Below are 72,089 nucleotides of genomic sequence, written 5' to 3' on the forward strand. Positions count from 1 at the left end.
AATTGGGATTTACTTCCCAGTTCCTCTCCTTCATGCTTGCAAGTAAATAGGGAATTGCCACCAAGAGTTTCTTAAGGTCACAAAGGTATAGCATCTTCACCATTTATCTGTTTATCACTGAAGCAATGGGTGAACACTCAAAAGAGGTATGTTATTCATTCGGGGGATCTCATGTTGAATGTTATTTGATCTTTACCACTTGCTCTTCAGAGAAGACCCTTTCTTTTTCTGTATTGTTGAAAAGATACAGTGCTGGCATTAATGACCATGTTCTTTGCCCTGTGACTGTAATATTCCTTACTGAACTTATTTAGAAAGATCCTTAGGTAATAGAAAGGTGTTTATTCTTCTACTTATGACTCTGATTTATTTCTTTTTCTCCACAGCTCTGTTCCTTCCTGTTCTTACTTGTTAACTTGCAAGCCCTTCATTCTCTCTTGAGTCCCAGCTGTCTCTAAAAGAGTAATTCATACTTCACAGACTGAGACTCATCCTTACCCCCACTCATGTTCAAGCTTTTTAGAAGAAAGTGATATCCTGTGGTATAAGCCACATGGAAAGGGTTAGAGCCAAACAATATTTATGTAAGCACGTTGTTGCTTTGACAGAGCCATGGGGAGCAAACTGTTGGGGCTTTTCTGTTTAAAGGCTCACAGGACTTTGTGAAGAAGAACACAGAAATCTATGGACTTACAATGCTGGAGGCATTTGGAGCCAAAGCTTCAGGGTGGTCTTTTTTGGAAACCTCACAAAAAAAGAAAGTTTTCTGTTTCCCTTCATTCTTGCCCCATATTCAGTAAGTCCCTGAGTAGCATTTTTTGATCAAATGGACAACAGCAGGGATAAGATCAGGAGTTCAGGCAGGCACAGGACCAGGGGAGGGTGTGTGTGCGCTCACAACAAGGGGAGAAAAGGCCAACAGAAATTTTGGCCAAGATCAAACCTCATCAGAGAAAGATAGAGCTGTGAGAACTGGAGAGGAAGAAAGAACTTGGAAAGAAGTCAAAGGAGACAAAGTTTAGAAAATGAATCAGTACTCAATATTCAACACCAAAACTCTGACACCTTTGCTGAAAAGGGGAGGTATAATTCTGAAAAAGATAAGGAGGAAGGATGAGATGGGAAAGTCTGCTTTTACATCTTTAATCTTTACTGGCTGCTTCATTTATGTCTTCCATAGACAACACCTCATCCTAAAAGCTGTTTGCGTCAGAGAGACTGAAATACTTCTCAGGGAAGAAGAGTCAAAACAAAGGTTTTTTTAAGAATTGTGGATCACTGTTCTCCTCACAAAGAGGTCAGGGTGGTTTCTAGACAAGTTTCCTTTCTGTTATTTACATGGTTAATTGTTTTCTGCAGAGAGTCATTAAAATGTCCCTTAATTTTCTTCTCCTTTATTTCCAGTCAACTCTACAGTTTTTGATCCCCAGCTTATCCCATTATCACTATCCTGTTCTAATTATCTTCGTTACTGCCTAAATTACCATACATGCATTCTTTTTCCCCTCCAGGACTTGGCTTCTCATACTTTGATCTGCTAATTGGCTTTTTAATCATCTCACTTTGTTTTCTTTTCTTTTTGATACTTAAAAGGAATTATTGACTGTAATGGCCTGAAAGGTACCAGTTTGATAACACTGGCTCCTGAGACCTCAGAGTCAGCCCCAGATATGCTGATTCCAAGACAACTAGTGCAACTGCACAGCCAAGAGACAGAGCATCTCTACGTCTGGGTATGTGATTTAGGCTCCATCTCCATGGTGTTCCTTGTTTCCCCCCAGAACCCTTGTAATTTGAATGTCTGTCCACAGATGTTTAGACTGAGACTGTCAGCTCCCTGCAACCTCTGCACATCTTTCAGTCCTGTTTCCTTCTCTCAGTCCTCCTTTCAATTCTGTTTCTTCTCCTTGCCAGGGTTTCCTTCCTTTTAATAATGCATGTTAAATTCCACAAAGCTCCAGTTTTCTTATTTTAGTGACCCTTTTCATAGACCCTTGCTCTTCCTTTTTACAGTTATGTCTACACATTGTCAAAGCATGTAGGGCCACACTACAAGGGGTTGTGGGCTAAAGATCAAACCAGTCACTGAGTAGAGAAGTTCACGATCTTTTGGGTAACATATATCCACACGTGCCGTTCTGCTGTACCGGCATTTCAGACTCTAATAATCCACTTGACATTCCTGGATTTGCCTAGTGATGACAGTCTCTGTATATTAAGGCTAGTAAATGTCTCTATTGCAAATCACATTTATGATTTTTTTAATGTCTTGAAGACTGTCAGAAGCAGACATCTGAAGGGTGCGATTTCTTGACAGACTGTTTATGTACTAATGTGTAAAATTTCCCTAAAATCTGCTCTGCCATTTCTGTTGCCCGTAGGGTTGAGAAATTCAGTAGTGCCTTATGTTAGTGGTTGTCTGATCATCTTGAATACAAGTTCTTCCCATTGCACTATCATCATGCCATAAAATGGTTCATTGAAGTTTCCTAGAAATAGGAAAGGAGTTTAAAAAGTAAAAATCACTGCTGGGTTTCCCTCTGCAAAATAAAGATTTAATTTAACTAATTTCAGTGCTTATGTGTAAAATAAAATGTGTGCATTTGGGGGATTGTTTTTAAATGTGAGAAAATTTTGCATCAAACTCATGCGAAAAATGAAGTTTAAAGAACCATTTTGTGAATGTAAAGGTAAAATGTTGACTTTCCTGCACAGAAGACAGGCTGCCTGGGGAAAGAGTGGAGTGATGCTTATCTTTGTGTGAGGTCAGAGCCTTTAGATAAAGACAGTAGCATAGAAGTGAGCAGATAAACTCGTAATGGAATCCACACCATCGTTTTGTTTACTACCTCTCTGGCAAAGGTTGCTGGTACCCCTGCATTTGTGGATCCAGCCAAGCCATCTCTGAGAAGCTAATCAAGCAGAGAGGAAGGATGGGGCTGAGTAGTCTTAGCTGTAATTAAAAATACTGGGAATAATTATACTTAATATTTAATTGTGTTTAAACACTGAAGAATTTTGATTGATCACGTCAAAATATGTTTGTAGAGAAGGCTGTATTTCCAGCAGGGTTCTGCAGGTATCCAGGTACCAGATATGACCTACTGGATTTCCCATAACACATGATTTTTCCCTGATGTGAGCTTTCAGGGTCTATGGGTCTAAATAGTCCTACCAAGGAGATGAAGACTTTCAAACAGGAACATTGCAAATCATAGTGAAACAGACCCTCAAAATCTTTCATTAAACAGAATGACCATGCAACTCTCCATTTCTGCAATATAGAAAACAAATCCTGCTCTTCCCACCCCTGCACTACACTTGTAAGGTATATAAATCACTATTTAAACATATCCACAGTGCTTCACCCAGAGGTTATCCCAATCTTAACAACCTTCTGCCTTGAAATATTGGTGCAACAAAGAAAAAATATTTAATGGAACAAGGATGCATGTTAAAACAAACAAACGAACAAACAGAAAATGTGTACAAGGAAGAGAGCTGCCACAGAGAGAATAAGAGATGAGTTGTACTGTGAAATGGATTAATAAGTCTGAGGAACACCATAGTGTCATACACCCAGTCATTTCAGTCCAAAGATATATCACATCATAGCTAGGAGAGAGATAGCATTTGTATGTGAAGTTAATGGAAAAGAATCCACAAAAATAATGAGATATATTGAAGCAGATAAGTAGCAACCCAAACCCATAATTGGTGCATTAAAAACAAAGCTTTCAATATTCACATAGCACTGCATGTGTATGAGATACTTGGTATTTCATCACGTTAACAGCACAGTAATAGCTGTTAAATGCAGCTTCACGAAAGCAGAAGAATTACAAAAGAAATACGTCTGCTTAGTGTCTCAACAACTTCATATTTTTATTTAAGCAAATGTTTACATTTCATTGAGTCCAAGGTGGTAAATTCTTTTTTCCATTAATTTGTGCATATAAAGCTAAAAAAATCCTTATTTTGAAATACGTATTTTCTATCACAAAAGAAAAGAATCAAAACTTGATTATATAATTTCACTGCTATAAAGTCTGAAGAGTACTTAAGATAAGCAATAAAGATATCATTATCAGTATATATTTATGTCATAAGCGGAGCTGAACAACTAGTTCAATTAAACCTAGTTTAGTTAATTTTCCACAGGGTTGCAAAGGTCTGTGAAAGTGCTAAGATTTATTATTTCTTAAATGTAATAGAACAAAAAAGTAAGGCTGCATTTTTATACCCCTTAATATACTTTTTTTCCTCTCGCTTTACCTTGGAAATAGTACGATTAATTGTCTTGGGTGAAGAAGTGAATCAGTGAAACAAATGTAATTTCATATCTGATGCTAAAAGGGTATGTCTGGAACTCCCTACCCTAGAACATGGTCTTATTCTACAAACTGAAAGAGATGCAGCAACACAGCTTATCTGAAAAGTCAGTTGGATTTAAGGCAGGAAGACATTTTTAACCAGCACGGTAAAACATACACTGCGAAACTGGAGACCGAAAGTTTTTTTCTGAGTAAAACTACTATCCTCTGGTTTGAAGAAAAATGCTTTTCTGAGGAAATAGATGGCATGCTATATCTATCAATCAATCAATCAATCAATCAATCAATCATTTGCTTGATCGATGTCTTTCACTCCGTGAAAGAATGACAATACACAAGACTTAGCTGAAGTGGAACAAATGTTCATTTGCTCATCTTTAATGTAAATGTACCTTATGGATTGTTGAACTTTCCAGAGACTACTGCTGTGTTGATTAATTGCTAATGAATGCTAATGAAGGAGTGAGGTGAATATACACAGTGATGTATTTAAGTGATGATTGATTGGATTTAACACTAGCTGTCAGGAGAGTACTTACCACATGCACAACAAGTCCATAAATATGCACAGAACTGTTAGTTGTCTTCCTACATGTCTCTCTGGTCTTTTAAGTCGATCTGTGACAGGGAGAGAACTGCCCCTCTAGACTTTCACTGCTAAAGTAAATTCGTTCCTTAGGAAGGACATCACCTTTCAATGACAGGTTTTAATTAAACATTGATGATCAGCGTACAGTTGCATGACAAAATGTCACTCGACGAGTTCCCTTTAAAAGAAAAAGTCAGGTTTTAGAATTTTAATATTAAAGAAAATGCTAAGAGACCGACAAAAATAGAAAGAGACTGTTCATTAAAGCTCCAAAATACAGAAGGGACATTAGGATAAACAAAAGAAAGAAATGTCATTTCCAATTTAAGAATAGCAATACTACATTATTCCTTTATGAGATGGAGGAAAATAAATTGAAGCAGCGAACTTTTTCTGGCAAGTGCTATGCAGCTGGTTAGAAATTTCAGTGGCTGAGAAAAAAACCAGCTACTGACCAAATAAAGACAAGTAAGAGAAGTGTGTGCCTGGCTCAAGTGCAAGGGGGGAGAGAACAGGAGGTGGAGGGTGCAGTGGAGCAGACCCTGAAGCCAGGATGGGGGATGCTTTGTGAAGATAGTTGCCAGCTCAGAATAAATGCCCGAGTGGAAAGTGGGAGTTATTTTTGTCATTTGGAAGACAAATGCTCAGTGTTCAGCTATCAAAATCCAAATTTCTATTGTGCTAGGGTCTTTTGAAACACCTACCAAAGCTGCATGTGAATATCTCCCAAACACTAGTCTCTGGTGAATTCAGTACAACGATAATGACCCTTTAAAATGACCTTTCAAAATTAAAGTTAAAATTCCTTTCTTCAAAAGGAGTTCTTTTTCAATAATAAATATATCCTTCACACAGTCAAACTAAAGCTAATCAAGTTGTTTATTTTATATAGCCCACAAGAAAGGAACAGATAGGAACAGCTATTTCTAAACACTTTGGAGGCACTCACATATTACCACAGTTGTAATTTTCAGCCGCCTTTGATTTTCAAGTCTTTAAGCACTTTCCTGTAGGTATGCAGACCCTCATACAGATAATTTAAACCTACTAGTAGTTAACAGCTGGCTATTGAAGGTAGTTGCTATACTTGCAGGGGTAGGCACTGAAGATCTGACATTATCAGGTGCATTTTCAAATATTTCTAATGAGTCAGAAAATTTACTTTAGAGCCAGCTTTTCTGCTGCTGCTGAAATTTGTTTGTATTAAGTTGAGCTGGCATCCAGGTTTAAGAAATTGACCTATACTTCCACATGCCAAATGGGAAGGGTATCGATTTGGTGATGGTGAATTTCCATCTGGGCAGCTCTGAAGGTAACCACAATTCCTTGGCTGTGACTATACTTCCAGGGAGCTTTGATTTGACAACAGACTTTGGCAGTGAGTTGGCGGCTGTAAGTGGTAGACCCAGACCTTTTGCTAAGTGAAGGGAAGAAGAGCATCAACAGTCCTCGTATCGGTGCAAAACTTCGCATTTAGAAGAGGAAAATCCATTTCAGTGATATTCCTAGAGGAAAAACTGTATAACTGAGATGTTAAAATAATCGGTTGTAACCTATTTAGGCAAAATGGACAAATGATGAAAAGAAAGGCTCTGCATGGCTATACTTGCTTCCAAGTTACTGGCGTCTCAAAAGCAGGTGAGTCAGATCAGCTGGAATAAAAGAATTTAAACAAACAACTGCAAATGAGAATTGGAAACTGTTTTTAAAATATTGTCTGGTCACAATCTTGCAATTTGAGAAAAGAACCACATGGGGACAAAACACAAAAAACCAACCAACCTGATTTAGATGGAATCTAAAAAACCCAAGAATTAATTACAGAATAATATAAAACAGTTCAGGAAAAAAGAGGATGTTCATAGCAATTAATGTAAATTAGAAGCTATGAATAATAGAGAACAGATAAGGGAGACAAAAGAACATAAGCAGTTGTCTAGGGTGAGCTGATAAGGTGATACAAAGGAGAATTTTAAATATATTAGGATCAGAAGAAATGCTCAAAAGCTGATGGAAATGGGGAGAATCCCAATATGGAAGCACATTGTACGTGCTCCTGTCCTGTAGTTATGAAAAGAAGTAATCATATCATATGTCGACAGTGAAGTGACTTGTGTTCCGATTAAAATATGAAAAAATGAAAATACTAAACAGCAGCTATTAAAGGTAGATTGTTCAGTCGTGACAAAACCAATGCATTTGCGTACTAGGGTTTAGATGAGTTAGTATGGGGGTCATCTGAATCATTCAGCATGTTTTTCAATATATTTGGAATACAGTAAAGATGCCAAGGAATGGAAGAAAGTTGCTGGCCTAGAAGAAAAAGAGAGAACACAAAAAGACAGATAACTAAGGTTTCTTGGTCTGATGTCAGATGACACACGTTCACATATGCTATGACTTGGTTACTAAAGGATATTGCTAGAACCACTCAGCATAGATTAAAAAACCTGTAATCTTAGCTGTCATTTGCTATTTTTAAATAATATTACCCGACTGCTCTAAACATATCACATGCACTCACTTTTATACTGCATTTGTCTTTTTATTGTTACTGTACAAATTTTCAGTTAAGACCACAGAAAAATCCCTAAAAGTTGTCACTGTTTAGGTGGCTTAAAATTTTGCCACCTGATATGTCTCAAAATGCAATTAGGAATGGGGAGTTTTAGAAACAGTAAAGTTTCTGAAGAAATAAAAAACCCTATCATTATAGTACCATTTTAGTCATGTCAGAAAAAGTTTCTGGCATCTTCCTGAAGAAACCCACATTGGCAGAAAGGAAAGCAGACTTTTTGTTTTGTTTTTGAAAAGCTGACCTGAGGGACACCTGCTGAGCTCCTGAAGAACGTGTAAGCAGACCTAGCACATCTATTTTCTCAGTTCTGTCTTCTCTTTCATTTTGCTCTGTTGCTACTCTAGGATTTTGCGGGGACTCTAGCCACTGCCTCTTTAATTATCCAGGCAAAAGCATATGTTACCCAGCTTCTCCCAAACACTGTGGCTACCCAAATCTCTGTGTATTGTGTATAAATGTAACACATACACATGCATATACATATATATACAATATACATAAAACTGTATATTATGTAAAAATCTCATGATTACTGGAGGCCATTGTGCCTTATGGAGAATTACATCAAGTGACAGATGGTTTCAGATCTTGTTTAGAATTTTTATTTCATTTTTATTTTTAAGAATTTTTATTTCATTTTTATTTTTAAGTGGCTAAACAGAAAGTCTCTAAAATAGTCTTTTTCATGGGACACTTCTGCTTGTCAGGAAGGCGGTAGAAATTTGTCTGGATTTTAAAATTTCAGGTTATTTAATGACACCGGATTGAAGATCCAGGTTTGAAAAAGTGCACACAGCATCTGTGTCTGGGGAGGGACTTTCAGGCAATCTTAGCTGTTGTAGCATTTTTGTGAACTGGGGAGATTTTCAGAGGTGCTGCCTGCAGAGTTTCCAACAGGAGCTGCTTGATGCCACTTTGCTGTGAGAACATTTCTTTAAATCTGAAGCATAGGATTGAATAAATAGGCTGTCCTTTTTGGACAGGAGACGACATTAATCTTTACACTTGTACTAACTAACTAACTAACTAACTTGTATTAATTCTAACAGTTCAAGAAAATAATTTTTATTACCTCTTGTTTTATTAATCTTCTCCCAACCTGCATGATCACCACCTGTGACAGACCCTTCAGGGAGCACTGTTCATGTATGCTGTGTAAGCCAGCCTGTGCTGCATGGTACTGTTTTGTTTTATACCAACTGTAAGAAATCAAGGATTTCTCCTGAGCATAATGTGTTTTGGATTTGTGATAGACCCATGTGTCTCACTATTTCACTGATAACTGCCGGAAAGTTGCCAGGCTGCTCTGTCTGGGCCCTGTGTCCATGTCTGGATCTACATGCTGTCAAGTTCTCTGGTTTTAAACATCCCTGTGATACAGCACTCTCTGTAGCTTCTCTGGCACATGTCCAGAAGACAAACACTCTGAAGGTGGCAAGACACAGTCCTGAATAATCCTTTAAAAGAGCACTCAGGAACGGGAAGAATGAGTCCATTCAACCCAGTGTCTTCAGAGGAGTCTGTATAGGAAGGAAAAAATGTATATCCAAATGTATTTGTTTCCATAACTCCCCCCCACACCCCCAAAAAGGAAACAAACAAAAAAAACCTTAGGGTTAATCTGTCAAAATCTACTGAATTGACAGCATTAACAAAGCATGTTTTTTTGTACTCGATAGTCAGGTGAGATACTCAGCATTGTCTCTGTGGTGGGTCATAGCTGGGGCTGAAAGACGACTTGACCCATGACCGGACCTGCCATGGCCTCAGCAACATGCTGGTGTAGCAGGGACTGGGTACAAACGGTCAGAAGGCAGCATGGGACTCACCAAGACACCTGAAAGTATTTCCCAGTGTTGGTCCCCATGCGCATGAAGCGTTGTTTTATTATATCAATCACTTAAGGATGCTGCAGGAGTAGTTGAGCAGTGGTAATCAATGAAATGGTGTTACACATTGCCCAGCAGCCGCAGAGGCCTCCGCATCAGCTACTTGTGCATCAAGACTGCTTGGAGGGAGGAGAATGGAAATGAAAAATGCATGTGGTACTTCTACTCCTGACTTGGCGTACCAGCTTATTCCATAAAGTCATTAACAGAAAACTAAGACCCCAGCAGTCACCCAAGGAAGTTTTGACAGGAGGAACGGGCAAACACACAGAACATTTACATTCGTACAACCTTTTGCGATGTTATCTAATTTGTGTTAGAGGAAGATGGACAACTGTTTGCAATCTTTAGGTCAGTTAATAAACATCTTTCCTCACAGAGCACAGACCACAGCAAATATCTACTGATTGTCCCTGATTTTGTCAGCTGAGGATTTTAGATTTACCTAGTCCATGTGTAATGATAAGCACAACAGCAAGAAATGAGGACACAGTGTCTGATTCAGCCTTCACAGGGCTACCTACTCCTGTACTCCCTTCACACGCAACACCTAATGTACTTTTAATAGCTATGCTCCAGTCACAATGTACAGTTCTTGGTAAAAACTTTTCAAAAGCCCATATTCAGTAGTTTCTGAAATGAGTCATAGCTTGGAAAAATGGCATAAAGCAAAATGGAAGGAGCTTCCTACTAGAAATACTCTTCAGACACCCTTTTCCCCAACACCCCCTGTAATACCATGAATTTGAATGTACCCACTGGAGATTTGTTGGCTGCTAATGTCACTCAGTGCCTACCTCCTGTTAAATCCATAGCACTCACACAGATCAATAATGAAAATTTTTTGAGGTCTGGCAAAAAAAATATAAAAGCTACTGGGAGGCAAATATTACTCTTGGTCTGTACCTGGTCTGTACCTCAGGATGAGCTCGCACAGGCTCAGACAGGTCAACACAGGTTACTTTCTAGATAGAGATCTCTGAGGAAAGTCCAGGGATTGAAGGAAGTGCTGTACATAGAGGAATAACCCCATATTAACCTCTGTGTTAAATAACACATTTGGTCTCTGAACTTTAGGGTGATTTTAAAAATTTTTCCTATGCATGCAGGCATACTGATTTACTATGTATGGAAACAATTCTATCTTATCCTTCAGGAAACACCACACAAGAGGAAGAACCACAGTGGCTTTAGGGCACCTGTGCTCCACGCTGCTGAAGGAATTGGGAAGCTTCCCACATAAAATAAAGTATCTCTGAGGATGTTTTCCCATGATAGTCCTTATGTTGTGCCTTTTTATTTTGGCCCCAAATTCCTATGTTTAATTATAAAGGAGGCAAACCTTTGGGTATTAAAAATTGTGGAAATCAGAAGGTAACATTACAGATCACTTACACACAAACATACAGTGGCCACTGGTGGGTTTTGCTGCTCCAGGACCTCATTGTTGAAGCTAATCTGAGGTTTAAATGGAATTCATCGATCTCTGTTAACCCTAAACTTTAATTCATCTGGGCAACTGCTGCTGCTGTAACAAGTGATAACTTCTAAATGCAAATTGCTATCCTTTTCTTTTTGCAGAAAAAAATATCTAGGATTTTAATTATAAAACATAATTTGAAACCATAAAAGATATGAGAAACGATATGAACATAAACAAATCACAATTCTTATGCCAGATTACACCACTGTGTTGTTAATATTGCAAATAAGAACTGTTCATTTCCTAATATTGATCAATATTGATCAGACAGAAGATACCAAGCCTTATGAAATATTAAACAAGTATATTATGACCAATTCTTTTTTATAAAAATGATTTCCCATCCATTAAAGTTAAAAGAGACTTCATCATTTACCTAAATGAAAACCGATCTCTGATTTAAATTAAAATTGCAGGGCAGAATCACCCACGTTCTGGTGGTGTCTGTAATAGTGTTCATCTAATATTTATGTTAGTGCTTTTTTTGCTTAATCTTAAAATTTGGTTTGGTATAAAGACATATTTCAAATGGGTGAATCATCCCCCACCAAGCTCAGGGCTGCCTAAATACCCCCATTCTCCAAAGGAGGCTGGTTAGAATCAGCTCAGGTATTGCTCTGCTACATCAGAAACACACTAGATTTTCAGAATTTGTCTCAAAGCCTGAGATTTTTTTTTCTTCCAAATTTTCTAATTCAGTGGGATATTGGACCGTAATTAAGACTCCCGTAGTCTTCAGGCAATGCAAATTAGAAATAAGCCATTTCTTCTTGTGCAACCCACATGGGTTAGCTCAACCCTGCCCACAATGGCAGACAGTGCCCCCCAAGACCTTGTCCCTTCCTTTTAACCCTAATCCTGATCCCACAGTTCCACCCACTCTGTACATTTGTGAAGTGTTTTGGGCTAAACATTACAGAATGAGATCTAGAGCCACATGGTTTTCTCCTTTTATAGTGGGTATAGTCTACTAGGTTTTTAAAGTGGATTAGGGTTTTTTAGGCATATGGATGAATCCAAGTGTCTGAGTTCTGATGAAGTTTTGGGTTTGTGGATAAGTCTGGATCTGGCAAAAATTGATCATATGATACTCTTATGGACCTTCCATCACCACAGATTACGTTTTCCATGAAGTAAACGATCATTCCAGTACAGTTCCCATATTTCCTGTTAGAGAACAGATAACTGAAACTGCTTCAAAAATTTATTTCAGGTCTTCCTTCAACAGAAAAATATCTTGAATTCACAAGACTTCTGTAGCAATGCCATTCTTCTTCCGATCCTTACAGAGGTCTTCCCCTTACTAATATTTAATCTTGTTCTTAAAGTTAACGTATGATTAGCTCCTTTTAACTTACAGGAAATAACCCTGTACTTAAACTGCAGAGACACAGAAAAGTTTACAGGATTCATTTTAGACCTTGGAAATAGAGAACTAAATAAAACTAAAGATAAAAACCTGATGTGCTTCAGGCTTTTTTTTTCTCCCCCTGCAGCTCAAAACCTAGATTTCTCTTCTGTTTCATTTGCTCCCTAATTTATTCCATGTTTTAAAAATAAGATGTGGCAGGTGAGTCACAAGTGGAGGACATAATATACTCCAGTAGCTTATTTGCCCCTGATCATGTGAGCCAAGCTTACAATGGAAATATCTGTTAAGTGGTGAGAACATTTTGGCTAATCCAGAGAACAGCATGTCTCCTATTAAAGCTCGTTATCCAAAATCAGGGCAGCAAAGAGGAGTCACCAGCAATAGTACTTGCAAGTGAGTGAGGTTACTGAGATAAAATAATGTCAACAGCTGTTCATGAAAAGTAATCTAAAATGTATTCAGAGCATAATTAATATAAGGATGAACAGGCAGTCTTTCATCACCATGTAAGATTGCATCTTAAAAGGAATATCTGTATTAAATAAAAATAAACTTCTCAAACATACTACAAGAGAATTGCCTTGTTCTTCTGAGGTTGATAGTTTCTGTCAACATAAATTTTTCTGGCTTGTTAAAGTCAATCTTTCTGTCCTACTTCTCACCCTCTGCGTCTTTGCTCGTGTTTCAAACCTCATTGACCACAGCATCGGCGACAAGCTACATTTCTTGTCCTGTAGCTCCACCCCATTTTTCACTCGTAGGGTTTAAAATGCATCAGGAAGGCAAAGGCTATCATCTGGCTCTACAGTTCCGTAGGCTGATTCAACGTGCAACAATATAGACAGGATAGATAGGTGTGCAACTGGTACTCTGCCATCAGATTAATTTACAGCATTATTCACCTTATACAATTGCAATTTCTGGTATACACAGATGGTCTTTCTAGACCAGTTATTAAGTGAGTTACAATAAGGGAAACATTATTTAAAGGTACTTTGGATCCCTACCATACAGAATCACTATAAATAATGCTATATACTTTTAAGAAAAATATATCCTTCCCACAACTAAAGACATAGTGGAGGAAACTTTCTTTTTTAACAGTTATACCTACCCTGGATCAGGTATTCAATATGTTTCTATCTCTATTCTTTTGATCTTCATTTACTTAATCAAAGCCAGCTGTTTTCTCCAAAGAAGAGCACAAGAAAGAAATATTGGTTTATTAATCTTTCCTGAAGCTGATGCATTCTTGAGCTGAGCACTGTCTGAACTCAGAATGATTTACATTCTTGTTTATTCCAAAAAGACTATATTTCTCCATCATTTCCCTCCTAGCAGCCCAAAAGATTTTCAGAGTGGTGAAACTGTCATCTACAAAGCAGGTGAAGTTAAGCATATTCCTGTTCTATTTTCAAGATTAGACTCATTCTTTTCACAGCTCTTTGTTTCTGATGAGTTTGAAAAACAAAGGAAAGAGCACAGCAATAAATGGGCTGCATTATATTTTTTCATCTGTGTTAATTTTTTTTTTTCTTTGGCATTGAACATAAATGCATTCACTGAAAGATAAGGACCAAGGTTCGAGATCTTGTATGCTCATGTAAAACCACCGAATGCAGAAAGCTCATATAATTTAGCAGTTCAGTACCATAAGGCACCTTGGCTTAAAATCTATACACAGCATGCTAGCATGGCTTTTCTGCAGCCAGCAACTTTTGATGCTTGGTAAACAAAGAGCTTAATAGCACAAGATACTGCATTGTATACTATAAAATAATTAGGGTATAAAAGGCACTCTTGTGTGCTGTTGCTTCTGCAGCAATTAATCTCCTGGTAAATTTTCCTGGGACTTGGGACAGCCGGTTTCTGGCCAGGGCCTCTGCACTGACTGCTGCTAGATTGCGTGTGTTTGTTTTGCTGCTGTGTGTCCGCGTCACTCTGGCTCAGCAGGAGTTTTGAATCCAGATGAAATGCAGGGAGCACTCCATCTCTGATGCATCATTCACTGGCGTCTTCTTCCAAGATCAGTGTTAAGCTTTGATGTCTGTGAGACAGGACATGATGGATCGTTGTGCATGGGAGAACCACGTGCCTGTGATCAGAAGGCTGATCAGGACACATATGCGTATTTTAGCCTTACGTGGAATTTTAAGTAGCTGAAGGAATTTAGTTAAATTTAATTAACTGAGAGTACTAGCTGTGCCTCTAGCTTTCCACCCTCCTTCCCACAACTGTGCATTTGGACGAACTTAGAGAGGAGCTAAATCAGGATAGTTAATAAAACAAAGCTGACTGCCTTCAACTTACCACGATGCCCTCTTATCTGTCCCCTTTGACAAAACAAAACAGAGACACATGAGTGGTCTCTAAATCTGTCAGAATAGTGGTACATTTCTTACTCCTGTTTTCTTTCAGCCCACTGCCCAAGTCACAAGGAGCTCTTTTTAAAAAATTACGTTTAATTTCCCAATGTAAAAAATGCCCTTACTCATTCCAGATCAGGGCAATCACACCCAGTAAGTCAGTGAAGCCAACCACCTGCACACCCACTCTGACCCAAATGGGGAGCAATGTGCCTCTTATTGGTGCAGGAGGACCACAGCAGACTGAAAACACTGCTTGGGAAACCCTGTCATTCTAGAGAGGAAAGGCAGGCAGCAAATACCCACCAGCCTCCTGCTATGCCAGGACAACTGCAAAAGGTGAAGAAGGATGGGGAAAGCAAGTTCACTCCTCAGCCCTCCTATGGGGGAAGGAGAGGTCTGTTTTCCTCCACCTTCCCTTCTTTAGGAACATTTCTACCCACAGCTTGAAGCAAGGGGAGGGGAAGAGAAAGGAAAACCTTCCAGCAACACCTGGTCTGTCCCAGTGAAGGAGACAATCTTCCCCATGGCCAGCTAGGCTAGCTGAGCTCCCACGCTGGCTTGGATAAGACTTCAATGCTTCTAAAGGCAAAACCCTACTGTGGTGATTTAAAAACTTCCCAGCAGTTTAGATTATGGGTTCCAGTGTGGGGCAGTAAAAATAGGTATGTATCCAATTAATAACACAAGTGGTATTTCTATTCACTGGTAGATGTTCAGGATGCAGGCTTTCTCCTCAGCTCCTGAAAGATTTACAAGTTGCGGGGCACACTTTCTTCTGGGTACCTGAAGGATTCATGTTCACTAACAAATAGTTCAGAAAAAGTCTGGGCTAAGCTGTCACGACTTCCAGGACATGAAAAGCTAGGCCTGGTGGCAATGCCCATTACTGGCATGTTTTCTGGCTAAATCAAACTTTGGGCAGCTAGAATTGTAAAATGGGCAATAAACTTTTTATAACATACCGTAAATAAGAATGTTCATGCTGACTGTTTGATTGAAATGGGTACTTCTTCATAACTCATATTTTGTGGTCTCTTGGCTCCTGCATTCTGTTCTTTACAGCTGCATCCACTGGCTATTTCCCCTCTGTTTAGGGAGGAAACCTTATGGAAGGAAGCGTTTTCTAAATGTTGTTAGTATGCAAGATGTTTAATGTCTGGAGGTACTACTCTCAAATGTTGCATACACATCATTTATTATTCTGTGTTTGTGATTTTTCAGGTGGGTTTATAACATGTGATGCACTAGGAACAGAGGAAATATTACCAGAAAGTAGCATAATTCAAAGCCATGAATTTGCTTCCTCCTGCCTTACTTTTTCAGTTCACTTTCTGGAAATAGTCAGCAAATGATTTTTCATTCATGGGCATGCTCTTAGATCTAGGCAGTTATTTACAGGCACATCTGTGGCACTTATCACTGGTATTTCAGCAGCCCTTAAAGGAAATCATGTGTTCATCCTGCTGTTGAGCAAAAGACAACCTTAGCAACAGGGAGATTAGGTACTTTACCCTTAGTCACAACCAACCACACAGTGACAGAAACTCTTCCAGCAGCCCTGGTTCCCTGAACGGTCTCAGGTGTGACCAGGGAGGAGGACTGTGGGACTGGGACTGAGCGTGGCTCTAGCCAGGAATGGGAGAAACACAGTTTTATGGACCAGGAAGAGCCAGTTGAGACCAGTGCTGTTGAGACTGGGTCAGCTGAGGGCGAGAGGCTCAGTGTGCTCCCCAGTTAACTCCCCCTGGTTTTCTTGTTCAGCGTGATGTCATGTGGTGTGGAATATCCCTTTGACTGGTTTGGGTCAGCTGTCCTGGCTGTGTCCCTTCCCAGCTTCTTGTGCACCTCCAGCCTCCTCACTGACAGAGCGGTATGAGAAGCTGAAAAGTCCTTCACTTAATGCAAGCGCTGACCAACAACAACTAAAACATCCGTGTATTATCAACGTTATTCTCATACTAAATCCAAAACAGAGTACTATAACCAGCTACTAGGAAGAAAACTAACTCTATCCCAGCCAAAACCAGGGCTTCCTAAAAGTTAGTCAGGGGAGAGGAGTTCTGCTCTCATCCCTGGTGTGAGCAACAGCTGGGAGAAGGGAGCTGCCTTTGTGAAACATATGGGTTGAACAACGTATGTAACTTGTTATGCACCTCCGGCTCTGAACCCGTGGTGGTAGGCAGAGATGCTTGTGTGTGTGCACATGAGTATCCAAATGACCTCAAAAGCACCAAACAGATTTTGCATTTTGTTGTAAGATTTCCCCTGGTGCTGATCACTTGTATACCAAATTGCAGCCTGGAGTGACATTCAATGGCCACACTCATAAATTGTTAAACACAAGGATTTCTATGGAAACACTGACACAGCCCAAACTCTAAGAGCACTTGTGAGCTCTGCCCTAATTATGACAGCACTGTATAAATCACAGCTTTCTGCCTGTCACCACTCAAGACCCCAGTGAGAGTCCAGGACAGGTCAATGTGTGGGGATGGTTGGAAGGAGGGTGACGGTGCACACCTGAGCTCCTGTGGACTCAGTTGCAGTGATTATTAATGTGAGAAAGCCAGCATGATGGAAAGTGGCCCAAATTCCAGTAGAATTTATAGCTTTTAGTGCCGATGTCCCTCAGCCTTGACCAGCTGTTACCCACCTGGAAGAAGAATACCAAAATATTCTCCTTCAATTTATCTTTCTTGTCCTTTGTGTGACTAATGACAGACAGAGCAATAGGTAGTGTAATTATAGACACCCATTTGCAGACAATGAGTTTCATGCAGAACCACTGTACTCCACTACCAAAATGCTTTTAACATCTGGAGTTTTCTTTTTATTTCTTTATATATATATATATAAAGATAACAGGTTAATGAGAATGAAGGTAATTCCCACACTAAAAGTAATTCCTAACTCAAAAATTGTTAAAGCATGCAAAAAATGTTACTCACATTTTCTTGAGTGTAGGGTGTGCTGCATCTCCTATGGTTCACTTAGCCTTCTCAGTTTTGAGCCACTTCCAGCAATCATCCAAAACAGAAGCTCCCAAATATGTATATAATTTTATGTCACATAGAATCATAGAATAATTTGGGTTAGAAGGCACCTTTAAAGCTCATCTAGTACAAACCCCTAGCAATAAGCAGGGACATCTTCAACTAGATTGGGTTGCTCAGAGCCCCGTCCAACCTGACTTTGAATGTTTCCAGGGATGGAGCATCTACCACCCCTCTGGGCAACTTGTTCCAGCACTTCACCACCTTCACTGTAAAATTTTTTTTCCTTATATCTAGCCTAAAACTACCTTCCTTTAGTTTAAAACTATTACCCCTTGTCCTATCGCTACAGGCCCTATTAAAAAGTCTGTTCCCATCTTTTTTATAAGCCTCCTTTAATGAAGTACTGGAAGGCCGCAATAAGGTCTCCCTGCAGCCTTCTCTTCTCCAGGCTGAAGAACCCCAACTCTCTCAGCTTGTCTTTGCAGGAGACGTGCTCCATCCCTCTGATCATTTTTGTGGCTTCCTCTGGACCCACTCTAACAGTTCCACGTCCTTCCTGTGCTGCACTCCAGAGCTGGACGCAGCACTGCAGGTGGGGTCTCTCCAGAGCAGAGTAGAGGGGCAGAATCAGCTCCCTCGACCTGCTGGCCACACACCTTTTGATGCAGCCCAGGATACGGTTGGCCTTCTGCACTGTGAGCGCACGCTGTCAGCTCGTGTCCAGCTTTTCATCCACCAGTACCCCCAAGTGCTTCTCTGCAGGGCTGCTCTCAATCCCTTCATCCCCCAGCCTGTATTGATATCAGGGGTTGCCCTGACCCAGGCGCAGGACCTTGCACTTGGCCCTGTTGAACCTCATGAGGTTCACATGGGCCCAATTCTCAAGCTTGCTCAGGTCCTTCTGGATGGCATCCCTTCCCTCAAGCATGTCAATGGCATGCCAACGGTGGTCTGAGGGCCACCACTTGTCACTGGTCTCCATCTGGACATTGAGCCATTGACCACTACCCTCTGGATGTGACCATCCAACCAATTCCTCATCCACTGAACAGTCCACCCATCAAACCCATATGTCTCAAATTTAGAGAGATGGATGGTGTAGGGGATCATGTCAAATGCCTTACAGAAGTCCAGATAAATGACATCCATAGTTCTTCCCTTGTCTACTGGTGTAGTCACTCCATCATAAAAGGCCACTAGGTTGGTCAGGCAACATCATTACATGAAATTCATGCTTACAATAATGAAAGGCACATGCAGATTAAAATATAAAAAAGTAATCCCCTCTTTTGTCTTTCTTCCAGTCACAGCCTCTATCAGCAACAGATGAATATAATGCCCAAACAAATTTGAAATGACTCTGTTAAACTTGTAGTCAGATCTTAGGGAAAAAATCTGAATCTGCTCACATCAAATGCAAGATTTTCCTTGACTTCAATGTGACAAAAATCTCTTTCTAACTTCTTTCTCATTAACAAAACCCCCTTTTCTTGTTTACATACTCTAGTTGTTGCAAGGGCAAAATATATTGCATGGATTCAGTGCAATATTGATATCCAGCCTGTGCTGAATAACGATGAGGGGAAAAAGGGTTTTGTCATATGTAGCAGAGCAAGAAAATGCTCCTAAAGAGAGGCACCTTTCTGATTCAACAGCATGAAACTTCAGTGATCTCTAGAAATGTAATAGGAGAATCTTTGTAAGAACAGAAATGTATGATGAGTAAAATACGTGATAGACACAGAACTGTCATCACTCCCCAATATGCCTTCACTTGATGTGTGATGTACCCATGTAATAACAGTAGTACATCAAACCTTTTCATGCTGTATCTTTGTTCTTGAATGAGAATCATGCTTTCTCCTTCTCCCCTCCTCCCTGATATCCTACAGTATCTCCAAATGTGCTCGCAATTACTTCTCTACCTTTGGTAAAACCAGAAGATTTTTAAATGAACTTAATACAAATGTAGAAGAAGAGGTGGTTTGTATGTATTTTAAGGAATTGCTAGCTGTTTGTTAAAGTCTTTTCATGCCTTGTCTGAGATCTTGAAATAATTTATTTAATAAAATGATGGCAATGACTCACAACTTCTCTAATAGAGTTGTTTTCGTTTATGTTGTATGCAGAAACAGCTCTGTTAATAAAAAACATATATAAATAAAGTAGCTCCAGAAAGGAATGCTGATTTGTATAAGAAAACCCTGGACAATTAGGAACTAATGTCTGTAAAATATTCTGTTGCCACAAGACACACACAAGCTGATTGAAGACAGACACTTCTGTGAGAGTTTTGTTGAGGCCAGCTTTATAAATAGATGCTCAATAATAGTAGACCAGATGTTCAAAATAAATTTTCAAGCAAGGTTTCTTGTAACCAAGCTGAGGAAAGCCATCAAAGCAATTGTTTCACAACTTCAGATCACATTCTGAGCCCGTTAGCCTATTGTCAAATGATGCTCTTAGAGATGATGAAGTGCTCTCTCCTGTCAGAAAAGGCAATGCCACTCACAGAAGAGTGACTAAAATAAAAAAAATTGGACTGAGCTTCATTATGGAGCTGAATGTAGACAGGGCATTTTGAACCAAACCATAGTGCTTCTTTAGAGATGAGACTCTTGCGAGTGTTATTGCTGTTATGGTGAGCCGTTAGCTTGCATATTCTCTGCATACTACTCTGGTCAGCACACCCAATATTATGTCCATCAACTTACTCGTGTGGGTACATGTTGGAGGGTTGTAATACCAACACGTTCCAACAGAAAAAAGTTGAGATTTTTTCTTCCATAAATATAGGCATCTGAAAGTAAAGTGGCTAGTCTAAACATCAGGCTTGTAGTGTAGTCACTGGAGAAACAGCTGCCTCCAAAGGGTCACTTATCTTCTCCCGAGTTAGGTATGAGTCACTTTCTAATGGTGGTTGTTGGTCTTCGTTGGCTATAGATACTTTCTGTGGCAACGGTGTGACAGGACACCTAAAACCAAAACTCTGAGGTACATCTGCTAATACCATTTCCTTTTAGGAACACCATGAAAACACGAAAAAGAATTTGTATCTGAAAAGTGAAGATCTCTTAGAGCACACATTTTTTTAAAGAGACAAAAATCCAGATATAAAATGGATAAACCAGAGTAAAACTGAGTTAAAATAAATGCATTTGGAACCAAGTCCCTCTGCCCTGCCCCTTGTTCCTTGCATGCCAAGTCTTTTCCTCCAGTTTCCCTTAATCCATCAATTTTAATATGAGTTTCCAAGTTACAACAAATTCTTAAAAATTTTCTATGGGTCCTTTGGAAAAGCCTCTTTCTTTCTGTCACCTTTGAAAACTCCCTATGTGTTTGCTCCCTGATATTTGGAGCAGTTTCCCAGTCTGGGCTCATTTTGTCTATCCCATGTAGCATTTCAGTATCTTCCTGTTTGGGCAGTATTTGACTGCTCTACAGGAAGGAAAAGCCTCCTCCTTTCTCTGGAGCTTCCATTTAAGCCAGAATGAAGGAGTCAAGAAAGGTAAGCCAGTAGCCTTCTTCCCCAGTGCCTGAGTCTTCTATCTAACACATGCATACCAAGAGTTAGGTGAGACAAAAAGTCACATCTGATTTGCCTAAGCAGAATAATATTACTGCAACTCTGGATTCATGTGTTGAACAAGCTTTCCATGGGAAATCTGTATTATGTGTGTGCATATCTGGTATTTTTTCTTCCAATCTGGTAACAAATTCCACAGGCTAACTCCGCAGCATGTAGGGAAAAATATTTCATTTATTTGTTTTAAATATGCTGCCTGGCAATTTCGGTTGACGCTCTTTGAAAATAATAAGAATATTGTGGGAAATACTGAATAAACATTCTTCATTCATCATTGCTGTATTACTTGTAATTTTATGTATCTCAGTCATACCACTATTAAGGCATCTCTTTCCCAAACAAGGTCATTGTGGTCTGCACAAAGACATGAGAAGAAGTGAAAAGAATTAGCACAAGCCCTAGATTTTCACTTATTGCTAAAAGGCAATCATGCAGCAGAACAAAGACAAAATTCTCACTAAATGTTACCCGTAGTTATGGAAGTCTGAGAAGTTCATGTTTTCTCTAAGTGTCTTAGATCTTAATTTTAAAACCTCCTCCAAAAGAAAGCAAGAAAAGTTTTACATACCATTGTCAGTAATAAATAAATAAGTGCTATACACTGCAGTTGACTAAATGCCATTGTTCTTTTTCAGCATTATCCTTGCTGCCATATGTTTAGAGTCACTGGGACTGCAGCACTGTGAATACCAGCCACGCAAGCTATCAATTAGCTGTTTCTGAATGCCTCCATATTCTTGCTATACATCACTGTGGCTCCACTAACCTTTGCAAGATGTTTTCCTCAGTCTTTTTTTTTTTTTTGAGCAGAATTTTAATGTTGTTGATATCTTGGAGCCTAACCATCATAGTGGCATCATAAGAACATAATTGTGGCCTTAAACCCTGTTGCATTGGGCTTTGCACAGGTCTGGGAGATGTGGATACAGAATTGCTCCCAACCGCATATAATTTAAAAACTAAGACAAAATACTTCAAAACCACAAAAAAGTGGGATTCTTCTGAATAGTTCCAGATACCTCAGCTGCTCATACTGGTCTCTGAGCTAGTCACCCCAGCTTGCTTTACAGCCAGTGAAGGGAAACAGGCACTTTTAGGTATCGACACATCAGATCTGATCTGGCAATGCCTTGTTTCTTTCTAGCCACTAAAGAGCAAGTTGAAATGAGCTCTTTCACAGACCCCTGTATCTGAAGATGCCTGCATCTGATCAGATATAACCCACACAAAGAGACATATTGATCAGCCTGATGGTAATGGCCTCAATATTGTGCCAGCCATGTAGGTTTTACAGAAGAAAAACCCCACCTTAAAGTGGCCCTGTGGGTGCTTTGGAGAGCTGTTCATTAGCATAAAAAGTCAGAGAAAGGTCAAGGAAAATGTCAGTGTACTTACAGAGATATAATGTGATGGGATCTATACGGACAGTCCCAGCTGTTTGGGTGATTAGGAGCTATATCTTAGAGAAGTTATAAGGAAAGACTGCAACACCAACGTATGGCATGGGGTGGGGAACTACAGAGACCTCAACAGAAGAGCACATCCTTTTAAGGGCAGCATGCAATATTGTGACAATGAAAAGCAGTCATGAAAAGTTTACAAGGAACATAGGTTAAGAGGTTTGTTTTCACTGAGTTCATCTTGGCCCAATTGTTGGATTTTGAGAGACATGAAAAGGCTTTGATTTGGACATAAGGAAATAGATTTGGAGTAAAGACGTATATGAAAGACATACCTTTTTGACACAGACAAGCTGGTTGGTCTTGTGTTCATAGATAAGACATAGCAGAAAGTGGGAAGAATCAAATAAAAAACATTATGAAAAACACAGTCTTACTGAGCACCACTCTTCTCTCCACAGTAATCAGCGAGGAGAATGAGAAAATCTTTCAAAGGGCTTTGTGAACAAGCAGTTATGGAGGCAGGAAGAAAGTGGAAAGAAGTTAAACTCACTGAAACAGAAAAAAAAAAAAAAAAAAGAGGATGAGTTTCCCAAAAGTATGTGCTCATTTGTGTTCAAGTCCAAGGCAGCCAGACTGATGGGGGGAAGGGAAGCTCCACATCATGGCTGGAGCTTGGGGGGGAACAGAGACAGAATGGGCAGGGGCTGGAGGGGCAGACTAGTGTGAGCTGAGCAAGAGTAAACCTGCTTCTATGGTGACAGAAAAAGAGTCAGATCACACTAAGAAGCCAAGGAGAAGCCTAAGGAAGGGAATGGGATGAGATGGGTTTACTGGACAACTGAGCAATAAGAGGAAAAGGCATAGAGCAACTGCCTGAGCTGTGACAGGCAAGGGGAAAAGGAAAGGAAGGTTAGTCTATATTTTGTATTTTGTATTCATAAATTAATTATATACTTTTTTCCTTGGGAGAAACAGAATTGCAGTGTAGGCAGAAAGAAATAAAAGCAGGAACGGGGAGGGGTTAGAAAAGTGAGTGACAGGTGTTGAAAAGGCAGCTGCTATTACAGGTGTAGTGTAGTGGAAATAGTAATTTACCTCTGAAAGTGACAGAGACAAGAGATTGTCTGAGGAAAGATCTAGACCAAAGTAAGCAACAGTGCTTTACTAGCCATTTTTAAAGGTCATTTTGTAATTTTTGGTGTGATACCTTGAGTCAGATGAAATGCATCTATAATTTGATGATTCAAAAGGACACTAAAAGGGCGACTCTAATGTGCAGTTCATGGGAACACCAAAGGAAACATCAGCAAAGCTGTGTTATTACCTTTTAAAGTGGCAAAAAATATGGTCACAAAACTTCCATTAACTGAGTTTTTGGCTAGACTGTTACTTTGGACTTCCTGATTATAGTTTTTTAGAGAGTCAGGACTAAAATCTAAACAGAAACACCACTTATTTCTGTGATTGAAGAAAGTATATCTAGTACTTATAAAAATGCTTACGTGTTTTAATAGTATAAAATGTTGTTAAAAATATTTTTTATTTTAAAAGCTCTTCCAGAAAAATCTTCAAATCCTGGCATCCCATAAATGAGGAAATTTCTGGCACTTCACTTCAGCGAAGTGTTAAAGAGCAGATCTATGCAGGCCTGTTTAATGCATATCTGTAAGATATTTCACCCTACGCAATACCGGTTAGAATGGTTAAAGCATACTGGGAATTTTTTGATGCAATTGACTTTTGTCACTAAGAAAGCCAAAGTCAAAACCAAAACTATTTTAAGAGTGCTGGTTTCAGCATAACCATCTTGGGTCCCAGCTGGCAAGAGGCTCTTTGGAAGCAGGTTGAGACACTCACTCTACAAGAAAAGCAGATTTAAGTCCCTCTTCTGGCTGATTTAGAGGGGTAATTCTGGGTGACTAATGGATGCTTTTGGCTGAGTACCCTCCAGCAGTTCCTGAAAGGCTTGGCTGTTTTAATTCAAGCTAGGAACATTTCTTTTCTGAATCTCAAAATGTTCAAAATGGCTTGATAATAACTAGCTACTAACCGTTAGATCACATACAGAAGGCCGAGGCTTATTTATTTTTTCATTTACAGGTAAGAACCTGGAGGTTTGGGTTTTGCCTTCTAAAGATGAAAATTCCACTGCCTTTTAGTACAAAACTGCAAGAGTTATGTAGATTTCCTAGTTAGAAAGAAGATAGAAATGCACATGTAATTAATTCAGAACCATTCTTAAAAACATGGGAAAAAAAAAAGCACAAATCTCACAATCTAAACAAAATCTTCTTCCTTTCAAAAAAGTATGTTCACAGCTTCCATTCTGGTCAGCAACTTTAGACAGCTGGAGCCCACAGCTAAGAAAAAATACATTCCTATAATTGTACAAATTAGAGTGAGAATGATTGTAATTGCCCACATTCACTGCCAAGATGTCTCTACAGGTTTAAATTAGAAGACTTTTTTACAGGCTTAGGAGGGCACATTGTTGCCATTTAGGAAAACAATAATTATTAAGTTTTGGACATTGCACAAGAAAATAAAGTTTTATTTAAATGAACAAAAAGGTTTTTTGAAGTATAACATGATTTGACAAGTCAGGCACACAGAACCTATCAATTATCTGTCATGGGAAAAACATAATTTATGAATAATGTCTAAGCGACATCTGCATTGAACATACCTGTAAGTTACCTAAACGGCTAAAAATCTAGAGGCTGACATGATTTATGCCAGTTACTGAAGAGTCTTTAAAAATACTTCTTTTTCACTTAGCACAATTTATTCACAGGTCTGAGGGTGGTACAGGAAGAAGGAAGGGTGTCATTATTTCTACTTGAAATTATTCCTATTATTATATTGGAATAATGGAAATGAAAATATTCCTCCTATTACATTAAGTAAGCAGAAGAAAGCAGAAGCACTGTGGCATGTCCACCTTCCTGGGGAAGTTATTCTGGGATTTGTGGAGAAAAATCCTGCTTTTGCCTTTCTAGCTAACTCTGTCCCCAGAACAGTTGGATTTTACTGGAGCTGAATAACAGCTGAGTAGTGCATTCACAACTATGCACAAAAAACACAGTTCCTGATTTGATTCAGCTGCATTCCTGCCATTTTTTGTTAGTCTTGTTTCAATCTATTTTCTATGCATATGAATGTTGGGGAAGGCAACAGATATAGAGGGGTACACATATTCATGGAGGAACAGGAGTTTGAAAAACTGTACTCATCTTCTGCTTATTATTCATGATTCAGTATTCATCATTCACTTTTTTCTCTATTCATACAAGTTTCAGGCATCCAATCAGGAGAGGAGGCCAGGATGAATAATGGAAATACAGAGTTCACAGATAATACTCAGGCTGTAATTTGTACAGGCGAACGATCTGATGAACATTTATAAATAACTGAAACACAGTATTTTGGGGACACAAAAGAAAATCTGCCCTCAAGCAAGGAGGCAGAGAAATGAACTTGATTACGGCTAGGGGCTTTAAGCAAGTAACCAGAACAGATAGCAATCGCCTCTGATATAACCTGACTTATCCCAGGAAGATAGAAGCCCATCAAGCTATGAAAACCACTCTGTTTTGTGAACATGCAGGTGTATCATTTTAACAGCCATCTCTGGGGAAAGATGGACCATCATCTACAACTGGATTGAGGGTAATCAGGTCCCAGAGCTAACAAGACAGGTGAAAACTTCTTATCTGCTAAGCAATTCCTGCCAGATTGCTGTTCAAAGGACAGGAGCTTTATATCACATCCTGTTGTCCTGAAAATCTAGGGGATTACTTTCTGTGATGTGTACTCCACTCCTAGTTGACCAAGAAAGGGCCGCTCCTCAGCTTCCCAGCTGCTGTGTTTGATCTGAGATGTTCAATATTGTACCATTTAGTCAGGGACTCACAACTTTTGGAGGCTAATGAATACATAAATCTTTTCCCAACACCATAGGTTAACTGGCCTGGTAGAAACATTGAGGAACCCCTCCCCAAAAGACAGAAAGGCACAATCAAGCACAGTATAACCAGCCAGTCAAAAGAGGGGATTATCCCACTGCATACAGCGTTGGTGCGGCCTCACCTTGAGTACTGTGTGCAGTTCTGGGACCCACAATTTAACAAGGATGTGAAGGTACCTGAATGGGCCCAGAGGAGGGCAACAAAGCTGGTGAAAGGGCTGGAAGGAATGTCCTATGAGGAGCGGCTGAGGACTTTGGGCTTGTCTAGTTTGGAGCAAAGGAGGCTGAGGGGCGACCTCATGGCTCTCTACAGCTTCCTGAGGAGGGGAAGCGGAGAGGGAGGTGCTCATCCCTTCTCCCTGGGATCCAGTGACAGGACACATGGGAATGGTTCAAAGCTGTGCCAGGGGAGGTTTAGAGTGGACATTAGGAAGCATTTATTTACTGAGATGGTGGTCACACACTGGAAGAGGCTTCCTAGAGAGGTGGTTGATGCCCCAAGCCTGTCAGTGGTTAAGAGGCATTTGGACAATGCCCCTAACAACATGCTTTAACTTCTGGTCAGCCCTGAACTGGTCAGGCAGTTGGACTAGACGATCATTATAGGTCCCTTCCCACTGAAATTTCTATTCTATTCTATTCTATTCTATTCTATTCTATTCTATTCTATTCTATTCTATTCTATTCTATTCTATTCTATTCTATTCTATTCTATTCTATTCTATTCTATTCTATTCTATTCTATCCTTAGCAATAACTTATTGGTTAAGTCAGGAGCTTGATTCCTTCAGTTGTGAATAAAATGTGATGAGGATGGCGAGTCACCATCTCTGCCAGAAGTCTCTTCTGTGGTGCTGTGGCCATGGTCCAGCTCCACATCCCAGACTGGCTGCTTTCTCATCATATGCCATTATTAACATCTGTGACTTTAACTGGTATACAGCCACTAGCTATTTCTTACTCCTGCAGCACAGTGTTCAGGTTACCATCAAGATGCAAACACTTTAATCAATTGTACCAGCTTTCTGACCCACTTTAACACAAAAGATGTAGGTATCCTGAAGGTACAATATATAGGCATTGTGGAACACTGCAAGTTACAGTCCAATATATCAGTGTCAACCATAGCTAATTTCGTAGTACTTAGGATGCCAGACAATGTTAAACATCAAAAATCTACTTACCTAAAATAGCTGTTATACCCTTACCCTATCCCTTTCTCCAGGAGAGCAAATTGGAGCAACAGAGAGATGAAAAGAATTGGGTCAGTGAAAAAAACTCTAAACATCAAGGCAAACTATGTCATATAATTTTCTTCATAAACCAATCAAATCAAAGACATTTGAAGCCCCATAGTGAGCAGCATTCAAGCTTGTGAAGAGAAAACCCCTTATGCTGGATGGGGCCCCTCACTTTTGCAACCCATTTGTTCCATCCTATGTGCCCAGTACCCTCCCCCTGCTATGCCTCACTACATGGAGAGCAAGTAGAAGAACAGCCAGTCCACTTATGGCTGTACTTATTTTTAGGTATTTTACCCTCTTTCCTTTATAAGGGAGAAAACTGGTCCTGAAGTGACTGGTGAGAGGGAAAAGTGAGGAAGAGTGGAAGAAAACAGGATAGGGGCAAGAGATCAGCCTGAGACCAGCAAGGTGAGCTGGGAAGAGGGAGGTGTCCTCCCAGTATGTCCAACACAGCTGTGCTACAGTGGGTCGTGCTGTGACTGGGGCAGCTTACAGGGAGCAGTGGGGTTGCAACAAGGTGAGAGCACTGGCAGACTTGATGTGCTTTCAGCCATTGACTCAGTGCTAAGACTTTCCCACAGGATCATCAAGGAGGAAGAAATGCAAGCAGAGGAAGGAAAGCAGGTGGGGATAGAGACAGGAAACAGTAGGTTGAAGTTCAGTTTATGGCTGGTGGGTGTGAGGAGGTGTCAGGAGAAAACACTGGGAGAAAAAGAGGGAAACTCAAGTCCAGTGAGAGAAAGTGGAGGTAGGTATTTGGAAGCCTTTAGGAGCTGGAACAAAACAGAGATGAAAAATTATGCTGGATGGGACAGTGTATGCTGGTTTACCACTTTATGGAAGTTGTAAGAAATGCATGCAAATCCCTAGAAGGGTTTCAGGTGTGACTGTCATGGTTTAATCCCGGTGGGCAGCTAAACACCACACAACCGCTGGCTCACTCCCCCACCCAGTGGGATGGGGGAGGGAATTGGAAGAGCAAAAGTGCAAAAACTCATAGGTTGAGAGAAAGAGAGTTTATTAATTTAAAAGGAAAAAAAAAAAAGAAAACAAAGAGAAAGAAAACCACACCAATCCCCTAAAAAACAAGTGATGCAGAAAAACACCAATTGCTCATCACCAACTGACTGAACCCTGGTCAGTCCCCAAGCTGCTGCAGCCCTGGCCAACCTTCCTCTGCCACCCTGTTTTATTACTGAGCATGATGTCATACGGTATGGGACATCCCTTTGATCAGTTGGGGTCAGCTGTCCCAGCTGTGTCCCCTTCCAACTCCTTGTGGATCCCCAACCTGCTTGCTGGCAGGGCAGTGTGAGAAGTAGAAAAGTCCTTGATGCTGTGCAAGCACTGCTCATCAAAGACTGAGACTTCCTTGTGCCATCAACACTGTTCTCATCACAAACCCAAGACATAGCTCTATACAAGCTACTATGAAGAAATTTAACTCTACCCCAGCCAAAACCAGTGCAGTAACTCAGGTTGTTGCTTTGTCTGTATGTTTTTTAGGGGCTGCAGTGAGCTGAATTTTGGTCTATGTTTACAGCTCCTTCTGCTTGGGAGATTTCCATTATATCTACCCAAGAAAACCAATAATGACTTAATCACATCAGGAAACTTCCCAGTGAGAAAGTTTGGGAGTGAGGAGGGACTGGTGTTAGAAGCACACCGAGGAATTTGTTTGCTCTAGCTGACAAAGTTAATACAAGAATCATGCTTAAAACCACTGCCTGACTTTTTTTTTTATATTTCCTTCTTTTTTTTAGTTGTTTGGGGTTGGTCAGCAAATTGGCTGGCAACCTTCTCTGAGAGGTTAATTAGAGGAGACTACCCAGGAATGTTACACAGGCGTGTGCACACGCTGCCTGGTGGGAAGCTAACATATGTGTAAGAAGCTTGGCAACCTTTATTTTTCTAACTGGGGAATCTTCTTTTCTGCAGGGCCCAAGTTCAGGAAGAGGTCTGATCCTTGTTTCCTCCCAGTGAGGATCAAAGTCTTTTGAAACCGAGTAATGCTTAGAGTGGGAATCAGAGCCTCAGCTTACGGCAATAGAAACTAGAGAGGTTTTGCAGCTCTCCTCAGTGCAATGTTATTGATTTCCAGAGTAAGAAATTACTGCTCCTATGGTTTAAACTTTATTCTCTTCTCTGATGTTTGAAATTGGTTTGTCTTTTAAGCTATGCTAACACTTGACATGTAATATAAGATTATTTTGTTGTCACCAGCCAGCAAACGTTTGACCTCAGCAGAGAATGTGAATTTGAAACACAAAGCTATAGAACTACTTCTCAGTCCTTGCATTTGTTTTGACTGTGCCTAGTATGGAAATAGCTCCAAACCCAGCTTAGTCATTTGTTGTAAAAGGACTGAAGAACTCTCAGTCAGTCTTCTGCCTCAAATTTTGGGTGGGCTTTGCATCAGGCAGTGTTTGCTCAGTCAGGGAACTCAAAACAATAGTGTGAAATATGATTTACCTGCTCAGTCACAAGCAGACAATGGTGCGAATAGGCCTACATATACTCAGGACTCACTGTTAGTTCCATCCGATCTCTTTTCCTCCTTCCCTCATAGTAAGCTAATGCCATTAATATAACTGAAATCCCGTTTTGAGAACAGGAGCACAATTAGAAACCATTGTTCTGACACTCATTCATTTGCATTAGCAGGTGTTGCAAACTCCCTAAAACAAAGTTCCTGGAGTTGTGGTATTAACTTTCCTTTGACATGTTAATTTATGTATGCAGAGAGGGAAAAAGATCAGGCTTCGAGGAGCAGGAGGTGTCATGGACTTGCAGTAATGGCACTGTCAATTCAGGTAACCACTGAAACATGGCACTAGCTCTGGAAACATCCCTTTCCTCCTTTCTGCTGCTTGCTGACACATGCTTGGTCATGAGGAGGGAAACTTGCACCTCCACACTGAATAACCCCGTCAGTCTTATTGACCCAGAAACAATGCATGAGAGAGTTTCCTGAGGCAATGAAGGAACCTTCTACCCTTTCAGTTTTAAGATTATAAAGATTGCATTGATTTATTTACTTACATTCACTAGTGACTCAAGTTAATTAAAGGAGATCTGCAAATTCCCCATGAGATACATCAGTGGCTCATGGTGCTTACTACATGTTATTTCTACTGGAAATAATGACTTGTAGATGTAGTAATTCCCCAAAATAGACATCTTTACTACAGTCTGTCACATTATTCCCTGGTTCTCATGGCACTGAAATCTGTTGTGGTGGCCCTGACTTTTTTGTCTGTATGCAACTCCTTCAATATTTTTATTTCTTATCGAAAAAAGCTAAGTGAAACCTTGACTAGATTTAGGCAAGCACCTTTGAAGTTACCCCATCACTTTTCCTTTAGTCTCATTGCAGGACCAAGTTAAGATAATACAGACCCATAGGCACACCCATGCTCAGTTGTGCTCCGACAGGTCCATCAACTCATCTTGAAGAAATAATGGCTGCAGACTCCTCTGAGTACCCCCACAAGTGACTGCTGAGAAGTTTTGTCTTTTCCATAGAGTCACAAAGTGTTCACCAATTTTTGTAGGAAGTGAGGTAACTGACTCATAAAAGACCTTGCCTCAGTGAAATTCTTCATTAAAGAGTCTAACTGAGACTCTTTCATTCACTGAGTTCAGTTTCAGGTACAGTTTCTTTTAGGCACAGTTTCATACATTTCTTCCTGCAAGGAGAAGCCGCGAACTGGAGTGCTGTGGGCTTCATCACATAACCGGATGCTGAGCTGAAACCTGTGGTGCCAGGACCCACAAACAGATATTTTGCCATAAGATCCCACCCTGTGAGAGCTCTTAGACCAGATGCATAGGTGGAATAAGAGATTATTAATTTATTTACCCAAGAACATAGCGGTTATAACACTCGTCTGAGTGTTATAACCTCTGGTACTTTATGTACTGTGGAATGAGTCCAAACCAAGAGTGAGAGAAAGCATAGGGACACATTGGTGAAGGAGATAACGTGGGTTTGGGCTCCCTCCAACAGAGAGGAAATTTGAAAATTATTTTCCCTGATGCCAGGTGAGAGCAGAAACCCTAGGGTGCTGAGTGAACGGTGAGAAGTGGGGTGAAGTCTCTCTCTGCTTGTTGTGCAGACATAACGCCTACCTTGCCCGTAGGTAGACATTGTTTCTCCCCTGCATTTACGTACTCTGCAGGGTAATGATATTCCAGCTCAAGCTGTGCTAGGCTCATCAATCCAAGCTTTTTGCTAAAATAACCACTTCTGAAAAATCCTATTTGTACAATTGAAGTATCTTCCTCATTCTAGAAATTATGTTGTAATGTTTCCCTCTTTCTTGAATCCTATGCAATGTTACCTTGCAGTAGTTCCCTGTTTTACCTGCCACATCCTAGCTGTCTGCTTCATGATATCCTGGGCTGGCTGGTGGCTCACTGACACCATGAAGCCAGCTAAAACATCCTCCTCTTTTCCCTCTCCTTCCACATTCACCCAATTAACTTCCTTCTTATAGGAGTTTCATGTTTCTGGGTGCATAGTGTTGCCTCATGCAATCAAAAAGATTAAGTGGCAAATAAAAAATAGGAAAATATCTGTTTTCCCTGCTGTTCACAGAACTTATTAAAAAATTAATTTGCCTTTGGGTAAAAAGATCCTGATAAATCTCATCTAATATCTGAGTTTGTAAAGAAACCTGAAACCAGGCAAATGTTACTAATCTCTGGCAATATTTTTATCACAGTTTATGCTACAAAATTACTATATACTAATTCTTTCCCTGTCCCGTGTCATCATCCCATATCCCTCCCCTCCCCCCCCTCCCCTCCCGCCCCCACGCCTTTATATAGCTCTGTGCCAAGTACAAAACTTCTGGAGCACTGTATCATACCCTTCTTCATTTTTAGTGTGCTACTTTAAAAACGGAGTTTTGCTACTAGTGGGCACCAAGAGTCTGTGCATTCAGAGCTGTTGTGCAACTGATGGGATTACTCTAGATTGATCCAGACAACAATATTTGATGTCCTAATTTTAGCAGTTCCAAATGATGTTGCAAGTTACAAAAATTTGGTTGTTATGTATTTTTTTAATCTGGGCTCTTACACCCTTTTCTTGCTGTGATAAGAAACTCCAATAGTGAGAGCAGACTTTGATCCCTGCTGGGCTGCTAGCTGAACATAAATACATAAGCAATATTGAAAGAAAAGAAACCATGAAAAGTGCAAATAAAGGATGGTGGAAAAGCCCAGGTCACTCATATTTTTCTGCTCTATATCTGTGGCTACAGTTATTTCCCTGGGGACCAGGATAGCAAAGGAATGCAAGGTTCATAATTTTTCTTCTACCCAGGGAGACCACATGAGAATGAGATGAGCAGATGACCATCCCTGTAAGTCAGAAATAAGATCTGTGGTATTCAAGGGGAGGAGGAAAGAAAAAAACAGGAAGGAAAATAGAAGAAAAGGTTTCCTTTAAAAGCTCTTTTAAACAAAGGAGACACACTATTTTAAATGATGAGTTTTACTTTAAAGTAGGTTACATGGTACCCAGTGAATGTACACAAAGAGGAGATATGTAAGCTCTCCCTTCTGCCTTGCATTATTCCTCTGAGATTTGAAATTAGATTTATAAATTACTTTCACTTTCTGGCTTCATAAACTCAGTGGTTTGGCACATATAGATGAAGGAGTTGTGCACATTTGCACAAAACCTGTTGAGGAATATGAGACTCCTGGACCTGTACAAAGGTATTCAGAGCTGTGCAGGAGACTTGAGTATTGCAAGGCTGAGATGTGGACTTGAACTGCTTCAACAAGTCTTGTGAAAGTGGGAGCTGACTCCCCTTCTTCGAAGAAGCAAGGAAATTTAGTCTTTCCTTTTAAGACCATAAGGAATTAATTTTTGTTGTTGTACCTCATCATCTCCGTTCCTCTCTAACCATTCTCTACCAGAAAGCTGTCTACAAAAGAGTGAGATTGAGCTCAGATTCTCTGGAGCAAGAAAGGACCTGAACCTGAAGAAAGGAAATGACATTGCACCTTCCATACCTGCTGTGAATGAAACACTTGCTGGGCTCTTACAGAAATGCTAACCTGTCCTCATTCATTCCCCTACAAAGAGCACAGAAGCTATGACTTTGTTTTGTGACGAATCCAATATGGCTTGTGCACACATGTGCGTGTGTGTGCATGTGTGTGCACATGCTTGCCACTGAGAAATCCTACTGTATCCAAGCCCTCAGAGAGACTTACCATAAGGAATTCATTGCTCATAGATCCTTTCAGCTGCAAGCATAGTGATGGCTGGTATCAGCATATGGTAGAAACATGATTCGCAGTACAGAAAATTTCAAAATTATTAGATGCTAGTAATATCATACAGCTGTGATACTAGTGCCCACTCTGTGCTGTTCTGTATGGGCTGCCCTAGCCTTGATCTGCACTGTTTGGCCACATTGTGCACATTTGCCTCCATGATCCCTGTGGAGTTTTCTTGTCCCTTCCACCAACTGCTTCTTCACTCACTTTCTCCTCCCGGCATTTGGATTTTGGAGCAGGGTGAGATGCTGTATAATGGCATCAGTGAGGGTCACCAAGGAAGCATCTTATTCTGGGAGAGTTGTTCACATGCACTCCAGGAGGTGGAATCTCCTTGTGCCAGGTCAGACCATCTGGGTAGTGAGGAAGTTAGTGAGGAGTGATAGATCCTTGCTTCCAGACACAAAGAATCCCGCTAACCCCTTAGACGTAAAAACACTGGGTTTCTTGATCGTACCTTTGGTATTGCAAAAGATTCAACTGTTGTGTCTGCTTCTATGCAGGTAGGTGCTAAGTCCTGAGATGTGGTGCTTCTTGAGTCACTCTGGTTAAGCACAAAGCAGAACTTCAACTTTCCTGGGTTTTATACAGCCCCAAAGTCATGTGTGATGGGTTCTCAGGAGCTCAGCATCAAACTTGGCTGTCTAAATTGCACCAGAGTCCTAATCTAGATAATAAATCTGTTTTGACTTCTGTCTTAAGGGAACTCATAGTCTCTTACTTGACTCTTCATTACAGACAACTGGCAAATCTCATGTTGCATGTGCTTTCTATACGGGATCCAAATGCTTTGAATAAAAAAAACCAAAATCCTTTTCCTCCTCACCTGACAGTCTTTAAACACATTTATTTTTATCACAGGTAGCTCTTGTCTTCCATCACTTCTCCTATCTAAGCCATGCAATATATCTTCTCACTTTGTGTGGGTGCCTCACCAGACACAAGCTATGTTCCAGTCAAGACATTTATTAATTTTTTAGTCCTTCTGGCTTCATCCTTTTCTCCCCAGAGTTTGCCTTTTTTTTTTTTTTTTTTTTGGGGGGGGTGGCACTTACAGTATCAAGGAGCCCCCCAAACACCACAACCACCTGTATCCCTCAGAATCAGGAAGAGATCTGATGCTCAATAAAATTAACTGATCTGTTCAAGGTCCATAAGAAAAGTCTGTGGTAGAAACAGCTGTCAGATCCCCTGCAAAGCTGAGCAAGCAGGGGCTTAAAAACAAAACCATCTCTCACTGGGTATGAGATTTATCTTCCCTAAGAGCTCTTCATTCATTCAGTTTCTCTTGTTCAGACTCCCAGATAATATTGTCTGGCAGAAATTCAGTATGTGCTATCCTACTGTCACTTGTAATTTTCTGGTTACAGCATAATCTTCCCTAGTTCCACAGCTGCCCATTTTGCAGTTTCTTAAATCTTCCCTTGAAACCAGCTGATGTTAGGGACAGGCTATTGCACTATCTGTTCTAGTAGAGTATGAAAACTCTTCCACCTCTTTCAACAGCACAGACACTTGTTGACGGTGTCTCCAAGAGATTTGGATTCATGTTCCATCCATAATCCCTAACATTTGGCAACTGGACCGCTCTAGTAAGCAGGCTTTTGCAGTAGGGGTCTGGGTCTGACATTAGTTAACAAATATTTTTGTTAAAGACTTAGACGGTGACATGAGGAGTTCATATAGCAAAGCCTCCAAACTCCAACTGGTTTTGATAATTTTTTAAAAAAATGCCCTGGAATAAACAGGATGCAGTTTAATAGGGTAAGTAAAACACATGTAGGCATAATCAGATGTGTGCTTAAAGGAGAAAAAAATGTGAGCTGCACTGCAGGTCTGCAGAAAAAGACAGTGAATTCCAGCCAGAGCAAATGCAAACACAAAAAAGTATGCTAGACATATGAAGTAATTCTTTTGTTATTCTCCCTACTTCTGATGACTCATCTTTAGTATTGTGTCCTGTTTTGCATGCTGCATCTCACGAAAAGTATGGTCTAACTGAAAAGAGTCTGCAGGAAACCAGCCTGAATGCTCAGTAGTTGAGGGAACACAACCTATGTAGGAAAAATGAGCAGACCCGGGACGTTTCTTTTAGGCTGCCAGGGATCATAATTTCCAAGGTCCACCAAACTAGTCCTTCCTCCAATGCTTACTATATTACTCCCTGTAGTTAACAACTGAGTACAGTCTCTTCAGGCTTAAATGCTGGCTCCCAGACATTCCTCCCTGAATTCAATGCCTTCATCCAAGTTACTGGGAAACCTTGGGTATCTTCTCTGAAAGGCACTTCAGAATGCTTAGAACATTAATTTAGCAGGAAGGAAGACTTTCACTTTACACACACTAGAATGATGTCTATCACAACCCTAAATTGTAATATTTATTAGCAACATTTCAAGATCCTTGTGGGAGTGAAACTTCTCTTCTGGCATTTGTTCATCTCCAATCATCCAAACAGACTTCACTATTTTGATCAACAAATAATGACACAGGATAACTTTCACCTATTTGCCCTCAGCACATTTTCTTTTTATTTTTGGAAATTTTATGGGATTAATTTTTGATTTCCAAATGTAATAAAGCCCAGGGACATGAGTATTAGCATAAGCTTATGCAGCCTAACATTTTATTACTCACACAAAGCTTTTCTGGATGAGACTTGTAAAAACAAAGTCTGTTGTCTCATAAGTTAAGGCGCTGGTAGCACATTGAGTGAGGCTAGAGATACCTGAGATATTGCTTCAATTTCTATAACCTTGGAAACACTTCCTCCCCTGCCCCCCACGGAAAAGTCTGATTAAAAAAAGGGACCTTGGCTAAGCTCAAAACAATCTCTGAAAACCTATAAATCTTTATTAAAATCTTCGCTAAAACTCAGCTGAGGAGGAATGGAGACACATTTTGTTCTCGGTATGTTTTTGCTGCAAAGTACTCAGGGGCCTATAATAAGCACAGAGCTCATCTGTTGCTAATGATTTGGAGGAAGGACTCTTCCACATTGCAGGATAATATTAAGGGCACTGTGCTACAGCAGTAGCATCATACTTCATCTGCGACTTAGCTGAGGCCTGACATTTGATATGTATGTAAAACACCACTTACATATGGTGCTGTAGCTGATGGCTCCTGGGCCACGTTCAGCCCATGGGACACGTCCATCTGGCCTGCAGCCTTGGCGCTGAGAAATTGCATCCATGTGGGAGCAGCGGCTGGGGCTGAAGAAAAGCTGCTAGGTGGCTTTTGGAGGGCCAAACACTGAAGGCCTTGGGGAACTGCTGCCACCTTAATTTGGCCTACGAATAGGGTCAAAACCAAAGTCCCCACCTGCTGTCAAAAGGCAGGGTCTACCCTGTGTTTGATGATGGAAGAGATGGACAAGCTGGCTCAGGAAGGGCTGTTTGGGCACTGTGGACCTCTCCCTCCCTCTAGTGGTTCACCTACATATAGAAATTGTTGTAAATCTGCTGCTGCCGCTGTGCTGAAGGACTTGACCCGGAGGTTCAAGTATTTCCAGGTTCAATTTTGCATTTTTAAAGTGTAGGTTTAGGGTTAAATACCTGCTGAGAACCTTACTGCTATGAGAAGTCCTCAGTGTGGAGCTGAGCAACAGTGGCCCTTGAAGGATCTGGGATCTCCTGGGCAGCCTTAGTGTGAATCCCATACTAATACAGTGTACCCTCTTAATCCTCCCTATTGACAAAACAACGTTAGAGATTGCTAAGAGTTAGAGGATCTTGAGGTGCTTTTGGTTGTTGTGGCTGTTTTTATAAGATTGAGGGATCCGTGCCATAAATCCCTGCTGACATCTAACAGGATTGTTAAAAATACTACCAAAATCCATAAATCACACTAGTTCTACAATATATTTATTACAGAGACTAGGGTAGTTTTGGTCTCAAGAGTTTCAGTCTTCACAAAGGAATGATGCAATCAAGGAAAAATAATCAAGGAAAAATAATACCGTATAATAAAAAATAACCCAGACAGAGGGAGAGAGAGGGCTTTTGATGTGAGATGTTACAGGTTTGTTTGACTTCACAGCTTGGTTTATATGCCGCATCTGTCAAGGTATTTGCACTTGGCAAGTGAATTGCTCTTTTGTTTTTAGTTTTCAAGGTCAATGACTTCAAAGCTGGGTTTAGAAATACTAGAGAGAGGAGAAAGAGTGTGAAGAGAGAAAAAAAAAAAGGAGATGGGGAAGATGGGGAAGGGTGGAAATGAACAAAAATACCAGTTTCAAAAATATCCACACAATGTGCATCTCCATTCCTTTTCAGTTGAGAGAGCATGGTGAGTGCAGTCACCTTGCAAAAGACAGCCAGTGCTCAGCGTCACTGTTTGAGCGATGGGGTGATACTATGGAAGAGTAGGCATGTGCCAGACCTGCTCTTCCTCCTTCTGGGAAATGTTATATTCTTGAGGATGAAAGTGTCCTGCAGCAGAAGTCAACAAGAGCTCACCATTGATTTTACTGTACCAGAACTGCAATCTGCTGACTGGTAAATACGTGTCCCCTCTCCTTCTTCATGTGGCTGTGGGAAAAGATGTCTACCCTCAGGGTCCTTGGCTGGTCTCACACCCCCAGCCAGCTGCAGCTGCGATGTCTATCTGAAGGCAAAACTGGAACGCGCCACCTCATGCTCTACCAGCTTCTTTTCTACAGGAACAGTTTATAAAGCATTATATATAAAAATATGGCCACTGCTTTACAATGGTGACTGCAATGCTTCAGCTGAAATGTTAGCACGCTGGGGGAATGTGACAGATTCTGTGAGTCAGGCCCTTGAGACAAACACTAAAAGTACCACTTAAAAGTTATTTCCAATTCTAAATCTCCTTGAGCACAAACGAAACCAATGCAGAAATGTTGCGTCAAAACACTACAAAGAAAACAAAGTGTTGCAGTGTTTCAAGTACAGGAGAGTAAAAGCAGGCAAACAGCTTGATTAAATCAGATAGACACCATTACTTTTGTTCCAGCAGCAGAAAGCACAATTCAGATGGTGCTTTCATCTCTCTTCTACCTCCTTGTAAAGGTCCCAAAAATAACCCCAGAGAGTGAGAAGCACAATGTGTTGTTTCTTCCTGCCAGGCTAGCTACACTGAATCACAAACCTCAGGGACTGTCCTCCTTTTTTTATGGAGAATGATGCTATTAGCCCTGCAATACAGAAGGGAAATTGAGGCGCATGGGAGGCCACATGACTGGTCCAACATCAAGAAACCCTGGGGTGAAGCTTGAAAGCAGGTTCTTTTATGTCTTGGGCTCATACTTTAACCACTTCACCCTTCTTCCAGCTTGACTGTATTATAAGTGCTACTGTTGATGCATTGCAAACATTTTTTCAGGAAGCAAATATTTGTTTGTTCTACCCAAAGTGTGAAATGTGCTCAGTGTTACCATGTATTAACTGACAGTCAGATGTGAAGGGGAACCTAAGTTCCAATCCGGAAACCTTATTTGCCTCCTGAATTTTAGGAACACATTTGCCACTTCAAGTCAGATGAAAGAGTCTTAACCCTAATCTGCTGCATGCTGCAGCTGCTATTGGATAGTTGGAGAATATAAGAAACAGGACAAATATAGACCGATCTTTTCCTGATTTATTCTCCCATTATTCAGCATGAGTGCTTAGTAATTTAAATACTTCCTTGGTAAAATAAATTAAATACATACCCTTTACATGATATAAAAACTGATATCGGGTCAGTGATTTTTTGCATTTGCATTTATTTTAATGTACTAATTGGCTGACAATAGATGTCTGATTGTTTTCTGCATCTGTAAAATGTCATATAACATTAAAAAGCAATATCTGGTATTTACTGGAAACATTTCACAGTTAGCATTTGCATGCTGCTTTCATTTCGGTCTTCATTTCCCTTTATAATCTAGAGTTTAAAGTTGAGTTTTGTACTCTTCAATATAAACTTAAGAATTCGGAATTCATCCTGAAGCCAAAATGCTCACAGAAGTGCCCTGGATCAAAAGGCTGATGTTTCCTGTCATATTCAGACACCCAAATTGTTCACTGTTCAATTTCTGGATGCATTAAAGCCTCATATTTTCCGTAGGTCAGGCAGCTGCAAATCTGAACTGTGCCCATGTTGAAATGTCTCTTTTTAAAGTAGGAGGTGATTCGGACTAATTTGTCCTTGGCCTCTTACGAGCTCAGGCTACCACTTGAGACCAATTATATGCTATGTCTTTGTGCTACTGACCTACAATCTACAGGGAGCTGAACTGGGAGCATCTTGTCTGCTTCCCCAAAGGATTTTGGGATAATGATTTTGAATGTTTAGTGTGACATGAAGCCAATGATTTCATCTTCAGTATTTTTGATTTATGAGCAATATTAAGCAGGAGCAGAGAGAGAACCCTGTTGTAAAGGTATTTTTAAGTGTGCTGATTTTACACTGTGGAAGGAAATGACAGACTCAAGAGCCGTTAGCAGTGATTAGGAGCTGCATTACAAAGTAGGTGGTGTATGCATCCAACATTTCCTATGCAGTTCCACATCTCTTTGCCTGGGAGGTTGATTTTTCAGCTTACCTCTGTAGGGTTTATTAATGGAGATTATTATGCTTCAGTAGTCAAAGGTTCCATATAAACCTTAAGGTAAGTTTAAAAGATGTCAAACGGGGATGCATTTTAACACAGAAACTTTCGTATCAAACATGGAACTGGGCAAAAGAAAAAGATAACACTGACAAAGTGGGAAAGATGTGCTCTGCTCAGTGAAATGCTCTTTCTGTGGAGTCTTCTTTGCAGCTAGCCATGAGCTCCTGGCTACATGCAGAAGAAACTTCTGTAGGTGGCATGATTGGAGCCTTGTCTTTGACTTACTTCTGGTAGGGCTTTGGGACAAACCCAGTTGTGATTTGCGTAGTTATTTCCCAAGGCAGGGAGGCTAGATTAGCACAGGAACAGCCCAGGTTACAAATTTTTCACAGATTTCAGCAGGCAGCGTAGCCTGAGGGCAGGCAGGGAACGCACCTTGGCCTGTTACAACCATCTCTTAGCAGAGTCTGTGGTAATCAGTCTTCTCTCTGTTAATTTCCCTCCTGGTAGTGTAGTCCCACTGGTTTCCCAAAATCTAGTTTGGCAATTTTACAAATCCTGGAGGCATGCAAAGTCACACAGTTACCAATGTCAACCCTGAACTGACTCAACATTCTGAATGTTTTTTGAAATGAAATAAAGTATTTCCTCTGTGTTGCAAGGCTTTCATATTTAATGTGGATGTCTGAAAAGGGAATGAAACATAAGTGAGGCCAGTACAGATTTCATTAACAAACTCATGAAAATGTTGAGCTTCTGTTTGTTCAATATCTTATTTGAATATATTTGAAACAGTTTGTCTTAGAATATTCTCTGAATGTGCAAAAAAAGGGGGAAAAGTGCTCCTCTTTGCTCTCCTTCAAGGTTAGTTAATAAGGTGAAATGTACGTGATATAAAGCAATCAATGCAGCAGCACCCTCACAGTTATTAATGGGAAATAAATATGGATTACGGATGTGCTGTCTCATTGCAAAATGAAGTGGGTGATTTATAAGTTGTCAGTTATCACTTTGAAATACCAGTCCTCACAGAGCATCTGAACTGGATTTATTTTGAAGGAATGATCTGGAGCAGAAGGTTTTACAGCTTGCTGTTGTTCTCCTTGAAAGCACTGAGACAAAACAGTGTATGCTATAAATCACATGCTGTATACCAAACATTGTTTACATATTTTAAGTGAGTTGCTAAACTAGTACAAAAGAGACAAAATTCCTGTTGGTTCCCAATAGAGATACTTTAGGAATTATATTCTGGTTTCTCTTAGGGGAGTATATTCATAAATCAATTTGTGGTTTAATTCCTACAGAGAACGTATTTCTTCTAAGAACCTTGTCTATGTCTTTGTGTTTGAAGACAAATGTAATTGATTTTACAAGACTGATCTTTTGATCAGATTAGTTTATTGGATTAGCCTTTTATCATCACCAGGATTTATTTGTTTTCCATGATGTATTTATTTAGATCTTTTATCAAGGGTTTTTGCACACTGTGTGACTGTCTCTTAAAAGATTAGAACTTCCAATTAGTTTTTTTGGAAAGAAAATTTGCATACATAACAAATGGTTTGTTAAGGTTCACTGAAAGCCAAACTCTGTTGTGCCTCTTGTGAGAGGACTGGAAGGGAGCAGTCAGTTTGAATTTCGAAGGAACAGCCTACACTACCTGCGCGGGAAGGCTGACATGGGTGGCAATCCTGAGGACCCCCCGAGAGGCGGTTTAGAGCTGGTGGCTTTGTCCAGGATGGCTCCTCTCCAAGGGGCTCAAGCTGACACTATGAGCATGAAGGAGGACAAAATCACTGATGAGGTTTGTACTGAGGCACCTGTAGCGCCTCAGCTGACTGCAGTAAGAAATAACTTTGATTTCAGCTTCATGTGTAGACATAATTTTTTTCCTTCATTCTGCCCATACCTTACATAAACTTTTGTTTTCATAGTCTGCTTTGGATGTTGTGAATTAATACATTTTTCTGCTTTTTACCTTAACCTGACTTGTGTTAAAGGTGATTTGAAGGTAGCTAGTTTACATAAAGACATTTTCCTTTAAAAGGGAGGTGAATCAGAAAAATAGGGAACTAACATAAGAAGCATGCTGTATCCACACTGCTGTTCAGCTGTGTGCCTCCGCAGATGTGCACAGACCGTTTAAGGGCTGGTATTTTAGGGGTTGTAAAGGGAAGCACCTTTTGGTGACCAGCAACCACCAGAAGGACTCACCAGTGTGCAGCAAGGAAGTGGGAAGCTCCCAGAGACCCTTTCTGGGCTTTGTGGCAAATCTACCTATAATAAGTAATTTCTGCGACTGCTCATGCAGCTATCTCTATGAAGAAAGTTGGCACCGAAAGCGTTTAGCAGCGCTGTGAATCAGCGTACCTAGTTAGGTGCTAATCACAACAGACACCTTCTGGCACATGCTCTGGAAAAATTTAGTACAAGATTCTGGCTGACTTTCTAGATTTATGTTGGCTTGCTGCAAAGAACTTCAACTACTTCTCAAGGATTTGGATGTCACTTCAGTCTGACCCAGTGCATATGGTAGCATCACGGCATCCACTGCAGTAAGTTCCTGACGTACTGTCTTCTTGCACATCAATGGGTTATGCTAACCATTCCTGGTTGAGTTATATTACTAAATCAAATAGTCGGCAGTGAAACTCAATATCCTGCCAGCTTGTGAAAATCTCAGAAGCAAGAGTGGCTAACCATAGGAAAAGACTATCGCATTTACCTTTGTTTTCCATGTAAAAGCAGGTGCATTGATAATGATGAGAGAGAAAACACCATCAATCCTACCACTTGTTAGGCCAGTGAAACAGTGCACCAAGCACTTGGTCTTTGTGAAACCAGAAAAGCGTATTAAATATTTCCATTTTGGAAGCAAAAATATTTCTATTGGCAATATTTCTAATTTATCCCCGATCATTTACAATCAACAGTGAGATACAGACCACAACCTCTGCTCATAGCATCACTGTTTGGTTTGACATGCCATTGAGCAACTTCAGGGAGTCTGAACAAAAATAAACCCTCTGGTTTACAAAGAAACACTGGGTGCTGGTGCTTGTACTGAGGTTAGTCTCTTGTTATTTCCAACAGCTGTGTTATAGGAAACTCTTCAGAAATGGAAGGAGGAGCATTTTAAAGCTAGACTTATGTTTAAGTAGTGGTTTTGGGGCTTGCTGGTGGGTTTTCTTCTCTCCTTTTGCTTCATGTACTGGAGAGGTACTTCAGAACCTAATTGTTGTAATTTATTAAGTAATTAGAAAAGCTGTTAAACTGAGATGTTCGAAAGACAGACGTGAAGATTCTTAGAACCTCTCTTTAGTCTCAAGCAGGCTAAAGCAAATACAGGTTATTATTCATCAGATCTGTGTTGCTGGGACAAAAGATAAATTTGTAGTTTAATAGATTTTGACACCAGAAAAGACCATTTTTGTCAAATATCCTGATTTTGAACACAGCAATTACATAATGTTAACCTGCAGTTCCTGCATTAGGATTCTGCTTTTTGGCTGGTCCAGAGCATGTTTTTTAAAATCATAATTTTAAGACATGAAATGAGGGAGAGTGAGGTTACTGCAGTTATATTAGCATCTATACCAGATGAAATGTGCAGTTAAAATAAAGATCCTCACACTGGAAAAGTAAATAAAACCAGAATGTGTTACCTACGTGTATAATGAAGTGAGTTCATAGTCCAAGTCATCCCACTGAAATTATGTGATCTCATGGGGCAGAATAGGATGGTTCAGAAGGAATAAAAACATCTGTGTCTAGCCCAGTATGAATCATGATCCTGCTTATATTCGTACTTAACTATAGTCTCTTGCTGTAAGTACAACATATTAATAATCTCAGAGAAAATTAAATACAGGTAGTGAGGAAAGTAGAAAACTCTTCAGGCAGACGCTAAGCACCAGCATGCTTATACAGTCACTTGTATAAAGGGCATGGGGAAAACTAGCTTGTGCTCAGAAATGTTTCAGGAAAAAAATTCTTGACCAAAGATTTTTCTAGAATCAAAAACCCAAAACCTCAAATGTTAAATGTTCTTTTTGCTATATTCCTAAGACAAATATGCATTTTTACTATGTTTAGGTATAAATCAATTACAATAAATATGTTAAACTAAATTATTTGAAACTACTCTAATAGATTATTTCCCTTTTGGTTTTTTATACTGTTATTGTGAGGTAAGTATGTTCGTTTATATGATAGAGTTGCTATGTTCATCTTTGAATCAGAGAATTAAAAATATCTTAAAATATAAGAGGCTGACCATGGGGATTTAGCCATATAAACCTTCGTCTTTCAGAAGGAGAATTGTTTATTCTGTTATCAGCACCCATTAAGAGAACCTGTATTTATTCTTTCTCCAATCTAATTGCTGTTTTGTTAGAAAAATTTTTCCTAATAGTCAGCTGGTAGCTTTTCCTCTCAATTAGAAAGTTGGGAAAATATAAAGCAGAAATCAAGTAAACTTTCGGAAGTTGATAGAATTTTTACAAGTAAGAGAAACAGATGAATTGATTAACTTTCTCGAACTGCCCCACTAGTTAACTTCAATTTGAAACTAAAAAGGGAGGAAAATGTAAATAAAAAGGAAAAGAACTATAAAGTCTCTGTTTTCCCTGAAAGATGCACCTCTTGCAAATCTTTCACATGCCATGTTTGAAGCAGGTTGCAAGCATCAAATCGTGTTAAGCTTGTCTCACTCTAATGCAACATGAAAGATACAGCCTGAAGTAATGCATTACGATCTGACTTGTCACATGTGGGAAATTTTAAAAGAAAGCAATTTCCTGATAAAAACAAGACAATTAAACAATGGCTGGTTTGATTAAAAATGCAATATTTTCATGATGTGTCTCAGTTTGGGGTTGTGAGAGACACTTTGGTCTGAAAAAAGGATTAGTTTCTTGTCTGCTGGGAAATGACTAAGGTAGGTAAAGAACCTCTCTATGTAGCAGCTGTCCTCTGCAAAGGCAGTGGTTTGAGGTAGCCGGTGAACACAAACTAATACTTCCACCACTGCAGTGGTCAACATGGTCTTACAGGAAAAGCAGTGCTCGGAGGGTGTAGGTGTAAGTACACACCATAAACCTCTGCAGCTTGTGGTCATTAGATACCCTTTATTCTGAGACCCTGCTGTAATCCCCGTTTAGGAAAATTGTCGGGCAGTGGATGTCCTCACAGCAATTTTAGTTGTCTACAGTTCTTTTCCTTGCTTGCTGCTCTTGCCTTGCCCATTGCAGACACTTCCTTGTGGACAACAGCAGTGGACAGGACTCCAGGATCCTCACAAATCCTCATGCGCTGTCAGCTGCGCATGGAGTGTGCCAGTCTCCCTTTAACAAGGTTTTAATTCCTTGCTCATTCTGGTACTTTTCAAAAATGCCCTTCTTCGAAGGAAGATGCTACTTGTTTCCCAGTTGCATAAACCAGTAGGTCTCACCAAGCTAAGGCTGGGGATGCAGACAAAGCACTAGTGACCCCAGGAGTTTAGGTTTGTTCAAGCAAAGCATTACCTATTGCTCTTCTTGACAGTGCCAGCTGGTCGCTCCGGCCCATGCTGCTGTCACCTGCACCTAGAGTAAACAAAGAAGGCATGGAGTAAGCCTGAGTGGGATGTGCAGCTGCACAGATGCCATGTGGTTAGCAGAGAAGTTTAGTATAAACAGTTGAGATAACCCGGTACAAGGGAAACATGAGCTGTACAAGAGGAGAAGAAAGGGCAAAGGCAAAGGGACTGCATGGGAGGGGAGCAGAGGCAGTGTTTATGGTAGGAAAAGGGATGGGGAGAGCAAGAGTTTGAGCAGCAAGCATGAGCAACACCAAAATAAAGGGCAAAATCCTGTTGCTTTCCCAGAAGATGATAAAATGATTCACAGCATGGTATTGCTGACAGCCTCAGCAGATAGAGCAAGACTCTCTTTGTGCAAGGGGAGAGGGTCACTGGTCACCTCTCCAAGGCGGCAGGGCATCTGGATGCTGTGTAGTTAGTGCATACACATATTCACAGCAGTAAGTTCAGTAAGGCTGTATCAAGCTGTGAGCATAGGAAAAGAGCGCACGTAACTGTCTGCAACCAGCTGTGGAAGGGTGCTCATGGTTAAAGTTCAGCAAGGAATGGAAAGGGGCCTTAGGAGTTCCTGGTCTTCAACAGCTGTCTTCAACAACCGCTCTTCAACAACCTGTATTTACAATCTGGTTTTGCTTACATTTGTGGCTGCAGTCACTGCCAAAGGTTTCAGAGCAGGAAGACGTTGTCATGCTGCGTCACCTCAATGAAGAGACCATGCTGTCCATCCATACTTCAGAATGAGGTTGTGGTTCCTAAACACAACTGCAGAATACTAGAAAGCTGTTTAAAGCAGAAGGGATTTCTCTTCCTCATTCTGAATTTAAGAAAACACAGTGGAAAACAAAAGCACATATTTTTAGCAAGTGAAACCAGTGTCTATTTGTATAAAACCCACTAAACCATCACATATCTAGAAAACCCTAACATGATTGACAGTGTACTTAAGAGAAGCCAAGTTGGGTATAGAAAGGGTTAGACTTCAAGGACAATTCAGCAAGCAGCAGAAAGACATTTGCATATGCATTGTCTGAAACAGGAGTGAAAAAGTGAAAGACAAGGATCAGCAAGTCCAGCCGTGGTCGTTGGAAGGCATGTCACAACATTTCGTCTCTGCTCTTTACAGCCTACAAAACACTTCTGTGCTCCCTGTTATCAACTAATGGGCTACAATGAGACAGCAAATGCCACAAGTATGTCAGAGGAAGAGAGCAGGCGATGGATAAAAATTATTATTGTTCTCATGCCCTTCAACAGCAGTTCAGTCCTGCAGTTCTTCTTAAGGCACAATTTTCACTCCTTTAACTGGACATTGAGATCCTTGCCTCTGAGCCTCAGTCCTCTCTTTCTTTGTGCTTGTGTAACACAAGGAGAGAGAATCAGCCGCCATTTCAACGCTAAAGACCTTGGGTTGGCAGTGAGAGGGATGGAGATGCACATGTGTGTATCTGTCTCCACAGGTTATGTCCTCAATTCTTCATGTTCATGGGGATGGCCAGGGGTTAGAAGGAGTGTATATGTAGTTGTGTTCTAGTAATGGATTATTTTATTCTTAAAAAAATATGATCTGTGGATAAAATTCATCTCTTATGTAAAACTGCGTCACTTTAATGATGTATTGTCAGAGATGAATTTGGGTCTACTCATTTAAATTAGATCCAAGTGACTAGAAAACCCCATGAGCAATTTTAAATAAAAAATAAGAACTGGTAAATAAAAACATCTGGTAGATGATTAAGTTTCACATATTGAGCTTTTATTAGGAGTAGCTGATGTAACTCTAAGGGAGAGCTTGCATGTAAGCAGTGTTCATTTACATATGGTGCCTGACCAAGAGTGGTAAAGAAACGCAGGCAGGCAGCAAAGCCACTGTGAGACTTCCTTAACAGTAGGCTTGAAATGTGCTGCTTCTTTATTTATTCCTCTTCTTTTGACTGTGGTGTGACTGCAATTTTCAGGAAAATAAAACAAACCACTAAATTCCTCTCCCCACCACCCTTTTATACTTGGTGTCTTTAAATTAGATATCTAGATTGTCTTTGTGTAAATGGGCTGGTAGGGAAAGGAGAGAGAAGATTTCAGGCCATCCGGTTTTCATCAGAAGATCCCTGGGAAGATTTGGACACCTCTGACCTTAAACATGCTGAAGGCACTTCATCTGCGGTATGTGTCAGCTTGAGAAGTAAACTTATTCCCAGTTAGAAGCGACTGTAAATATGACAGCTTGCACATAAGAGGTACTCTCCCAATGAAATCACTACCATGAACAGTTTTGCTCCATCAAAAACAAAGAAAAAGAATAAAGACATTTCCACCCAACCAGCAAACTCAGCAAGAGACCTGAGAGAACCTTTGTTATTCCTTTAATGTGAAGAAAGGCCCCAGACTACACCCAAAGGTGTGGTAAACTGCCAACGCTCTCAGTATGTCTATGTTAATTTATACATCCTTACCTTAAAATATACTCTTGACATTCCTAATTATGGAAATCATATAGCTGTACAAACATGACTTGCTTTATTAATGTTCTGCACGCCATCATAAAGCGAGAAGCATTAACCCTGGTGAATGCAAGGGAGCAGAGGATCCAGGTCTCTGCTGGGTGAGCTGGTTGTGCACCACTCCTGCTGGTGAAAGCCAGTGAAGGGCATTGTGTGTCTGCACTGTGGGTGCATGAGGGTGAGGGAAGTTCAAGGCAACAGCATCACAAGGATTTCTGCCACTTCAAATGTCCAGAAATGTCTGCCAGCAAGGACTGGTGCCCCATGTGCCCTTCCCTTCCCGCCTTAAGGACGTGAGGGATAAGACTGTGCTGTGGTTGCCTCTCCTGAGCTATGCTCATAATACAACATGCCAAGAAAGCTCAGGCTTTCGTGGACCTAGAGAGCACTGGTGACACCACTGCTAAAGCCGTGAAGATGTAGGTGTCCATGTGGACTACACAAAAGCTGAGCTCAGCATCATCCTGCCTGCGCAAGGGACCTTCTTTGGAAACACTTGCAGAAGAGATATCTTGCTTTTACCAAAAATGGATGCAATTTCATTTCAGTCAGGCAGTCTAAGCCAGGGAAAAAGAAATGTTTGATATAATTTTCCTTCATTGTCTTTGTCTAGCGTTGCTATCCCAAACTAACAGCTTCACTTCTGCATTCCACTTTCTCAGATAGGAAGCCTGAAAGGCTTTTTGCTGTGTGTGTTCTTGATTATTTTTATTTTTAGTCTTCTATCCTCCAAAGTCTTATTTAAGCCAATAGTGACATTAATTGTAACAGGACCACCTTACTTGCATAAGTAAGAACTACTCAAAGCTTTATCAGACTGCGTCCAAGATCCAAAATAGAGAAGAATATGCGCGCCAAGAGTTTGTGGACTTTAACACTTTCCTCACTTTTAAGCAACTAAATCACACCATAAATAAAATAGACTAACAGGATAATTAAACAGCCTGAATGTAGCAAGGGGGAATATTTCAATAACAAATATTGCTACCCATATACCTCAACAGAATGTGCTAAAGTAAACAAAATGATAGCATAATTATAGACGTTCCAGTTATGTTAATTAGGCTATATATACACTTCATTGATAAGCAACTGTGGTGCAAAGAAATGCCGTAAGCCTGATATTTCCTCAGTTAGCAGCTTTGTTGTGCATATGCTGCTGTTATGATCTTGGTTACATTAATGCGGAGCAAAAGAAAAAACAACCCAACCAACCCTAAAAACAATAGTAATAATAATGGTATGCGTCACAGCAGGCATAGTGCAAGGTTCAAGCTGAACAGCTCAGTGTGATGTTTCTCTCACACTGCATTCAGATTCCCAGAGAAGAGTGCCAGCAAGACTTCCCAAGGCAACATCCCAATAAACTCAAATACGCAGCAAACATTGCAGCTAGTTGTGCTGCACAGAGGGAGCCCTTTACACCTGTGTTTTGCTGACTCTGTAGCTATAATTTCTTGACACTCTGCAAGGTGTTGTTTTGGATTGCAGCTGCTCAGAATTTAACATCACATCTTTTTTTTCCAGAAGTACCGCTTCATTTTTGTGTGGCTTCTTTTTTTTTTTCTGAAGTGTAATATTTCATGAAAACTGTTGTTGATTTCCTAAAATATTACCTTTTGTGGGGAAAAAAAAAAATCTTTTAATGGAAAGAAATATGGCTTTGCTTATTTTTGATGATTATTTCCAGAGAACTTAAATTGAGAAAAAAAAGTAATGAAAATTTTCAGAAACCAAAAGAAGAAAACACTGCATAAAACAAAATAAAAAGATAAGCTCAGCAATTTTGACAAAACATTTTATAGCAGAAAATTATCTTCTTTCTTAAAAAAATATATATATTTAAGAGGTTGCTTCTTGAGATACTCTAGGATCTCTATCTCTTTGAATCTTAAACATGACCTATAACATTATTTCTTTGTTAAAATTTTTTTTAATTTATTCATCATTGCTAATTTTGAATGCTTCTGATTGTTAAAAAAAAAGATACCTCGGGTATTTTTAATGGTTTCCCTGGATCGTTAAACTTTTACTACTACTTGTTTCACACATGTAGCTTGGGCACATCTCTACTGCTGAGTATAGGACGGTGTAAAGATCCCCCAAACAGCCCCATCTGCAGCATGCTAACATTACGGCAGTCCCAACTCTCAGAACAATTTCTGTGCATGTCGCTGCGGTGTGCCATGGAGATACTCCTGCCTGCTCGGGGCACGTTGCTGTCTCTCTCCTGCAGTGCTGCTTTGCACTGTGCAGACTTATCTGTGGTGGAGAATTAGGCCCAAAATTGTAGATGTTGAAAGTTCAGTGCAGGATCACATTAGAAAGTAGGCACTTCAGTGAGGCTGAAGTCAAAAGACCAAACTCTGCCATTTTGAGTTGCAACTTGTGCAAAGCAGATTATATTTTTACCTACATCAGGCAGGTTCTCTCCCATCTCCTTTCTGCCGGCAAGAGTCATGACATCCATGTCTTGGCCTCTATATTGCTTTGGAAAGGATACTGCTGCTTGCCTCATTTCTAGTCTCACTTACCACCAACATTCAAAAACACGTCTCAGACTTTAAAAAATTTATAAGACTGGTTAAAAAATTCAAAAATATACATATAATAATTATTATTATTCAGGGTCCATTTTTATTTTCTTCAGCTGCTGATGTGGCTATTACATTTCAGCCTAATTAGTGTTTCTTCATGGAACGGCACTACCCCAAGTGAACATCCTGGCTCGCTCGGCCGTGAGACCAAGCTGCAGACTCAGTGCTGCATGGCAAAGTTTGTGGGACAGGACATGAACATGGAAAAAAATCCCCAAAGGCAGATACTTAAAGCAATATTCAGAAATGATTGTCGTGATGTTGCAAGCATTACGTAAAAAGAATTACAAGCACAAAAGAAAACATACTTTTATAAAACTCTTTTTTTCCTCTGACCCTTGCAGATTTACACTCTTTTTAAGGGTCTGAAATATTTAAAAATTAAAGATTTTTTCCTAGGTATTTGATCTGAAATATTATATACTGATCGCATCAATCCCCTATATGTCAGTACGTTTCACTTTAAAGAGTACTTCAAAATATTCTACACCTAAACAATAACTCCAGAAATAATCAAAGGCCTTCTCCAAATTCTACAAATAAAGTGGTCCAATCCTGCCAGATACTCAGCATTGCCTAAGATTTGCTGAATACAAAGAACAATTTTCAAGAGGCACCCAGTAATTCCTTTCCCTGACTCTAAGCCTGGAAATTTGAATCATAATTAAATGTGCATGTGGTATTTTTCACAATATGTTGTGTTTGTGGTTTTAATTATCATCATAAGCACCACAGTTAATCTGTAGTTCAACATGTGAAAACGTTTATATAGTTTTACATGATGGTTTGGTAACACATACAAACATTTAGGTTTAAAGGAATGATGAGGGTTGGGCCCTCATCGTTTTATGAACCCTTACGTCAGCCATCTGGAGACACTTCCCAGCTCTTTCGCCACCTGCGACTCGGCCACCCAAGCTCTTTTGCCTGACCTCACCTCCTCTAGCCAGCAAGAAGAAAACCTTCTCTGCCCAAATGCAGAGGAGAAGCAAAGGTGAGAGCCACTCCGAAAGGAGGGTTTGTATGGCGCTGAGCTCACCAGAGATCACTGTAATTCTGAAATGACAGTGCTCTAGATCAATGCTTAAGGCTGGCCGTGAGCTTTCCCCAACACATGAAGAGCACCTTGCTGGCAGGGGCCTTCCTCTTTTCACATGCTGATTCCAGCACGTCTGTGATGCCTGGCTGAAGGGCAGAAACAATATGGCAGGGAAGGATGCAGAAGGCTGGGGAGGTCACCAGGCACAGGCTATGTTGTACTGTGCTGCCAGGCACAGGCCTACCTGCTCACCAGCCCCCAAAACTGCCCAAATGCCATGAGCCATGTTCTTAACCTCCATCCAAAGGACACTGGCACTGTCAGAGTGTACAGCTGATTATGCCTGCACATTTGAAGGCACATATTATGAAGGGAACACAGTAAAGAAATAGAAATTAGGATCTCCTGAGTGATGGTGCCACAGTGAAGAGAATACTGAGGCATGTCAGTAAGGCTCTGCACCCAGCAGAGACTGGGCTCCTATGGCTCCAAGAGCAATGCTGTGAGACTACGCCAACTTCATGCTCTTGCCACTGGAACTGCCCCACAGACTAACCTGTAGGTCCAGATCTTGCTTTCTTCCCTTTTCACCCTTCTGTTCAAGGAGGCAAACCCAATTGCTCATCCTGAAGCCAAGGGGCATCTTCAGACCAGAGACCACAAATAATAATACAGGACAAATCTTCAGAAAGCCTGTCAGGGAGTTCTCAGCAAAGCTGTTGTGCTCTGACCTTCTCATGTTGGACATTTACAAGACAAAAACACTGGTACTGGCATTTACCTTTTTTTTGCAAACACTTCTTTACCACTGATGACAGACATGGTAGAACTCCATATGGACTTGAGTTATTTGTGCTGCAGGTTACCAGTGGCCTTCTAGATAAACTGATTATAAATTTTGGGGGAAAAATGTTGCAGGAAAGAGAGGAAAGAGCAATAAGGAATATTATTTATTAATTAAAGTATTACAACAATTTAAAAAACTCTTAGTTGAGTAGTAGTTTTCTCCTTTATCAAGGAGTTGTAAAAAGCTTAGAAATAATCAGCTACTCATCATGGTCAACCACAGAACAGAGGCTTGAGGAAATCCTTGCTTTTCCTTCTTAAAATCACTGTGTGTAATCCATGGGAGTAGTACGTTGCAAGCGGCGTATCCAGCAGTAACCTATGCCATGCTGATTTAACTTTAAAAGCAACCCCAGAATCCAGGAGACTAAAAAGCTTCCTTCTGTTTTATCACAAAGGCATTACTGAATTGCTTAATATCTCCATGTCCATTCCAGCAGCTCTCTAAGGCTCAGATCATACATGAGACTTTAAAAGGAGGTTGTTCACACTTAAAGGAGTTCTCCTAAAACATTATTTATGCAGACCCAGCAAAATCAAACCACTTCCTTCAGCATCACAAGCCCAACCAACAGTACTGGCCTGATGAGGGAGGCAACATAAATCTGAATATTCATGAAAGTCTGCAGAGCAAACCAAGAGGGCACAGTTTAAACAGCTGTGAAGAAGCCAGTGTGTGTATGTATCAACTGAACATCAGTGTTCAGTGCGCTAAAACAGGAACATATTCACACAAACCCAGACTATATAACAACACATCAAGTTTATTCTGCTCCCAGATAGATAATATAATATTTCAAGAAGTCTCTCATAACATTTTAGCAGTACTCCTTGGTGAAAATACAATAAATAAATAAAGCTTGCACTACTATTGTGCATGTGTGTTTGTGTGCTCAAAACAACTACATTTTAGTTCCAGGATAAGAGCTGACTCTCCTTATTTGTTGCTTCTGATTCCTTCATGATTGATATGGACATAGCCATGCTATTTCTCAGTACTGTTTATTCTAACCTCCTCTTTCACTGCAGCCAACAGGCTACTTATTGTGTTCACTTAAACAGCCACAACATTCTTGTTATGGATCTATTCAAGGTGCTGCTGTATATACCTTTTTGCTGTCATTTTTTGCTAGCAGATACATAAATGAAGTAACAACCCAGCAGTAATTAATGTTATTACCACAAAAGATGTCCCTTTCATTCAGTGGTTTCACGTGGACCAGGACAAGCAATACAGGGAAACTAATGAGGGTGGCACAATGCACAGACTTGGACAAAAAACCCGTGGGGAAATTTCTGGGACATTTTAAATCAAACAATTACAAGTGGAGGATGTTTCACCTATTAAGTTAAGACAACATCTCTTGGGATATGCACAGATCTGTCTGCAGTGTTGTGTCCGGTTATACCATCACTACGGATCTCACGTTATTTCTTCCTTAGCACATTCTATGGTGGACAATTGTTTGCACCATAAGCATATTTTATAAAGAAACTCCCACAAGGTAGAGCTGCTCAATCGTCAGAGGTGCTGAAGGAGAGGATGTAGCTCTGTTTGTCATCCTGACACTTTGAAAACAAGTTCCACATTGCTGTAAATGTGTTGCGGAAAAACACAGTAACTGATTCATGTTGAATCATTTTTTGTTGCCTCTTTAGGAAAGAAGGCAAAGTATTTTCTTGTTTATTGAGCCAAACTAGACTAAAACCAGGCCAATTATAGCAGCACCATCTTGGGGTCCCCAGATAATATGCCCTGGCCTAGGGCAGCCATTTGTTGTCAATTTATATTTATATCACTAAAAAGTTTCAATACTGTTTAACTGGTGTCCTTTCCAATTTGTTAGATTTCAGGTTTAGTTCAAAATAAAACAACATGAGTTAAGGCTGGATAAACTCAGGAGTCACTGACTCAAGACAGAACAAAAGATGGAGAACCTAATTTTTGGTCAGAAACGAAATGTTCTTTGTATTCTAAGAAGGATTTTGATTCTAGTTATTGCCTGCCATGCAACTGTTACAGAGAATTTTGCTATTAGTGACAAAGAGAAATTAAAGGAGATTGTTGCTATCTGAGGGCAGATGGTGAGAATGGATGGCAAATTCCTGAATGAACTGACAAAGACCTGGATTTCCTTTAGTTTTAAGCAGAGATAGAGACAAATCTCATTCAGTACCATTCTAGCTAAACAGTCTCTGTTGTGTGAAGGGTTGTTGAATATACTTTTGCTCTTGCAAGAATTTACAGTATTACTGATGTTCAGTTAACACAGTTTTTACCAGTCACTTTCAGATAGATTTACATTTCAGGGCACAAACAAAACCTTAAAAAAAAATGAACTTCCAACTGCATGCTGCATAAAAAGCAGAAAAATGTTAGTGCTGTCAAAGCTCATGTAAGAATTCTTCATGGGCAAGCTTACAAGGAGTATACCATCTCTTGAAACAACCTGAAACAGATGCTGAACTACTTGAGGCTTAGTTCCTTGAGGCATTTTTTGTTCTGTAAAGTAGCACAACCAGATGTCGCTACCTGGAAGGCCTTCAGCATTCATTGTACTTAACATAATGTGAAGATGACCAAAAGTTATTCAGAGCTGAAGACTAAATGCAGCAGCTAATATAATTCATCATTAGTTCAGCATGGTCTTCTCTGGAGAATCACTAATATTTGGAGCCTGATCGTTAATACACATCACTGATATAGCTGAAAAGTGGAGCATGGCTCCATAATGCAGCAGAAAGGAAAATACTGGAGCAGAAGACCTCAACAGGAGAAGTGTTAAGTCTAAGTGCTGGGGAGCTGCTAGCTCCAAGATTATTTCTCCTACACTGATCCTGTAGTGTCATTGTCCAATAACATTTTCATGCCCCTCTAGGAAGACGATGCAAGACTCTTCAGCATGTTCCAAGCAGGGTACATCTATTGCTTTCAACAGTACCTTTTGGGTCTTCTCTGTTGTACCTCCCAATAATTGTCTTTTCATCACCCCATTCTTATTTTGCAGAATTTTGTCCTGCTCATTTTTGTCCTCTGCACACTACAGCTCCATTCTGTCTTTCATCACACCTTTGTCATGTTACTGTTAACACCAGAGAACTTTTCCTCCCCCCTCTCTCCCAGCACTACTGCCCTTCACATCAAAGCAAACACAGAATTCAGTGCAACATCTGCTCCTCTTCACCTCCTAGACTTGATCCTAACATATTTATCCTTTCCACCTTTTCTTCCCTAATTTTCACACCCTCATTCCTAACCTAACCTCTTCTCTGACTTCCTTCTCTCTCCCAACTTCATTCCCCCAAGTTACTGGCTCCCACAGAGGTCTTGATGTCTTTGCCTGAACCTATCTTTTCAGTGTTTCCATTACTAAGATCCCTCTTTTACATCTGTCACCCTGTGGATTAAGCAAGAATCTGGCAGGAGATCAAAAGGATGTGAGACAGTGTCATAACAACTCCTGTTGTGGGTCAAACACTTCAGGTTTGCACTCACTGATAGTGAGTGCAGTCTTGTTCCCTGTCCACACAGCAACTGGTTCCAGCCATGGCCATGGTACAAGACTGTCTTTCACTCAGCCATCCTGTATATTTCCTTTTCTTCCCTCACCTCCAGAATCATGCAGTATTTGACTTCTCCTGGGTATTGCTGCCACTGACTAGTCAGCTAACCCTTCCATATCCCTCTCTCCACTATTTGTCTTTACTCCATATTCAATCATGTATTCAACCATGTTCTGGTCTTTTTCATTGTCAACCATCAAAATCCTATAACTTGGCCTTTGGATGAATGTTGGTTTGTCAGCATCAGTAAGCTGAACTCATCCTCTCTGTGCCCTGCTTTTCCTTCCATTATATGGGTTTGGTTTTCTCCTTTTTTTGCTCTCCTTCATTTATCCCTTTTTCCACTAGTGGTCAGCACTGCTAATGTCGGGCTTAATTTATCCCCATATTTGGTTCCTCCAGTCTTGTGTGATTTTGACAAAACATTTCTGGCAGAACTCTTGTGATCCCACTGACTTTTTCCAGTGCTAATTTATCCTCTCTTTGGCTTATCTTTCCACCTAAACCATGCTCCACCTCCAAGGTAACTAAATTCCAGGCCTCCCATCCCAGAAAAATCTTCAGCATTCCCTATTCATTCCTCAAACCATTCATTCTTCTGAGTCTTACTTCTCCCTGTCCCTATAGGAACCTGCCAACTTCCTCCAAGAGAAAAAGACAAAAGAGGTCATGGCTGTCCTACGCCCTGCCTTACCTTTCAAAGTTGACTTCATTATGCACTGACATAAAGCTGTTTAAATGAAAAAAATGAAGAATCAATAACTATAATAGATCAAATGATTAGTAGTGATCACGTCCAGATCCTGAAAACACTTACTCATGTGATCTACTTTAAACCTACTACTAATGTTATGGAATTTAATGCAAATTCTTAAACATCATGGTTTTTACAACTTTTTGCAGCAGTGGGGCCACCCAACACTGACAACTGAAAATAGAAAATAACCAGACTGTAAATACCTTTGGGATCTGCTGCTTTGGGGCCCACTCTGAAAAGGCCTAACATCAAATCCTGAATGCCAATGGTTTGCCAAGACCTAGCCCTTAATGCTACATTAAGAGGGTTTATTTGCATTTAATTTTCCTTATTTCTTTTTCTGTTCTGACTGGGGCTGTAGCACATTTGTTTGGAGAATAAAATAAATTACCTTAGAATGATGTCATTTACACAATTCAATTAGCTTTGAAATCCATTATTTGTTTAAAGGGATGAGGACAAACAGAACAATTTTCTTCTTTTCTTGTTTCTGCTCTCTGCTGGATGGAAGCAGTTTTTTCTTTATCTTTCAAGACTGAGCTTAAATGGTACCAGCCCGCTGAAATCCCCTGAGTCCACAGAAACTTCACAACAGCAAAGTTTCTTTTATGGACCAAACTTCAGAATTCAAAGGAACTACGGAAAAGTGAGAATTCCTGTGAAAAATTCTCCTCCTGGAATTTTGTTTCAAATCCAATTGTCCTTTTAAGTAATAGTGTATCATGCAAGTATGCTTCATAATACAAATCACTCTCTTGAAAAGGATTCCAAAAGCAGTCCTAGACTGTCTTCTATCGTCTTCATACAAATCAGAAAAAAAAAGTGGAAGGGGCACAAAAGAAAGTTTCAATATTCTAAAATGTTATTCAAGAAAATATATATTCCATTTATTTCTCTCTTTACTAACTGAAAGTTGAGGAGGTAGCTGTATTTATATACCATCTACTCAAATTAATTTTATTTTAATTAAAAAAAAAAAAAAGGAAAAATGTTCATTCTTTCTGAGCCAACCTCATTAAAAGAGTTTGTCAGAACTTCCAAGAAGTATCTGCTATGCAAAACCCAAACACAATTCAAGATTGCCGGGCCTCAGAGGAAGCCCACTGACAACAGAAGACAATGAGTTTTCTGTGGTAAGGGCCCCTAGGAGTTTTTGTCTGTCAGAACAGAGGCTTGTACTATAACCTCTTTCCCACAGAAAACAGTAGACTATGTGGCTTTGTACCTCCTACATATCGCAGCAAGTCTGCATTGGCCACTTCCTGCAAACCTGTTTTTTCCAAACCATATAAAAAATGCTCCCAAATCAAATCAATGCCAAAGGCTCACAACCGAGGTTCAGTAATACCTACAGCAGAAATCAGGGTTAACATCAGAGGAGCACACAGCACCTTAATTGTAGTGATGCTTTAATAAATGACACTTCTAAAATACAGTAACTGAATTCTACCGGTGTTATTAGTAAGCTGTCTCCTGTACTGAAGGAATGAACAAGGACAATATTGTTACTTATAATTCAGAGCTAGCTTGTATGAAAAAGACATGTGGCATCAGGAAAATGTAATTAATTTGGTGGTGTAAGCCTTCATAAATTATCAAGTATTCCCAATAGCAGTCCTGCAAAACTTACAGAGAACATGAGCTGCCTTTAAATTACTTAGTTTGCTTGCTACCAGAATTCTTTTAAGGTGGTTAGATACTGGCACAGTATTAAAAATGCTCAAACTATTGCAATGGCTGACACACTGAGCCACCTTTAATTAAGACCATAATGTTCCTTCGGGCTATACATAAGACAGTAATCTGTGTCCAGAGGCTGTCGCTCTCTTCTCTAATGGACTACAGCACACAAAAATTAATTATAGGGGAAAGGTTGCTGCTCCAACTGGGACTGGAGTCTCAAGATTTGAGGGCAAATGTTTTGCTGTTGATCAAAATAAGCAGCTCCTTTTGCAACAGCTAGTACCGTTCCTGTCACATAACACTTAACCTTCACTTCCAACATTAAAATCAGCAAATTTGCTGCCTGAGGGGAAATTTTTACATTTTTATTTATTCATTCATTTGTGCATTATGATGCCATCACGTAAGCGTCTGAGCACAATTTTGCCTGTCAAAAATGGGGAGAAATCTTGATTTGGAGAATTCAGATGGAAATATCAGATCAGAGCTCCCAGCCAGGGGATTTTTGTAGGTCTATGTCAACAGAAACAGACTACAGCTAAACAAAGATTTCAAAACATTTTTCACTGCTATTTGTTTAAATTGTTAAACAAATTAACTTAGAACGTGATAATGCTTTTTGCGTTTGCTTTCAGCAAATATTCAATGGTAAATAATTTAACAAGAGGGGTTGTTTGCAGACACAGTAGATTTTAAACAAACCTTATAAAATATTAGTTAAAACAGAATTTCAAATCATTGACACTACAGTCTATTGCCTGAAACCGTTAACTTTTTGGATCTCTGAACCAGAGCAAGCAATGTTCTAGGAAACAGAAAGAAAAATGGGTCCCTGATGAAGATACCTGCCTGGTAAATTCCAGTTACTTACGTTTATCAAAGAATCCTCTTGTGTTGTGGGCTTACCACAAAGATCTCATAACTCACCATCAAACTCACAGAAGTAATCTGCTGGGTTAAAGCATATCTGCACAGTGTTGACACTGTGTGTTTGTTCCTGCCTACAAGAGGAATGAGGGAGATGTGAATGTGTGGTATTGCAAATATTTAAGCTGAAACAAGGGTTTAGGGAAGAAAAAGAAAAAGACGTAACCTAAGTAGCAAGCTTGAAGACGAATTGCTGACTAAAAGGAGGAGACAGCAATGATGGTCTTGACACAGGAGAGCCCATGTGATTTTTCAACAGATGATCATCAAAATTCAGAGCTGCACTGCCAGAATGTATCTGCAGGCCCCCTCCTCCAGCCTCAGGATACAAGCAGCTCCCATGAACCCCAGGGGAAATCTTTCAAGCAGCAGTGTTCCCTATTTCAGTAACACCTGAGATGATTAAATGAACAATGAAACTCAGCTGTAAATGTGCAGCAAGGTTACAGTCTGCAATCTGAATAGTATTAAGAGGAATGAAATAAAAATGGAATCAATGCTCAGAAGGATAATGTAAATCAGATGCAAATAAGCTTCCATTTTATTTGTCTTTTCTTTGTTTCTTTCTAATAGTGGCATAGTTAATTGATCAGATGCTCAACACTTATTTTAAAACTCAATGCCTCTATTATTCCAGAAGATTTCCTGGGGGATAGGGGTATAGCAAGTTCCCATTCCCATGAATAAAATGAACCCATGTCTTTGCCTGTGAATGGCTTCAAAATGCAAGCCAGAATCAAATATATGAATATGAAATGACAAAAACACTATTCTTATTAAAAAAAATTACAAAAGCGGGCATTTGTCTATCAGCGCCTTCTTCACAAAAGCGGTGCTGGTGTGGGCAGCATTGTAGCACACTGTAATGTTGTATTTTTGTGAAAGCCCTTTGCCTGTTATTTCCAGCTCACAGAAACATACATGTGTCATATATGTACTGGTGATCTACATACCATGTATTTTCATTTTCTCTGACCAAAGTGCCTGAAATAGGTATCTTAATCATTATTCTTTAAAGAGGAATTTAAATACACTCTGGTAGCAGAGTTTGTCCCTAGGATCTTAAGGATCAGGGTTTCAGGTTTGGTTCTGCCATCAAACTGTTGCAGTGATTTGATCAAATTCCTTGGTGTCAATAAACGAGCTTCCTAATCTGCTATTATGGAAATATTTGACAATTCACTCTTTCCTGAACTGTAGTATAATTTACCTCTCTAACCCAAGCCCATCCCTTATAAAAGCTACCTATTCATCAACCTACCTACTTAGCCTGTAACCATGAAGATAACGGCTAATAGAAAAAAATCAAAGTCAAAGCTCGAAAAACCTACAATGTTGCCTAATGTCTCTGTAGCATCATGTAAGTACTTCAGTCTCACTAAACATATTTTGAAGCCAGCAGCCATTCTTCAGCCTGCTTCAGGCCAGCCTGACACAAGTGACTGCCACAGTTGACAGAAGCAGGTTTGAAATTGTTGATGAGTGTTTGTGCCTTGGTGGATTTCCCACTACATGAGAAAAAATCTTTCTCATATTTCCCTTATTTCCAAAATTAACCCCTCCTTTGATTGACTGTAAAACAATATGCAATAACTAAAGAAACCAGCACTCAGCAAGATTGCTGTACATTTCTGTTCTCATCCTCAGTGTCTGAGTAACAAGACTACATAGCCAGTCCTTCAAGTCCCTCGTGGTTACTGACTCGGGATACAGGCAGACACAACTGTGCAGCAAACATTGTACCTCAGAAATTTTCTTTTTATTCACAGTATTAAAACTCTCTTGGTAAGGTGTAATCTGTTCTAGGACAGCCACAAAATCAGGCTCAAAGGCTACATGGTGTTTTTTTTACATTCAGCTGGCTTGAACAGTTCGAGGCCAACACAAGTGTTTTAAGAATGCCCTGAAAACCTCTCATGGAGCTTGTCAGATCAATATCAATAACCAGCAGGAAAGATGTTTGGACTGAGACAATTGGAAGCAAATCTGTTATGATACTGCTTTAGTCTTTGAAGCAAAGTGTACAGCCAAGCTGGAAGCCAGGAGAGAGAACAGGAACTTCAAAGAAGTTCAAAGGAACTTCTCTTTCCTTTCACTACCACTCTTTGCTCAGCAGAAGTTCACACACTTGGCTTTTATCTACGTGTTTCTGCCAGAATAATCTGTTCTGATACTGTGAAATGTATAATGGCATCATTGTATGCAGAACTGGTCACTGTCAACTACATACACAATTAAGCACTGAAATAAATCAGAAGTCTCAGACGAGCAATAAGATCCATCAGTCTGCACTCTTCATGGCTTCTTAGTAGGCTGAGTCAGAAAAAATACACTCAGGCTTCTACATATCAAATCTTTTGGGATTTGTATTTTAATCTGTTAGCCCCAGTTGAGGAAACAAGGTAAGTAATGGAAAGGACCACTGATCTATTTTATTTGTGTCCCAAGTGTATGAATACACTTTAAAAATGCTTTGTCCTTCGCTCTGAAGAGCTGAATATCCCACTTCAGTTAATTTTTGCCTAACGGATTGCTCAAAGGATGACTGCAGCCTTTTTGATTAGCCCTCAGTATGGGGGAATAGCAAGGTAAAGTATGAGCAGAGGTACCGAAAAGGCACGTGTGCAAGAGCAGCCCAGGTAGCTGGCATCAGCAGGGAGGCATCCTGCTGGCCAGCCCTTAAAGAGGCTGCATGGTTTAACAGCTTTTGTCAGGAGCAGAAACAGGACCGCTCAGGCCAGCCAGTACTGGACTCCCAGGACAACCGAAACAGCAAACAGGCAGCTCCTCCTGCCAGGTCATTCTCTGCACAGAATTGTTTTCTTTTGTGTTGCAGGTCCATCCTCCTACATCTCTGAAACCTTTGCATTACCTGATCCTCTCATATTCCCAGTCCTGATTTCTTCTTCCAGACTTTTTCACTTTTACTTATTAATTCAGACAGATAGCAAGGACAAAAGTCCCCTTTGAAAACTCAGAAGAGTGCTGTGAAATTTAATGCAGACAGAGTCTGGGCTGCTCTAGATAGCGAAGTTAGAGTGGAAGAGGGATCTACCACCCATTATCACTAACATCCTATTTCTTTGTCATTATCTCTTAATTATCTTGTCTTGTTTATTTAAACAACAAGGCAATTAAGAGACATTGTCAATGGAACAGAACCCTGGCACAGGCGATGGTCTCTGCTGTGAGATAAATGCCAAAATATTTAACAGGCAGCAGCATAACATGAGAGTGTTTATTTCCAAAGCACTGGGCAGTGATTGCCGGAAAATGTGTGCCATTGCTACTGCAGGATGCCTTACAATCCTCATCATAGTCATTGATTGCCTACTGCGGGGAACTCCCTTAGTACTTTTTCCAGATGTGACTGTACCTTATGAAAATACCTGAAGTATTGTGCTGGAGTTTGGCATTACCAAAAGGATGCTGTATATATTGAATGCCACAAACCAGAAAAAAATCAGAGAATGACAACTGTAATTAATTTATGGGAAGTAGCTAAATATAATTTCAGTGGGAGATCACTTACAGGATAGGTGGGATGGAGTAAAGGCACTATCCTATCTCTTCAGACCAAAAATCCATCTAATCCAGTGACTGTTCTCTGACAGCACCCAACAGCAAATTGTTCAAGGTGTATGTTGTGGTTTAACCCTAGCTGGCAACTAAGCCCCACACAGCTTCTCACTCACTCCCTCACAGTGGGGAGGAGAGAAACAGAAAAGTGAAGAAAACTCATGGGTTGAGATAAAGACAGTTTAATAGGTAAAGCAAAAGCTGTGCACAGAAGCAAAGCAAAACAAGGCATTCATCCACTACTGCCCATGGGCAGGCAGGTGCTCAGCCATCTCCAGGAAAGCAGGGCTCCATCACATGTAACGGTTACTTGGGAAGACAAACGCCATCACTCCAAACGTCCCCCCCTTCCTTCTTCTTCCCCCAGCTTTGTACACTGAGCATGACACCCTGTGGTACGGGATATCTCTTTGGTCAGTTGGGGTCAGCTGTCCCAGCTGTGCCCCCTCCCAGCTTCTGGTGCACCCGGAAGAGCATGGGGAGCTGAAAAAGTTCTTTACTAGTGTAAGAACGACTTAGCAACAACTAAAACATCAGTGTGTTATCAACATTACTCTCATACTAAATCCAAAACACAGCACTATACCAGCTACTGGGAAGAAAATTAACTCTATCCCAGCCAAAACCAGGACAGTGTATAATATCTTTACAACAGATAATGCTGGAAAAATACCAATAGTAACTTTGTAGGAAGTTTCTGCCTGAGGTCTAGAACTGGAGGCTTTTTCCATCCTGAAGTAAAAAGAATGATTTGTCATTTCATTTTTTATTCTAATGCAATTATGTTAACCACATGCACAGCTTATTGTTTTTTGACTATATTTCATTTGTCTGGCATTGTCTCAAATAAGAGCAGAAATTTGCACCTGCTAGCTATGAAAAGAGAACCAACTAGTTTTGGTAAGCATGGACTGGTTATGGGAGAGGAGCTGGTAGGAGTGAAGCAACTTTGAATGGGCTGGTGGGAAGGAAGGAGGATAGGTCTGAGGTTTGAGGGACTTTGGGAGAGAAGCAGTTAGGAACAAGTGGAACGAGCATCCCCCACTGAGCATTTCAGACACACACACTGAAGACTACCTTCCACCCTTGCACCACCCCCACTAGCTGCTCTGTTGTTGGAAATGTGGTCCTCCCAGGGAAAGGTTTTCTCTAGTCTCATGGTATAATGAGTATTATGGCAAAGACTGACCAGGCTGGCCTGAAAATACCTTTTCCATTTGTTCTTAAGGGTACAAAAGCTCACGTTCTGGGTTTATTTTCATTTCTGTATACCCACTTTTATACAACAGAAATAATAGTAGACTACTTTGTGGGTTAGTGCTTAAAAAAGAATGTATTTATTCACTTATTAATATTTTACATGCTTACTTAGCCCTTGTTGCTCTCCGAGGCAAAGAGTCCACCTCTGGCAGCAACACAGCACTTAGGAATCCAGTTTTGAACCTAGAAAATGCAATTACAGAAACAGTGCCCACTTTGGGGTGGAAGCAGAGGACAAGAAATGGGGTGGAGGGGTGGAAGGAACTGGGAGCTACCAACTGAGAGGCATAGTTTATTCTTTAATACAGTTTTGATATTCTACTTGTAGTTGTATATTTTCTTTTTTACATCACCTTTTCTCAGTGATTCCAAACACTGGAGAAATACTAGTGTTTATGTTGCATAGGTTATTATGACAAACACCACCACCATTTCTTCTTCCTGCTCTGTCAGATGAGTCAGCTCAATTGCTTGATTATCTAAAGATCATGTCCAACTCCAATTATCATTACTTATTAAATCAAGTTTGACATCGAGAAATAATTAAATGCTTAAATCAAGGCATTCTACTTTGTCACACACTTAGGTTTGCTGGCAGGTCTATGGAACAGTTGTTAATATTGAAAATTAGATGAAAGATGTTCTAAATTTATCTCCCCAGCATTTCCATTCAGCATAATAATGGACGTTTGACAGTAACACATTGTTGTTGAGCCAGTGAGAATAATTTCTGAAATGAAATGAGCACACACCTTCAAAAGTAGTCTCACAGAAACCTGGAATCATTCAGGGTGGAATAGATAAATGTTCATTCACCTGGGAGCTGTATTTTGGCTGCCTTATGGCTCAAATAAAAATGAACAATTTTCAAATGAATATAAAAATCATACTTAAAAGACTTCAAATGGAAAGTATATATGTATTTTCCAGCATCCATATATAAATTAATATGTACCATCTGGGTTACATCTGGTGATATTAAAGTGTTGTCTCATGAGCAGAATGGGTGTGAGAACCATGAAGCAAAGCTGTGCAGTTCTGGCACTTAAACTGCAAAGGAGACAACATTCATATGTAGTCCCAAATGTACACTGCCCTTGTCCCTTCGCTCCTGCTGCTTTTAAATCTCTGTTTCCCTTCTTTTCTCCCATATTATAACCTATAAACTTTCATATTTTTTTAGTAAGAACTACTTACAGCATCTCCATGATCCAGGCTACCATTTCCTGGGTTTAGCTTTTGCAACAGGTCTTCAGTCAGGGCTGCAGTCACACTGTAAGTGAAAACTATGGGTCTCCCATTTTCCCTAGTCCTCCCACAATGAATCTCATCCTCTTCTCAGCATTCTCTAAAAATTCTACTGGGAAAAGCATACACCTTTGGTTGCTCTGGTTGTCTTCAGTCTCTCAGTAAATCTCTCCAGTGGCTTGCCTTTCTGTATTCCATCATTTTCCAGGATTTTAAAGACTGTTACCCATCTGGACCTCTCCTCACTCTCACCTTCCTCTCTTTCCTTACATCATCCATCTCTCCCAAACTATATGTGTAGCTGCTTCATTTCTTTCCCTGGTCTATCTGGACCCCTAAACATGTGGGCTCCTAGGTATCTCGATGAACATTTGCTTGGCAGTGAAGGTTGTCTCATAAAGCACCCCTGCAGAACAAATCTTCAGAGCTGATAAGAGCTGATCTTTGGTAGGTAATCCTGGATTCAGATGCTTGATGCTGACATTGTCAGAGGACTTTCTTTTTTATCACTTGTTTTCCTTGCCACCACAACCAAGTGCTTGTTCTTAGTGTTTTTCGTTTTCCTCTGAATTTGGAGGCTAAGTCCTGTAGTAGCAATGAGGCATTTTTTGGCCATGCAAGAGAAACAGGGATAATTGACTCCACTGGCACACTTAAGATTAACAAAAGGAATGTGTTGCATGTGAACAAAAAAGTGTATGATATCCCATTGCTTCCTCTCCTTGTTTTTTTTTTTTAATGGCAGACTTTCACTTAATGAACTAATCTCTGAAAATAAGTGTCCTCTTCACAAATGTGTGCAGACTGACAAATTCTACACATCTAGCAACATCACATGAAAGTTGTCTGGCATTTCATCATGCCAAGACATCTCCAGGTTTATAGTTCCAAACTGAGGACTGAAGATAAAGCAAATCTTCATTACTGATTTTAAGAGTCATCTACGTATGACCTTGGATAAGTCTAGGAGATCAGCACTGTCCACAGTGTAGGAAGTGCAAGATGGTAACATAGAAGGATGAAAGAACTACCTCATGTCTTACTGTGGACCTCAAATCCTGAGGGCTGGTGGGCTGTACCACGTCTCAGAAGTCAGTTCTACAGTTGAAAGAGAAAAATTTTGATCATCCTTACACATAACTATTTTCTGTTTTCAGACAGAATCAGGTGAGGTGTTAATTCAATAACATTGATCCTCCCATGAAGCAAGGGAGTGGATTAGATGGCTTTTCCTGCTCTTTTTCAGCCCTATTTTTCTTTGCTTCTGTGGACTATACAATCATACTGTGAGAATGGCCTTTTGCCCCGTGCTACTGACAAAACCACCCGGTTAAAGAGCACTCACATTTCAAAGGAAGTGCCTCTAAGAGCTTTATGCAGAAATCAAACCCCAGCCACCTTATACTGAACACAGTGCAGGAGCAGATGCCAGACTTCTAATTTACTGCACTTGAAAATCAGGTACTTCAGGACAAGTCCTCATATGAGCGAGGGAGAGCAGCACACCATTATTCATGTGAGTAGATGAGTCTCTTTGTGCACATAAACAAAAAGTATGTCTGTTCCTCTGCCTTTTCATATAGGGTATGCGCATCAGTAGGATCTGCTTTCACCCACAGATGTGCAGGTTCCACATACAAGAATTTCAACATGAAAAAAATGCGGATAGAAATGTGGATAGAAAGCCTCTTTTAACTCTGACTCACCAGGCACCAAGTTATACACGATTCTGGCACGTGTTTCTCTCTGAGCAGTTCATGAAGCACTGTGTCAGGCCCTGTGCTTTCCCAACATGCTGATGTTTGGGAGATCCTGTTTGCTTAGGACTTTCTTTAGGTCTTTTCCTGGGAGAAACAATTTACTTGGAAAGGGGAAATGTTTATTTTTAACAAATCAAGATATTGTACCTTTTTATTTACTTGATTAAGCCAATGAACAATCATATTTTAACCTTCAGAAGCAGATTTTCAGACTGTCATCAATTGCCTTGAATTATGTCAAAAAGCAGGTATCTCTGAAAGTTTCTCTGCAAAAGGCATTATACAAACAAGATACAGCAGCAGCCCAAATTGCTTCCCAAGCCACCTAAATGAATCAGAAGGACATTTTTTCTCCATCTTACACACAAGAAACTAATTCTTATGGTTAAGCAAAGAGGCTCGCTACTGCTGTGGACCAAGGACTGGCCCCACTTCTTTTGCCGTGGTCCTCAGCCCCAAGGTGGCCCCTTCTTTCCACACAAAACAAGTTGTCCCAAATTTGGGCTCATTGCAGCAGGGAGGGATGAAATGAAAGGTGTCTCTTTCAGCTGGGTGAACTATGGTACAGGTGGAAGGCTTACAATATTTTTTTTTTATTTTACTTTTAAATGAAGCGTTAAAAAATCTGCCAGGCAGAATATTTTTTCAGCTTTCTTTCCTAACCCTAGAGTGGCTGTAAAACCTCAGCAGTTAAAAATGTTTTCACTGGCTCCAAGTCTAATGCATCCATAAAAATTACATTTTAAATAAAGAAAACATGTCTTGTTCCAACTCCAGAGTGGCTCTAAGATGTTGCATATTTTCAAAAAATGCATTTAATTCTCTATTTAAAAAATCCTTCAATACAGTGTGACTGAATAATTTGTTGAAAACTCTGTATATGTTCTAATCTCCAATTTATCAACATTAAACCACCATTTTGGGATCTGGTAAAAGGAAATCCTTAGATTAAAAACCTGTCATTGTTTCCCCTCAAGACCACACTTAGTTCATGGCCTCTCTGGGGGTGTCTGTGGCTGGATTTTGTGTTATGTGAGAAGCAGAGCTCCCTTTGTTTTTAAGTCAAGTCCAGATATTTTTCAGACAACCTGAAGAGGGTTGAGACCTCAGTACTGTCACTGATCACTTCTGCCTCTTTGGCTGAAGCTGTGATTGTCCCTGTCTGAGCAGAAGAGCCTCACAAGATGTGTGGGTCTTTCAGAAAGGATTCATCCTGGGAAATGCACTGAGTGATTTCCACTGTCTCTTCCAAGCTCCAGTATGGGCTCCCCCTTCAGTCTTGAGCAAGTCACTTAATGATTTTAATTTCATTTCCTTCTTTGCAGAATGGGAAAACTTATTTTTACTGGTCTTAAGGCGTATTGTGCAGAGAGATCAATTCACATGCTTTCAACATTCAGTGTTTTGCAAATGCCTGTTTTAATGGAGCAGTTCTGGGAGTGGGGACAGGGCAGAAGGGTGGATGCTCAGAGTGCACATGAGAATGCAGCTGGCAGGGTTCAAGACCTTCAAGGCAGAGTGCAGAGGCTGTGCTCTCTATCACTGCTGGTCCCTGAGCTTTATTGTGCCCCACTGGAGGCAGGGGACAAAGATAAAGTTAGGAGTTAGAGGGGAAGACCTCCCTCCAAGGATGGAGACCTCCCTCCAACTGTATAAAGTTGTTCTCTGCTTTCTTCTCCATTCCTAACTGTTTTATGAGGTCCCAACCACCTGTGTGCCTTCAAGACTTCTTCCCTAAGAGCCTACATACAGTCTGGCTTATTTTTGCCTTGTTCCCTCACCTTGTTCTTGCCAAGATGCTCTACTGTGAAATTCTCCTGTGACACACCACAGGCAGCTTGGGTCTTGACTATCACTCAGTATTATGCATGACCAACTAACTGTCATGCCACTCTCCTTTCCTTGGATCAAATACATACTGACCAGCACAGGCTCTGGTACATATCAGGTCCATGAGGGGCTCTGAAACATAAATGTGGGGAGGGAGCAATGTGAAGAGCTGCAAAAAAGAGTAACGTCATTCAGATCTCTTTAGGTTCACCCAACCTCTTCCCACTGAAGCTGAATGGGAGTATTTTGCCTCCCTGGAGTGCAGGTTCACAGATTTCCGGCTCCAACTACCTTCCTGACTCCTGTTGCCATAAGTCATTGGGAGCTGTGGGATAAGAGCTGCTGCCTCACCAGAGGCAAGTCCCTCACTAGCTCCCGTGAGCTCAGAGCACTTCAAACCCATGAGCCTCTGCAACACAGGATCAATGTCTCTCTAGGAGAACTGGGACCTTATTTTTACTAAATGGCCTGTGAAAGCATTTCCATTAGAGATGGTTTGGTATATTATAACTAAGTGGATGGAACAGACTGAGCATTTATTTACCCAGGAAAGTCTGGATCAGATGGAACATCTGGTTTTCATTCAAATCCTCAATTTAAAAAAAAAAAAAAAAAAGTCCAGCTGGGTTAATAAAGGCTCAAGGAAGGCAGGTGGTTGACATGTGATTGCAAGTGAGTTGAAACAGGATCAAACCATGAGCATCCTCTGAAGTCTCAGTTCAGATCATGCCTGGAGAGCATTTTAGGGTCCAATTTGCAGGCCTGAATAAGTAAAAAGACTGCTTATAAGTGCTGAGTGCACAAAGAATTAGGTTGTGTTTCTCTGAAATGTTTTGTTTTCTTTCCTTTCATTATAAATCCTATTATCATGTGGGTCAGCCTAACCATTGCACAAGTTTGAAAAAATGCATGAACCAACATATTTTGCAGTGGGTAATACTACCACACTCAGCTTTCTAGGAGCCACAACACAGCCATACTGGACAGACTGACTGCTTCTTGTTCAGAGGCACAGGCACAGAACATCTGACTTAGCTGTCACAGCTAGGAAAGAGTTTTGAGAGGGATGAATAATGCTAGGACTCATCCCTGGCTTAAAGGTTTGTTCTGAAAGCAGTCATGATGTGGAGTGTCTGCTGTTGCAGCCTCAGGAAAAAACGGTGATGGAAAGAGAAACTTTTTCTCAGTCTGTTGGTGCTTACCACTATCCCCAGTGATGTGAGTCACCTTGCAGTCCCTAGGATCCCAGGAGAACAAAGTAATTTCCTTTCTAACAAGGTTAGACCTCCTTTGCAATGTGGGAGATGTGCCCTGCATGGTACAGCAATTTTAGAGATTTCAGAGATGATGCCACAGGAAAAAATTTTGGGACTGGCTGAGATTGTTGTTTTTCTCAGACACCAGAAGGTGCTTTGAAATGGTGTTTTGCACTTTCTGCAAAGTAGTCTTATGTGTTGGCACTGTGCTTATGTGAGAAATAATATGCAGAGGTGCCCTGTTTGTGTATGGGCGTACATGCCAGTTTTGCTGGCGATGTTGGGCAGCTAGCCTGGGAGCTGAAGCTGCCGGGCCCTGAGACTGTGGGTCAGGACCAAGTAGTACCAACCCATGAACACCAAATTGATATTTAAGTTAACATTTTTCAGATCAGCTGAGCACTCAATGAAAGAGTCAAAGAAAGAACTTAGGGCCCTTGATCCTCTGTCCCTGCTCTAATAAAGGAGTGATTAACATTGCAGTTTATTATTACTTTCAATTTCAACTCCCATATGAAGCTAGAGGAGCTGCAGTACTAGTCAGAATCCTATTTTCTGCCTGTCAGTTAAGCAAATGAAGTCCCAAGACAGTCTGACTCACCTTCATATATAAAAGAAAATTCTTTATTCCAACACACACCTGTGCCTTTCTTAAAATGTCTTTATTCTGAAAAGTGGCTGTCAAAAAATTGCATCTTTTCTCTCAATTGATCTATTCCTTGTCTGTATTTTTATCCAATGTATTTAGTACTAAAATAAATTTTTACAACATTTTTTTTCTTTAACCTCTTAGTGTTGACAAAGGTATGAGAGAAAAAGCTGATTTCTGTTCTGGCTCAAGTATCACCAAAAAATTTGTTAAATGTTTTCCAGTTCCAGGACCAAATGCTGCCCCTTAACTATTCCTTTGTAAACTTAGAGGATAATTGCAAAGGTTTAATTGTGAGCAGAATTTGATATAATGAAGTTTTAATGGCAAAGCTGTGTGA

The 72,089-nt window shown here is 40.2% G+C and overlaps 1 long non-coding RNA gene across 2 annotated transcripts; it reads right to left on the minus strand.

Annotated features, from left to right (window-relative positions):
* Positions 1-39,817: 39,817 nt before the first annotated feature.
* Positions 39,818-60,221, minus strand: LOC135311877 (uncharacterized). 2 transcript variants are annotated; one of them, XR_010371415.1, is made up of 5 exons: positions 60,112-60,221; positions 46,894-47,018; positions 46,201-46,260; positions 42,336-42,444; positions 39,818-41,357 (listed from the first exon to the last, which is right to left on the minus strand). It is a non-coding gene; the product is annotated as an uncharacterized LOC135311877 (long non-coding RNA). The 2 variants fall into 2 exon arrangements; XR_010371414.1 differs by having other exon boundaries at positions 46,894-47,070; positions 60,112-60,214.
* Between the last annotated feature and the right edge of the window lie 11,868 nt (positions 60,222-72,089).

Source organism: Phalacrocorax carbo, chromosome 2 (assembly GCF_963921805.1).
Source record: "Phalacrocorax carbo chromosome 2, bPhaCar2.1, whole genome shotgun sequence".
NCBI classification, from domain to species: Eukaryota; Metazoa; Chordata; class Aves; order Suliformes; family Phalacrocoracidae; genus Phalacrocorax; species Phalacrocorax carbo.